Here is a 63409-nt window from a genome sequence, read left to right as displayed (position 1 = left end):
ACTCCAAGATCCGTCATGAACTGCTTCATCCAGACACCCTCCTTAGCCGCCTCCGAGGCAGCCATGTACTCCGCTTCACATGTAGAATCTGCTACGACGCTTTGCTTGGAACTGCACCAGCTTACTGCACCCCCATTAAGAATAAATACGTATCTGGTTTGCGACTTAGAGTCGTCCGGATCTGTGTCAAAGCTTGCATCGACGTAACCTTTTACGGCGAGCTCTTCGTCACCTCCATACACGAGAAACATCTCCTTAGTCCTTTTCAGGTACTTCAGGATATTCTTGACCGCTGTCCAGTGATCCACTCCTGGATTACTCTGGAACCTACCTGCCATACTTATGGCCAGGCTAACATCCGGTCTAGTGCACAGCATCGCATACATGATAGAACCTATGGCTGAAGCATAGGGGACGGAGCGCATATGCTCTCTATCTTCATCAGTTGCTGGGCACTTAGTCTTACTCAATCTCGTACCTTGTAGAACTGGCAAGAACCCTTTCTTGGACTGTTCCATTTTGAACCTCTTCAAAACTTTATCAAGGTATGTGCTTTGTGAAAGTCCTATCAGGCGTTTTGATCTATCCCTATAGATCTTAATGCCTAGAATGTAAGCAACTTCTCCTAGGTCCTTCATAGAGAAACTTTTATTCAAGTAATCCTTTATGCTCTCTAAAAACTCTACGTTGTTTCCAATCAGTAATATGTCATCCACATATAATATTAGAAACGCCACAGAGCTCCCACTCACTTTCTTGTAAATACAAGATTCTCCAACCACTTGTATAAACCCAAATGCTTTGATCACCTCATCAAAGCGTTTGTTCCAACTCCGAGATGCTTGCACCAGTCCATAAATGGATCGCTGGAGCTTGCACACCTTGTTAGCATTCTTAGGATCGACAAAACCTTCGGGTTGTATCATATACAACTCTTCCTTAAGGAAACCGTTAAGGAACGCCGTTTTGACATCCATCTGCCAGATTTCATAATTGAAAAATGCAGCTATTGCTAACATGATTCTGACGGACTTAAGCATCGCTACGGGTGAGAATGTCTCATCGTAGTCAACTCCTTGAACTTGTGAAAAACCCTTTGCCACAAGTCGAGCTTTATACACGGTCACATTTCCGGCAGCGTCCGTCTTCCTCTTAAAGATCCCTTTGTTCTGAATAGCCTTGCGGCCCTCAGGTAGTACCTCCAAAGTCCATACTTTGTTCTCATACATGGATCCTATCTCGGACTTCATGGCTTCCAGCCATTTGTTGGAATCTGGGCCCACCATTGCTTCTTCATAATTCGCAGGTTCATTGTTGTCTAACAACATGATTGATAAGACGGGATTACTGTACCACTCTGGAGCAGTACGTGGTCTCGTCGACCTGCGTGGTTCGACAGAAACTTGAACTGGAGTTTCATGATCTTCATCATTAACTTCCTCCTCAACCGGCGTCGAGGTTTCCCCTTGCCCTGCGCCACCATCCAGAGGGATGAGAGGTTCGACAACCTCGTCAAGTTCTATCTTCCTCCCACTCAATTCTCTCGAGAGAAACTCCTTCTCGAGAAAAGCTCCGTTTTTAGCAACAAACACTTTGCCCTCGGATTTGAGATAGAAGGTGTACCCAACTGTCTCTTTTGGGTAACCTATGAAGACGCACTTTTCCGCTTTGGGTTCCAGCTTTTCAGGCTGAAGCTTTTTGACATAAGCATCACATCCCCAAACTTTAAGAAACGACAACTTTGGCCTTTTGCCATACCACAGTTCGTATGGTGTCGTCTCAACGGATTTTGATGGTGCCCTATTTAAAGTGAATGCAGCTGTTTCTAATGCATAGCCCCAAAATGATAACGGCAAATTAGTAAGAGACATCATAGATCGCACCATCTCTAATAGAGTACGATTATGACGTTCGGACACACCATTACGCTGTGGTGTTCCAGGCGGTGTTAATAGTGAAACAATTCCACATTGTCTTAAGTGAGCACCAAACTCGAAACTCAGATATTCACCCCCACGATCAGACCGCAGGAACTTGATCTTCTTGTTACGATGATTTTCCACTTCACTCTGAAATTGCTTGAACTTTTCAAATGTTTCAGACTTGTGCTTCATCAAGTAGACATAACCATATCTACTTAAATCGTCAGTGAAGGTGAGAAAATAACGATATCCGCCGCGTGCCTCCACGCTCATCGGACCACACACATCGGTATGTATGATTTCCAACAAGTCACTTGCACGCTCCATTGTTCCTGAGAACGGAGTCTTAGTCATCTTGCCCATGAGGCATGGTTCGCACGTGTCAAGTGAATCAAAGTCAAGTGACTCCAAAAGTCCATCAGCATGGAGTTTCTTCATGCGCTTTACACCAATATGACCTAAGCGGTAGTGCCACAAAAATATGGCGCTATCATTGTTAACTCTAACTCTTTTGGTCTCAATATTATGTATATGCGTATCGCTATCAAGATTCAATATGAACAATCCTCTCACATTCGGTGCATGACCATAAAAGATGTTACTCATAGAAATAGAACAACCATTATTCTCTGACTTAAAAGAGTAACCGTCTCGCAATAAACAAGATCCAGATATAATGTTCATGCTCAACGCAGGCACTAAATAACAATGATTTAAGTTCATCACTAATCCTGACGGTAACTGAAGTGACACTGTGCCGACGGCGATTGCATCAACCTTGGAACCATTTCCTACGCGCATCGTCACTTCATCTTTTGCCAGCCTTCCCCTATTCCGCAGTTCCTGTTTCGAGTTGCAAATATGAGCAACAGAACCGATATCAAATACCCAGGCACTACTACGAGAGCCGGTTAAGTACACATCAATAACATGTATATCAAATATACCTGATTTTTCTTTGGCCGCCTTCTTATCTGCCAGATACTTGGGGCAATTGCGCTTCCAGTGACCCATACCCTTGCAATAGTAACACTCCGTTTCCGGCTTAGGTCCAGCTTTGGGTTTCTTCGTCGGATTGGCAACAGGCTTGCCGCTCTTCTTCGAATTGCCCTTCTTGCCTTTGCCGTTTCTCTTGAAACTAGTGGTCTTATTCACCATCAACACTTGATGCTCTTTACGGAGTTCAGACTCTGCGACTTTCAGCATCGCAAACAACTCGCCGGGAGATTTGTTTATCCCTTGCATGTTGTAGTTCAACACAAAGCCTTTATAGCTTGGCGGCAGTGATTGAAGGATTCTGTCAGTGATAGCTTCTTGCGGGAGTTCAATCCCCAGCTCAGCTAGACGGTTTGAGTACCCAGACATTTTGAGCACATGTTCACTGACAGATGAGTTTTCCTCCATCTTGCAAGCATAGAATTTATCGGAGGTCTCATACCTCTCGATCCGGGCGTTCTCCTGAAAGATAAACTCCAACTCCTGGAACATCTCAAATGCTCCATGACGCTCAAAGCGACGTTGAAGTCCCGGTTCTAAGCCATACAAGACTGCACATTGAACTATTGAGTAGTCCTCCTTACGTGCTAACCAAGCGTTCTTAACATCCTAATCAGCCGTAGCGGGTGGTTCATCTCCTAACGCAGCATTAAGGAAATAATCCTTCTTCCCAGCTTGTAAGATTAGCTTAAGATTACGAGCCCAGTCTACAAAGTTGCTTCCATCATCTTTCAACTTAGCTTTCTCTAGGAACGTATTAAAATTCAGGATGACACTCGCGTGAGCCATGATCTACAACACAAATATATTCAAAGTGGACTTAGACTATGTTCAAGATAATTAGAGTTTAACTTAATCAAATTATTCGCTAAACTACCACTCAAAAAGTACATCTCTCTAGTCATTTGAGTGGTTCATGATCCACTTACACTAGCTCAAGTCCGATCATCACGTGAGTTGAGTATAGTTTCAGTGGTAAGCATCCCTATGCTAATCATATCATCTATATGATTCATGATCGACCTTTCGGTCTCATGTGTTCCGAGGCCATGTCTGCACATGCTAGGCTCGTCAAGCTTAACCCGAGTGTTCCGCGTGCGCAACTGTTTTGCACCCGTTGTATGTGAACGTTGAGTCTATCATACCCGATCATCACGTGGTGTCTCGAAACGACGAACTGTAGCAACGGTGCACAGTCGGGGAGAACACAATTTCGTCTTGAAATTTTAGTGAGAGATCACCTCATAATGGTACCGTCGTTCTAAGCAAAATAAGGTGCATAAAAGGATTAACATCACATGCAATTCATAAGTGACATGATATGGCCATCATCACGTGCTTCTTGATCTCCATCGCCAAAGCACCGGCACGATCTTCTTGTCACCGGCGCCACACCATGATCTCCATCAACGTGTTGCCATCGGGGTTGTCGTGCTACTCATGCTATTACTACTAAAGCTACATCCTAGCAAAATAGTAAACGCATCTGCAAGCACAAACGTTAGTATAAAGACAACCCTATGGCTCCTGCCGGTTGCCGTACCATCGACGTGCAAGTCGATATTTCTATTACAACATGATCATCTCATACATCCAATATATCACATCACATCATTGGCCATATCACATCACAAGCATACCCTGCAAAAACAAGTTAGACGTCCTCTAATTTTGTTGTTGCATGTTTTACGTGGTGACCATGGGTATCTAGTAGGATCGCATCTTACTTACGAAAACACCACAACGGAGATATATGAGTTGCTATTTAACCTCATCCAAGGACCTCCTCGGTCAAATACGATTCAACTAAAGTTGGAGAAACCGACACTTGCCAGTCATCTTTGAGCAACGGAGTTACTCGTAACGATGAAACCAGTCTCTCGTAAGCGTACGAGTAATGTCGGTCCAAGCCGCTTCGATCCAACAATACCGCGGAATCAAGAAAAGACTAAGGAGGGCAGGAAAACGCACATCACCGCCCACAAAAACTTTTGTGTTCTACTCGAGAAGACATCTACGCATGAACCTAGCTCAGATGCCACTCTTGGGGAACGTCGCATGGGAAACAAAAATTTTCCTACGCGCACGAAGACCTATCATGGTGATGTCCATCTACGAGAGGGGATGAGTGATCTACGTACCCTTGTAGATCGTACAACAGAAGCGTTAGTGAACGCGGTTGATGTAGTGGAACGTCCTCACGTCCCTCGATCCGCCCCGCGAACAATCCCGCGATCAGTCCCACGATCTAGTACCGAACGGACGGCACCTCCGCGTTCAGCACACATACAGCTCGACGATGATCTCAGCCTTCTTGATCCAGCAAGAGAGACGGAGAGGTAGAAGAGTTCTCCGGCAGCGTGACGGTGCTCCGGAGGTTGGTGATGACCTTGTCTCAGCAGGGCTCCGCCCGAGCTCCGCAAAAACGCTATTTAGAGGAAAAACCGTGGAGGTATGTGGTCGGGCTGCCGTGGAAAAGTCGTCTCAAATCAGCCCTAAAACCTCCGTATATATAGGTGGGAGGGAGGGGACCTTGCCTTGGGGCTCAAGGAGCCCCAAGGGGGTCGGCCGAGTCCAAGGGGGGAGGACTGCCCCCCCAAACCGAGTTGGACTTGGTTTGGTGGGAGGGAGTCCCCCTTCCTTCCCACCTCCTCCTTTTTTTTTCTCTCTCTTGATTTTTTCTTCTTGGCGCATAGAGCCCTTTTGGGCTGTCCCACCAGCCCACTAATGGCTGGTGTGCCACCCTCAAGGCCTATGGGCTTCCCCGGGGTGGGTTGCCCCCCCCCCCCGGTGAACTCCCGGAACCCATTCGTCATTCCCGGTAACTCCGAAAAACCTTCCGGTAATCAAATGAGGTCATCCTATATATCAATCTTCGTTTCCGGACTATTCCGGGAACCCTCGTGATGTCCGTGATCTCATCCGGGACTCCGAACAACATTCGGTAACCAACCATATAACTCAAATACGCATAAAACAACGTCGAACCTTAAGTGTGCAGACCCTGCGGGTTCGAGAACTATGTAGACATGACCCGAGAGATTCCTCGGTCAATATCCAATAGCGGGACCTGGATGCCCATATTGGATCCTACATATTCTACGAAGATCTTATCGTTTGAACCTCAGTGCCAAGGATTCATATAATCCCGTATGTCATTCCCTTTGTCCTTCGGCATGTTACTTGCCCGAGGTTCGATCGTCAGTATCCGTATACCTATTTCAATCTCGTTTACCGGCAAGTCTCTTTACTCGTTCCGTAATACAAGATCCCGCAACTTACACTAAGTTACATTGCTTGCAAGGCTTGTGTGTGATGTTGTATTACCGAGTGGGCCCCGAGATACCTCTCCGTTCACACGGAGTGACAAATCCCAGTCTTGATCCATACTAACTCAACTAACACCTTCGGAGATACCTGTAGAGCATCTTTATAGTCACCCAGTTACGTTGCGACGTTTGATACACACAAAGAATTCCTCCAGTGTCAGTGAGTTATATGATCTCATGGTCATAGGAATAAATACTTGACACACAGAAAACAGTAGCAACAAAATGACACGATCAACATGCTACGTCTATTAGTTTGGGTCTAGTCCATCACGTGATTCTCCTAATGACGTGATCCAGTTATCAAGCAACAACACCTTCTTCATAATCAGAAGACACTGACTATCTTTGATCAACTGGCTAGCCAACTAGAGGCTTGCTAGGGACGGTGTTTTGTCTATGTATCCACACATGTAAATGAGTCTTCATTCAATAGAATTATAGCATGGATAATAAATGATTATCTTGATACAGGAATTATAATAATAACTATATTTATTATTGCCTCTAGGGCATAATTCCAACACTGCCGCAGTCATGGTTTTTTAGGACGAAAGCAGCGATAACACCTCAAGCCTCCCCTACATGCATTCCTCGTCCTCGTCCACCGATGGGTTTAACGAGGTGAGTTCATTGGAGCTAGGGTTAGGGTTAGGTTTAGAAATTTTGGGGATTTTCCTGTGTATCTGTTCTATGTTGTGATGCTTTCCTTTGATTTTCTTTGACCTCGTCCTCTGCACATCATGGTAAATTTGATTTTGCTTGGCAGGTCCCTATCTCACTTGAGGACCCGGATTACAAGGGCCTTGAGTTAGATGTAATCTGTGAGAAGCATGGGAAGGCAGCAGAGAGGCTTGTTGCATTTGAAGGAATATACACTGGGAGAAGGTTCTTAGCATGTGCAGAGCCGGTATCCTTTTCGCCTTATTGAATTATGCACATGATTTTGTTAATTTCAGTACTCTGTTTATTTAAAGTGACATAGTCTGTTTTGTTAACTATGATTTAGTGATGTAGTTTTATTCTGCTGAATATATAGTTGAAGCATTGGGCATTGGTTGAATGTGTTGATCACTAAATATTGCCTTTTAATTTTTCCAGGAAGGTCATAAGTGTGGGGTTGCTCAATGGGTTGATTATGAGTGGCCCCCAACAATGGAGAATGAATTGTTGAAGCTTTGTGCAATTGTTGAAGAGAGCAAGATTGCTTGGGTGAATGATAATCTTGAAAGTGCTTTTACTATTCACAATCTGAAAGAAGAAAAGAACAAGCTCGATGCAAATTATGACAAGTTAGTCCAAGATGTGCATCAACTTATGGATATCCAGGAGGATAGGGTTGTGGATTTCAGTTATCTGCGGGCTAACCACACATACCAGCAGCAATGCAGAAAGGTAGAAATGGCAACATAAATGGCCAAGAAAGATGCAGATAACATAAGCTTAATTAGAAGTATGAACTTCTGTGCAACTTGACAAGTGCTCAAACAACTTTCATCCAAAACTTGAAGTTCAAGAATATAAAAGAGAAGGAACTGCTGAGTGAGGCTAAGATGAATTTGGAGTTGAAGAATGCAGAGTTCACCAAGTTTGAGGAGAAGCACTCACAAGAGAAGCTAGAGTTGAAGTTTCAGGTTGCTGATCTGCTCAAGGGAAATGAAAAGCGTAATGAAGAGAAGTACATGCTAGAGTTTAAGATTGTTGAGCTCATGAAGGCGGAGGAGGAGCTCAAGGGGATCCAGGCCATCTTACAGAGCTGAACAAGATGAATTTGAGATTAGTGGGCATTGTAGACCTTTTGGGAAGGATGGTTGTGCAATGACCTAGTAACTTAGAATTATGATTGTGTAATGTAGTGTTGTACTAATTGTGAACTCTGGCTATTGATACGTCTCCAATGTATCTATAATTTTTGCTGGTTCCATGCTATTATCTTGTCAAACTTTGGATGTTTTGTATGCCTTTTATATATTTTTTGGGACTAACTTATTAACTTAGTGCCAAGTGCCAATTCCTGTTTTTTCCGTTTTTTTGACCCTTTTCAGAGGAGAATATTAAACGGAGTCCAAACGGAATAAAACTTCCGAAAAGATTTTTTCTGGAACAGAAGATACGCAGGGGGCGTGAGAACCAAGGCAGAGGCCACCAGGGGAAGCCACAAGCCCCCTAGGCGCGGCCAGGGGGCCCGCGCCTAGCAGGCTTGTGGGCCCCCTGTGGCTCGCCTGCCCTACTTCTTCCGCCTATAAATCCCCAAAAAATCCAAAACCATGGGAGAGATCCACGAAAATACTTTTCCGCCGCCGCAAGCTTCTGTCTCCGCAAGATCCCATCTGGGGCACGTTCTGGTGCCCTGCCGGAGGGGGGATCCGGATACGGAGGACTTCTTAATCAACACCATTGCCTCTCCGATGATGCGTGAGTAGTTCACCATAGACCTTCGGGTCCATAGCTAGTAGCTAGATGGCTTCTTCTCTCTCTTGAATCTTCAATACAAAGTTCTCCATGATCTTCATGGAGATCTATCCGATGTAATCTTCTTTTGCGTTGTGTTTGTTGAGATCCGATGAATTGTGGATTTATGATCAGATTATCTATGAATCTTATTTGGGTTTCTTCTGATCTCTTATATGCATGATTTCATATCCTTGTAATTCTCTTCGAGTTGTGGGTTTTGTTTGGCCAACTTGATCTATGATTCTTGCAATGGGAGAAGTGCTTGGTTTTGGGTTCATACCATGCGGTGACCTCACCCAGTGACATAAGGGGTAGCGAGGCATGCATCGTGTTGTTGCCAGCATGGGTAAAAAGATGGGGTTTATATCTATTGCATGAATTTATCCCTCTACATCATGTCATCTTGCTTAAGGCGTTACTCTGTTCGTCATGAACTCAATACACTAGATGCATGCTGAATAATGGTCGATGTGTGGAGTAATAGTAGTAGATGCAGAAAGTATCAGTCTACTTGTCTCGGACGTGATGCCTATATGTATGATCATTGCCTTAGATATCGTCATGACTTTGTACGGTTTTATCAATTGCTCGACAGTAATTCGTTCACCCACCATAATATTTGCTATCTTGAGAGAAGCCTCTAGTGAACACTATAGCCCCCGGGTCTACTTCACATCATATTTTCAGCCTTACACTTTTACTTTGTTGCACTATCCACCTTTAGATCTCACTTTGCAATCAATCTTGAAGGGGTCGACAACCCCTTTATAGCATTGGGTGCAAGCTCGTTTGTGTTTGCGCAGGTACTCTAGACACCTGGCTTGATTCTCCTACTAGATTGATACATTGGTTCTCAAAATTGAGGGAAATACTTACTGCTACTGTGCTGCATCACCCTTTCCTCTTCAAGGGAAAACCTAACGCAATCTGAAGAGATAGCAAGAAGAATTTCTGGCGCCGTTGCCGAGGAGGATCAAGTCAAGAATAGTCTCCCGTCAACGTGTCAATTTCTGGCACCGGGGATTATTCTAAGTGAAGCTTATCCAAGTAAGTGTCGCGAACTCATCTCTTGCATTTACTTTTTTCCTCTCGTTTTCCTCTCCCCCACTTCTGAAAAACAAAAATTTACAATTTTTTTTCCTTTTTCATTCGCCCTTTTCTCTCCCTTGCTTTCTGTTCGCTTGTGCGCTTGCCTGCCTGCTAAGACCTGTATGGCCCAACCAAAGGATTATGATGCTTACTATACAAGGTTGGAAGAGATTGAAACTAGTGTTAACGGCTTCATGTCTACACAGTTTGATTATAATAGTTACTTGCATAGAGAGCTAAGGGAGCAAAATTCTTTTTGGGCTTTTATGAATAAAGAAGTTAATCATATGGCCAAAGAATTCCTTGCGCTAAATTCTCAGTTTGCCCGTCTTGAAAAATTGGCAGGCCAGATTTTTGATAAACAGGCTACCTTAGTCAATAAAATGGCTTCTAAACCTGAAATTTGTGATGAGAATCACGAAGATCTTAAAGTGCTTCGTGTGACTCCCATTGAATCCTTGTTTTTTAGTGTCAAACCTAATGATGATGTACCCCAATGATTCGGAGTCTATCTATCTTGATTCTAAAAGCATTGAAAGTGGAGTAGAGGATATCAAAACTTTGAGTAGTAATGAAACTACTACTTTGGATTTCAAGGAATTCAATTATGATAGTTGCTCTTTGATTGAATGCATTTCCTTGATGCAATCCATGCTAAACTCTCCACACGCTTATAGCCAAAACAAAGCCTTTACCGATCATATCGTCGATGCTATGATGAAATCTCTTGAAGAGAAACTTGAGTTGGAAGTTTCTATTCCTAGAAAGCTTCATGATGAGTGGGAACCTACTATCAAAATCAATATCAAAAACTATGAATGCAATGCTTTGTGTGATTTGGATGCTAGTGTTTCCGCGATTCCAAAGTCCTTATGTGATGTTCTAGGCTTTAATGAGATTGAGGAGTTCTCTCTTAATTTGCATCTTGCGGATTCTACTGTTAAGAAACCCATGGGAAGGATCAATGATGTTCTTATTATTGCAAATAGGAACTATGTACCCGTGGATTTCATTGTGCTTCATATTGATTGCAATCCTACATGTCCTATCATTCTTGGTAGACCTTTCCTAAGGACTATTGGTGCTATCATCGATATGAAGGAAGGGAATATTAGATTTCAATTACCTTTAAAGAAGGGCATGGAGCATTTTCCAAGAAAGAAAATAAGATTGCGCCAAGAATCCATGATGAGGGCTACTTATGGTTTGAGTACCAAAGACGACGATACGTGATTCTATCACCTTATGCCTAGCTAAGGGCGTTAAACAATAGCGCTTGTTGGGAGACAACCCAATGAATTTATATTTTCTTTTTTATTTATGTTTTCTTGCGTCCACACCATCATAATTATGTTATGATTGTGTCTTTTGTGTTTCTTTTTGTGTTTGAGCCAAGTAAAACCTTTATGACTAGTTTGGTGATGGTTGTTTGATCCTGTTGGAAAAAGACAGAAACTTTTCGCTCACGAAATTATTTTTAATTTTTATCCATAAAGAGATTTTGAGTTGATTCTTTTTTCTGCTGGTTGATATGCCAATTTCCCAAACTGTCGTAATTTTTCAGAATTTTTGAGATACCAGAAGTATACGAAGTATACACATTGCTACAGACTCGTCTGTTTTTGACAGATTCTGTTTTTGTTGTGTTGGTTGCTTGTTTTGATGAAACTATGGATAGTATCGGGGGTACTAGTCATGGAAAAGTGAGAATACAGTAATCTAACACCAATATAAATAGAAATCAAGTTTGCTACAGTACCTCAATAGGTGGTAGTTTGTTTTGTTGTGCTAATGATATCACGAGTTTCTGTTTAAGTTTTGTGTTGTGACGTTTTCAAGTTTTGGGTGATGTTCTCATGGACAAAGGGATCAAGAGTGGAAAGATCTCAAGCTTGGGGATGCCCAAGGCATCCCAAGACAAATTCAAGGACACCAAAAAGCCTAAGCTTGGGGATGCCCCGGGAAGGCATCCCCTCTTTCGTCTTCAATCCATCGGTAACATTACTTGGAGCTATATTTTTATTCACCACATGATATGTGTTTTGCTTGGAGCGTCTTGTATCATAGGAGTCTTTTCTTTTTGTTGTGTCACAATCATACTTGTTGCACACCTTTTGAGAGAGACATGCACTCATCGTGAATTTGCTAGAATACTCTTTGAGCTTCGCTTATATCTTTTGAGTTAGGCAATTGAGCTCACATGTGCTTCACTTAGATCTTTTAGAGCTCGGCGGTGTCATATTTTGGAGAAATAAGAACTCTCGATCTTCACTAATATCTTTTTGAGAGTGATCTCTCTGAGTAACTTGGTAGTTGGCTTGTGCTATGAAAGTAGTCCCAAAGGTGATAGGAACCCAAAGAGGATACAATAAAACTTCCATCTTCATGTGCATTGATTAGAAAGAGAAGTTTGATTCCTCTCAATTAGTTTTGAGACATGGATTTGGTGATATTAAGAGTTATGTTAGTAGGGTGTTGTGAATCTAGAAATACTTGTGTTGAAGTTAGTGATTCCCATAACATGCACGTATGGTGAACCGCTATGTTAGGAAGTCGGAGCATAATTGATCTATTGATTGTCATCCTTTGTGTTGCGGTCGGGATCGAGCGATGGTTAACACCTACCAACCCTTCCCCTAGGAGTATGCGTTTAACACTTTGTTTGATTACTAATAAAAACTTTTGCAATAAGTATGTGAGTTCTTCATGACTAATGTGAGTCCATGGTATAGATGCACTTTCACCTTTCACCATTGCTAGCCTCTCTAGTGTCGCGCAACTTTCGCCGGTGCACAAACCCACCATATGCCTTCCACAAAACAGCCACCATACCTACCTACTATGGCATTTTCATAGCCACTCGGAGATATATTGCCATGCAACTCCCACCGTTCTGTCTCATGACTTGTGCCGTCACTTACATATTGCCATTGCATGATCGCAAGATAGCTAGCGAGATGTTTCAACGTCATACGCCAAGCTAGATCGTTGCACATCCCGGTACACTGTCGGAGGCATTTCCTATAGAGTCTTCATTGCTCTAAGTATTGAGTTGTGAGTATATAAAAGTGTGATGATCATCATTATTAGAGCATTGTCCCATGTGAGGAAATAAAAAAAGGCCGAAGTTTCCCACAAAAAAAGGAGAGATATGGAAAGAGGCCAAAGAGCCCCAAAAAAAGAGAGAGAAAAAGAGAGAAGGGACAATGCTACTATCTTTTCCACACTTGTGCTTCATAATAGCACCATATTCTTCATGATTGAGAGTCTCTCGTTTTGTGACCACCATATGCTAGTGGGAATCTTCATTATATAACTTGGCTTGTATATTCCAATGACGGGCTTCCTCAAAATTGCCCTAGGTCTTCGTGAGCAAGCAAGTTGGATGCACACCCACTAGTTCTCCTTTTGAGCTTTCACTTACTTATAGCTCGAATAAGTGCATCCATTGCAGGGTAATCCCTACTATTTCACATTGATATCTATTAATGGGCATCTCCATAGCCCTTTTATACGCCGAGTCGATGTGACCATCTCCTCCTTTTTGTCTCACAACCTCCACCACACTCTATTCCACCTATAGTGCTATATCCATGGCTCACGCTCATGTATTGCGTGAGAGTTGAAAAAGGTTTGAGAAAGTAAGAGTGCGAAAACAATTACTTGGCCAATACCGGGGTTGTGCATGATTTAAATTAGTTGTGTGGGGATGATGGAGCATAGTCAGACTATATGATTTTGTCGGGATAACTTTCTTTGGCCTTGTTATTTCGAAAGTTCATGATTACCTTGCTAGTTTGCTTGAAGTATCATTGTTTTCATGTCAATAGCAAACTATTGTTTTGAATCTTACGGATCTGAACATTCATGTCACATAAATGAAGTTACAAAGGACAAATATGCTAGGTAGCATTTCACATCAAAAATTATGTCTTTATCAATTCCCTACTCGAGGACGAGCAGGAGTTAAGCTTGGGGATGCTTGATACGTCTCCAACGTATCTATAATTTTTGCTGGTTCCATGCTATTATCTTGTCAAACTTTGGATGTTTTGTATGCCTTTTATATCTTTTTTGGGACTAACTTATTAACTCAGTGCCAAGTGCCAGTTCCTGTTTTTTCCGTGTTTTTGACCCTTTTCAGAGGAGAATATTAAACGGAGTCCAAACGGAATAAAACTTCCGAAAAGATTTTTTCCGGAACAGAAGATACGCAGGGGGCGTGGGAACCAAGGCAGAGGTCACCACGGGAGGCCACAAGCCCCCTAGGCGCGGCCAGGGGGCGCCTAGCAGGCTTGTGGGTCCCCTGTGGCTCGTCTGCCCTACTTCTTCCACCTATAAATCCATGAAAAATCCAAAACCACGGGAGAGATCCACGAAAATACTTTTCTGCCGCCGCAAGCTTCTGTCTCCGCAAGATCCCATCTGGGGCACGTTCTAGTGCCATGTCGGAGCGGGGATTCGGATACGGAGGGCTTCTTCATCAACACCATTGCCTCTCCGATGATGCGTGAGTAGTTCACCATAGACCTTCGGGTCCATAGCTAGTAGCTAGATGGCTTTTCTCTCTCCTGGATCTTCAATACAAAGTTCTCCATGATATTCATGGATCGGTCTACTTGTCTCGGACGTGATGCCTGTATGTATGATCATTGCCTTAGATATCGTCATGACTTTGCGCGGTTCTATCAATTGCTCGACAGTAATTCGTTCACCCACCGTAATATTTGCTATCTTGAGAGAAGCCTCTAGTGAACACTATGGCCCCCGGGTCTACTTCACATCATATTTTCAGCCTTACACTTGTACTTTGTTGCACTTTCCACCTTCAGATCTCACTTTGCAATCAATCTTGAAGAGATTGACAACCCCTTTATAGCGTTGGGTGCAATCTCGTTTGTGTTTGCGCAGGTACTCTGGACACTTGGCTTGATTCTCCTACTCGATTGATACATTGGTTCTCAATGCTACTATGCTGCATCACCCTTTCCTCTTCAAGGAAAAAACCAACGCAAGCTCAAGAGGTAGGAGATGTTTATGTACCTAGTAGTTATGTTATTCATCCTTTTGTGAGAAAAGGGTGAAAGGTGCATTTGAACTCCACTATGTATTGTGAACAATGGTTGTGTATGCCTATAATCTGTTGAACTCCAGTGAGTATTGTTTTCTTTGATTGTTAGACTAAAAATGATGATATATATCAATCATAATAGCTGAGTAGTGAATATATCAATCATAATAGCTAGTGAATATATCAATCAAAATTGCTGAGTAGTGAATATATCAATCATAATAGCTGTGTAGTGAATATATCAACAAAATCCATACATGGTATTAATTCTTAAACTGACAAGCAGGAGCACCAGCACACAACAACCATCCACATTGTTTTAAAAATTACATGACACATCTTCCATTTAGTAATTACCACTAGAATAGAAGTAGGACCTCCATCCATTATGTCTACCATATGAAGGTTGAGGAGCAGCAGAAGTGGAGGCAACAGATTGCCTTGGGGCCTAGAATGCCCTTGAACCTCTCCCTGCATCTCTCCCAGCACCTCGCCATCCACTTCTTCCAGCACCCCTCCCTCCACCTCTTCCAGCACCTCTTCTAGCACCACCTCTACAAGCAGCAACTCTACCAACACCTATTGTTCGAGATGTTGTTGCTATTGTAGGAGCTGGATTAGAAGCTCTAGGTGGTGGTGTAGGAGCTGGATTATAAGCTATTGGTGATGTGTAGGATCACCAGCAGTAGCACCAACAACATTTGAATTCCTTGAAGTACGCTGACATAAAATGGAAATCTGTTATCAAATAGTACAAGAAGATAATGTGCAACAAGGAAAACATGATACTACTTCAAAGGGGATTACCACATGTTTGTTCTTCCTCAAAGCCATCTCAGGCTTCAACTGTTTCATGCAATTTGTATACTTATGGCCTTGGAGTCCACAATTGCCACATGTTATAGTCCCCATTCTTGATGTGTCCTTTGGCTTTGGCACTTAAAATTTCCCCTTGATCCTCTTCTCTTTCTTTCTTCCCCTCTTCACTTTAAATTCAGGTGGTTCAATGTCTGGACCAGGGGTCCTTGTCCAATCATGCCCACCAGGAGCTGGATAGATCATTGGTTAATAAGCTGCCACATAAAAAAATTCTTAAAGAATTTGCTGACATAATCCTGTGGTTTTCGTTTCCCCTTGTTTATTGCTGACATAATCTAGTGGATAGATCATAGTTAGATCCCATTTTCTGCACCCACATGTTTGAAGTAGCAAGTTAACAACATGGGTTTGCTGCCCACTTGTAACTTGCCATAAGTCCACACCAGCTTGAATAGGTTTGCAAAATTTGGCCTTCTCCTTCTCAACCTCTAGCTTCTCACTATAATGGGGTGTTATCTCCCATCTAGATTTATTTCCATTCTCTCTATTCCTATGCCACCTCACCATCTGCTTATCCTTTATTCCATCACACATTATCCTAATTGGTTTCTTCCTAACATCTAGGACATACTTGTTGAACACCTCAAACAAATTGTTAACTACAAGGTCAGTCTTGCAGTTTGTGACAAATGCATGCCTTGCCCATGTTTTCTTGGGTACTGCAGATAGCCACTTCCAAGCTTCCTCACATTCAGCTCTAAGGTCGGTCATTCCAATGTTAAATTTGTGTTCACTATATGCATAGGCAGCATTATCCATGTACTTCTTCAGATCTTCCCCCTAAACCCAGCATTTTGAAAGTTTGCATAGATATGCCTAAGGCAGAACCTTTGGTTGCAGTGAGGAAAGACAGCATTGACTGCATTTAGTAGGCCCTCGGACACAGAATTAAACTACCTAAGCTACTATGTAGCAGATAACAAACATATAAGAACAAGGTAAGGTAATGCAAGCACATACCTTTTGCCTATCAGACATTATTGTGTATGGTCCAAACTGTCCCACTTCTCCTAGGCAGATTTTAAGTTGGTGTAGAAACCAACACCAGCTAGTAGTGTCCTCTTGCCCAACAATACCAAATGCTAGTGGGTATATATTGTTGTTCCCATCTCTACCAGTGGCAGCAAGTAGTTGAGCACCAGTAGTTAACTTAATGAAGCACCCATCAACACCTGGACCAACAAGCAAAAACAACACCTTAATGAATTTAAAGATGAAACAATATGTAATTAATGCAGAAGGTAAATAAACTGACCAATGAATGGTCTGCATCCCTTGATAAACCCCTCCCTTGCTCCATTGATGCAATAGAACATGGCATGGAATCTTGGGCCTAGATGAGGAATTTTTGCAGTGGGTGTTGGAGTTACAGTTGTGACTACTACTCTACTCCCAGGGTTTGTATCCATCACTGTCTGAGCATAGTCTCTCAACCTGGGGTATTGCTTCTTGTGTTCTCCTAAAACAACCTCAATTGCTAGGTTCTTTGCCCTATATGCCATTGTCTTGGGCACAAGCACACCATACTTCTCCATGCAGGCATCAATCAAAGTCTGAATACCAGTTGTTATATCATATCTGAACAGTGACTTATATTTGACAGCAAGCCACTTGGCACTGACCCTTGTTGTCTCAGTACTAACAAGGCAAGTGTGCTCAATTCTCATCTTCTTAATTACAAAAGTAGTTTCACCTTTTATAACTACTACCACCATAAAGAAGTTGCAATGTTCTTGTTTGCATTGTACAATTATCCTTTGATCTGAATTTCTGTGATATTTGAAGTTTCTACCTTGAGTGATGTGTAAGTTCAACAAAGCCTCTCTGAATTGATGTTGATCCCTGAAACACATCTTTAGACATAATTGCTCATGTGGTTGCTCCTTTTTCTCATTGTACCATTTTCTAGGAGGCCTCTGCTTTGCCCTGCTCTTCCTTTTCTTTGGCACCACAAATGACAATGGCTCAAAAACATCATCATCAGCCTCCTTCAACAACCCTTTCTCTTCTTCATCAGATGAAGGTTTGAATTCAAGCTCCTCCTTTTCTAGTACATTTGAATGTGACCTTCTTGTAGGCCCACTCGTGACTGGAAGCTTCTGTTTCTTCTTCTTCTTCGCTTCATGTAGAACTACAGTGTCTTCTTCCTGTGAAACAACTTTGTCATCTTCATCTTGTGAAACAACTTTGTCATCTTCATCCTGTAGAAATAATTCCTCAACCTCTGTGTCACCCTCATAATTCACCACTTCTTCCTCCTCAGATCCTTCATCATTTGTTTCTTCATCTTCTATTTCATCAGACTCTATCTGACTCTTTCCCTCTTCCATCTCTATGTCATTGGCATCACCCATATAAAAAGGGTTTGCATCACTGTCATCTTCACCTTGACAATCAAAACCACCACTGCCCTCATATCCATCTTCTTCTAGTTACAAAACAGCTTTCAGCTTTCCTTTTACATTCTTGCTCTCTTGTTTGCAAACACCAATACCATGAGGTGCACTGAAGCTGCTACTTTGACTTTCAAATGCAATTCCTTCTTCATCAAAAACATAGATGGGTGGCTCACTAAAATCATGTACAACAAACTCTTCATATACAACTGTTCTTGCCTCTGAAACTGGCTGACAGGAGGTGGACATGCCCACACTAGCAAATCTAGAACCTTTGACTCCTCGGTCTGCCTCTTTGTTAGTTGCAACTCACCATTACTCTCTACCATCTCCAACCCTTTCTTCCCTAAAGCTGGATTCTCAATGTGATACAGTAGATCATATACACTAAATCCTTGGGTTTCCATCACTGCAACTATATTCAAATAAGTTACATCTAAACTACAAAGCTTCAGCTCTAAACTATGAGCAGCATCAAAATAGATCCTAACCTCCAAAATGTCATCATACAAACTGCAAAATGAAATAACACAAAATGTTGATTAACAATTTAACCTAGCCTAATAAAAATTATTACATAGGCCTAACCCAACCTAGCCTAACAGTTTAACATAACCCCTGATCCTAGTTACAAAGAATTAGTTAACAGAATAATGATGCCTAGTTAGGTCACCTGATCCCACTCCTAGACTGCCTACCACTAATCCTAATTACTGAATAATTCAGTAGCAAATTGAACAGTAAATGGAGGCAACAAACCCTAATCCCCAAATTGAGTTAGCAGAAAAGAACTTACAACACACCACCGATTCCATGAGTACACTGATGGGCGTTGCTAGGGTTCGCCACCCAAATACGCTCCAGCCGCAACCTCTGCTTCGTCGACAATGTCGGCTCCATAAAATCGTCGTCGTCGCTACAGTCCTCCGAGGTGGAGTAGGCGCCACTGCCGTCTATTCCTCCTGCCGAGCCATCAATGCATGAGCGGGGGTGGTCACCGCCGATGCCGCCCTCCTCGCCGGTGCCCTCGCCGCCATCACCACACAGAGCAGAGCAATTGTGGCGGAGAGGAGGGCTCGAGGGGAGGGAGGAGACAACCCGACCGGCCGACCGACCCAACAAGTAACGGTTCGAGCCGGGTGGCAACTGCCGGGCGGGCCCAACCGTTCAGATACAGCGTCATAGACCATCAATACGTATAAACCCCGGATATAGTCCTTTTTGCAACGTATCGCCCCAGGCGTGGTACTGACACTAATAAATTACAAAGCTTGGTATCAATCTGCTTCCAATGCCTCAATTGTGGTACCTCCATGAAAATTAACTTTCTTTATTGCAGGTTCACTAATGTGTTCTCCTTCTTCAACAACATGATCCTCCTCATCCAGCTCAAATAAATCTTCCACATCTGTTTCACCCTCATAATGATGTAACACCTTTGGTAGCACTTCATCATCAAGTCCTGCATCACTGACGTCTGTTTCATCATCCTCTGTTTCTTCATGTTCAAATTCTTCTAATTCAACCCCCTTCCCTCATTTCCTTTTGAGCTATACTCCCCCACGAAGTAAGGATCATTTTCAATATCTCTTGGACCCTCAACATCAAATGAAGATGCATAAGTACTATCCTTTTCCACTACTTGTTTAAGCTTGACCTTGCCCTTGTGCTCTCTTCCCTCATTTCTGCTCTCTTATGTTCCAACCGCATTTTTGCTCTCTTCTGTCAGAAGCACATGTTCAATGAAAGGTGCACTCCCCTTATACCCTGACAAATTCAACAACTTGGCATCCTTGTGCTACCTCTTGAGTTGTTGCAACTTAGCATTGTTATCTATTTTCTCTAGACCATGAAATCCTATGCCTTGATCAAAATACATTGAGTCAGTGCTTCCATAGCCTTGTGTCTCCATCAGTGCTTCCACACTAGAAAAGACAACATCATCCCAGCACAGTTTCAACTGTAAATTGTCCTGATCTTGAAAATGGATGCCAACATCCCAAATTTCTGGATATAAACTACAATTTCAGAAAATATGGCACTTGTGAGTGATAAATTTACATCACAGGAGACAAATCATGCAAGTGTAAATTCCTAATCCTAACCCCCATTACTATAAATTTCAGAAACTACATTACTACAAATTTACATTACACAAATTTCAATATGGAAGTGTAAATTCCTATTGATGCACAAGAATGTCACAATTACGGAACATGGCACTGATTGCTATCCCTAATCCCCAATGATAATACAGAAATTGGAACTAACTAAAACTAACCCTAAAAATAATTTATCACACCAAGAAAACTTCTCAATGGCGCCGATCCCCAACGTCCAACGATGGCTTGTACTTGGATTCACCACCCAAATCTGCCCTAGCCTCAACTTCCCTGCCTTGGACACAGCAGGCTCGGAGAACTCGCACGCACCCTCGCCATCGGACGAATAATAGTCGCCGTCGCCGTCGCCGCCACCACAAGCTACGCCTCTTAAAGCACCGCTCCAAACGATGTGGCCGCCGTCACCCTCGACGTCGTCGTCGCCGCCACCACCAACTACGCTTCCAGGAGTCACCGTCGCCATCGCCAGGAAAGAGGAGAGGGAGTCGGGCTGGGAGAGAGTGCGAGTGCGGCTGGATCCGAATCGAGCCGGCCTATGTTGTTATGCGGCCGATCCGGACTGGATGGAGAGAGAGAGAGCCGGTTTTCCACCGGCCGAAGAGGCCCGGCCCGCTTTTTCCTGTAAGAGACTGACCGGTGGGCCATATTTGTCAGAAAGAGCATCTATACATAGAAATACAAGTTTTGCAACAAGCTGCCTGTATCTTGGTACGTATTTGCGAAAAAATTGAAAGATGACACTAACTAGTGATTACGGCCCGAATTATGCTACTCTTTCACAATTATCTCACTTTATATAGATGGCTCCTTGATTCTTCGGTCCTCGGCCCTAGATACAGCACTAGAAAAAAACTGGCGCAGAAATAAACAAGAAGGGCAGGGCGTGGCCCATATACAAGGGAAAGAAAACCGCCGGATGCGAGGGACTAGCCTCGACAAAACCCACAATTTGGTGTTGTATTTTATTGAAGACGCACTATCAGTAATTGATTGTGCCGTAGAGAGAACCAAGCATCTCGAATAGATGATGTAAATATGACCCAGACTATTTTTCTACACCATGAGAGGGTAAAAACGTGCTACAATCGATTATGTAGATGCAAATATTTTTACTCAAGATCTGTTCGTGATGTAAAATAGGTCACCACTTAATGCCCGAGAGCAAATTACATCAGTAGGGGACCATATACGGCCGGAGCAAAATTTGCATCACCAACTGATATTTTTTACATCTCCAACTACGCTCACAAACGATGTAAAATAGAGCACCCATAAGAGCTTCTTCAACACTGACGACAAAAAACATATGCGCGGTAAATTCCATGTTTAGCGCGCGGGAGAAAGCGGGCTGCCGCGCGTCAGATTTGGCGCGCAGCTTTTAGCGCACTATAAAATGCCGCGTCCGCCACACGGCTGCCCACACAGCCATGCGCATCTCCCTCGTGCTCTCGATTCTTCCTCTGCACTTTTCCTCTGTCGCTCCCTCTGCCGGCATGCTGCCGTTCATCGTCGGGCTACCGCGGCGTCCGCGAGCGCCCCTCTGGCACCTACTACGTCGAGATCCGATCCGGTGACGTCCACCTCGGCCTCGGCACGTTTGAGACCGCGCACGAAGCCACCCGTGCGTACGACGCGGCGGCGTGGCGACTAGGGCGGCCGCGCGCCCAGATGAACTTCCACGACGTTTCCACGCACGAGCAGGCGCAGAACCTCGCCCCTCCCCCTCGTCTGATCACGGAGCAAGAACGTGCAGAGCACCGTCAGCAACAGCAGCGCCTGCTCGTCGCCGAGGAGGACGAGCGGCGCATGACGGAGTGGCGCCGGCGCCACCCAGAGGACGTCAACGTCGAGGACGCGTACTGGACGGAGAAGAAGGCAAGACGTCGCGCGGAGCGGCAGGATTGGCGTGTGCGCAAGTTGCTCGCTGTATCGCAGTACGGGACCATCGAAGTCGGTTTACTGTCCATCTTCACATCCGAAGATGAACGTTGGGAGGACGCGTTACGCAGTACTTTAATCTATATTTATCTACGTGCTGAACTAGTTTTATTTATCTTTGTGTTGAACTAGTTTTATCTATATGTAATATTATCTATATTATCTATGTTTTATTATCTATATGTAAAATATATTATCTATATTATTAATCTATGTTTTCATATGCGTGTTTTGGGTGTTGGAGCGCCGCACGCGCGCTAAATTTACAGCAGCTGCTGAAGCGCCGCACACGCTCTAAATATACTGCGATCGCTGGAGCCGACGCTCGCCGGCGTCCTTAAAAAACCTAACTTTTTTTTAGAAAAGGAGGATTACCCCCGGCCTCTGCATCTGGAAGATGCATGCAGCCATTTTATTAATTATTCACAAAGACTTTACAATTAGTACATCAGTTTGTCCAAAGCCACCATCTTAGCAACAACTATCGCTACTCCTAATCACTTGATCAAGGGATGCCGATAGTCCGAACCTAATACCAATCAGACATCGCACCAAAACCTAACATCTAAAGCCGGAGGCCCCAACCGAGCCACATACTGGGTTTAGGGTACAAACCGGTCCGACGCACTCTCATGTGTCGTCGCCGCCATCTTTCACCAATCCGTCTTCAGAGAAGAAACTAACACACCGACTTGCTAGACCTCTCTGCCATCGACGTCACCATGACGCAAAAGAGCTTCCACCTCCTGCACGAGTCCATCTCCACGCATCAGACACCGAGTCTCCGCTGCGCCACGCTGCCGAGATCCACCGCCATCAATGAGTAAGATGAAGCACCGCTCCACCAAAAAAGCCGCCCACTGGTCCCTCAAGCATGTGTACACCTCCAAAAATGACGTCCCCAAGAGGAAAACGACACCTGCGCGCCGCCGTCATCCGATCTACTAATGTAGGGTTTCCCCCGAAGGTAGCGGATAGAGGTCTTGAGCTTCTCCACGGCGATGCCCCCAAGAAGGTGACGACATTGAAGAGTGCCGCCATCGCCTGACTTAGCAACAAGCCAAGAACAAGGATTTCTCCCGGATCCGCTCGACGAATATCCGTCTCACATCGTGCGCACAGGCGACCACCGATCTCCGCCACCGCAGAGCAAGCTAGCCACTCAGGCCAGATCAGATCTGACGAAAGGGCCAACTACGCCTGCAGCTGACCAACCAACCAAGTCCCTCCATGACGTCGCTGATCCGAGGAGACATCGTGGCCAGATGCAGCAGTTGCATTCGCCGCCGGGAGCGATCCACCGCCGCACAGAGTCTCAGATCTCGGGACACACATCCGCGCGCCTGGATGCCCCGCGCCACCCACGCGCGCGAGAAGGAGAGGCTCCTCCGCCACCGCCATCATCCGCCCGGGCTTAGCCCGGCGGTTTCCTCCAGCGGCGGCGAAGGGGAGGGGTGGGATGGGGAGAGACCGGCGGCTAGGGTTGGAGCCCCTCGGCCGCCCGCGCGGGGCGCAGCGGAGGGGAGGGGGAAACGCGTGAGATGGGATCTAAAAATGGGGAGAATTTCACTTCCCGACCAGAATTCTAAAAAAAAAGCTATATAAATTTTTTGGGCGTGGATCTAAGCGCTTCTGTTTCTAAGAAAACAACGGTGATGTATTTTGCATCGCCTATTTTACATGATCTGTTGGAGTTGGTGATTTTTGAAGATGCTCTAAGAAAACAACCAGACAATTTAACGATGTCTTTTACTACGATCGGTCGTATTGGAGAGCCTGTTAGGTGCAATACTTAATTCTAATCTGCAAGTCCGTTCGTGAAGAGCTAATCATAGTGTGGGGGGCGTGGTTGGTGAGAGCTAATCATACTGGTCCTCCTTGCTGCGGATGGCAAGATATTTTCGTCCTCAATAATTGACTAGTTGCAGCAGTACTCTGCCCACTTGAGCACCATTTTGATTTTTGGCCGACTTGTATTTTGCCTTCCACGTACTTTCCCCTCTCTCTCCCGCAGTCCCGCGTGGACTATTGTTGTGGTTGGTTGATTGCCGGCCGCCATGATGGTGAGATTAGCTGCGAAATCTTGCTGTTGTTGGTTGCTCCATGGGTTAATTTGTTTGTTCTTTCTATGGGGATCGCAGCGAAGGATGGTGATGAAGGTGGCGCTGGAGGACAGGAGCCAGCAGCGGAAGGCGCTCAAAGCAGTCTCCACTCTACATGGTACTGCCTCTCTGCCTCTACTACTCTTCCCTGATCCAGGTTTTTCTCTCCTCTCCAGTCTTGTTCCTGAATTCGTTTCACGTAAAGGTATCGACGCGATTGCCGCGGACTTGCGGTGCGGGACGATCACGGTCGTCGGCGTCGTCGACCCCGTCGACGTCGTGGCCAAGCTGCGAAGGTTGTTTGCCAACGCTCAGATCGTCTCCGTCGGGCCGGCCAAAGAGGAGAAGAAGGACGGCGACAAGAAGGACGGCGCCGACAAGAAGAAGCCCGTACCGGTCCCGCCGGTGTACTATCCCTTTCCCTACTATCCGCCCCCTCGTCCTCGGTACGAGTTTACAGTCGGGTTCTTGAACAGCATCACAGACAATTTCTCCGAGGCGCGCATCATTGTCCGTGGTCGGCATGGAATAGTCTACAAGGTACTATATGCTTTATCCCGGGAGTGTATAATCGCTCGCAATTTCATTACTACTATGGAGCTGATAACATGGAGTGCAGGACAACGGGGTAAGATCCAATTTCTGCAATCCATCTTTGTGATTAAAGTTGTCAACAAAGCCACCCATCCCATATGTTCTGCACCACGCATAGAGAAGTTTATAAAAGGTCGCAACAGCTCCTGAACACTTAGCAATGGTGATTTAATACATACTTATGTTTTAACAGGGAGTGCTGGACAATGGGCAGTACATTGCTGTGAAGAAGCTTCACCTCATGCCGGGGCTGGACGATGAGGAATTCAAAAACGAGTTTAATAATCTTATGAGGGTCCGACATCAAAATATCATACCGTTGGTTGGTTACTGCCATCACACAAAACAGGTGCTTGTTGAGCACAATGGAAAGCATGTTTCTGCTCGAGTAGAAGAAAGATATTTATGCTCCGAATACTTGGAGGGAGGAAGCCTTGACAAGCATCTTTCTAGTATGATTATGCTCTACTTACACTATCATTTTTGAATGCACAAAATTTAATGATCCCTAAACTTTACATCCTGGTAATACATATTTTGTTTACTTCTATAGATGAACCATGCGCACTTGCTTGGTACACATGTTACAAAATAATTAAAGGCATCTGTGATGGTTTACTTTGCCTTCACAAGGGATTCCAAGAGCCTATTTGGCATTTAGAATTAAAACCTACAAAAATTTTGCTGGATAAGGACATGATGCCCAAAATTGGAGGTTTTGGTTTCTCTAGACTCTTTGATTCAATAGAAACCTCCAGCACATCAGAAGTTAGGGGAACAAGGTACGCTGCCATGGGAAGTATAATCCAATTCTTCTATGAACCTTTTTGTGAAAATAAATTCTTTTTGTACTATGCAGTGTATATATGCCACCAGAATACATCAGTAAACGGCTAATCACATCAAGTAATGTATTCAGTCTGGGTGTCATAATCTTGCAAATTATGGCAGGAAAGGAGAGCTATACCAAATGTGTAGACATTCCACCCGAAGAGTTTACTGAGCGTGTATGAAAAAACCCTATACTATAAAATTAACAATTTTTTCAAATATTATGTTTTGCAATACATCTTGGCATGCATGCTAACGAAATGTTCCAATTCTGCAGGTATATGGATTCTGGGTAAATAGGATGCCGGGCACAGTATCGAAGCATACTTCCAATGAAGTTAAAACATGCATCGAAATAGCTCTAAAATGCGTGGAGTCCAATCGAGTGAACAGGCCTACTATAAATGAGATCATACAAAGGATGGATAAGATTGATATTGTTGAGTGCTCATCTTTAGGTGATCTATATAAGACAAGGGAGTTTGCATTCGAGTTCTTAGAACATATTACAAATGTTTTTTCTGAGAAGAACATAATTGGTCGTGGTGCATGTGGGGTTATTTACAAGGTATGGTATTGCTTCCTCTTCTGACTTTCATATGAACCCTACTGTTAAATACAAGAATGATGTGCCATAAAAACAGAGATTCTCAACAGGGAGTGTTGGACAATGGAGAAGAAATTGCTGTTAAGAAACTTCATCAAACGTTGTCTATTGATGATGGGCTATTTAAGAAAGAGGTTAATAATGTAATGAGGGCCGAACATAAAAATATTGTACGGTTAGTTGGCTACTGCCACCATATATCACCAATAATTGTTGAGCACGAAGGAAAACATGTTTCTGCTAGTGTGATAGAAAGAGTGATTTGTTTCGAATACATGCAACGAGGAAGCCTTGACGACCAACTTTCAGGTACGATTCTGCTCTAGTTGCACTAAATTATATTTGAATTTCTTACAACATAATCAACTACAGAAGGGCGGAAACACGGTCTATTTACTCACCCTTGGATCCATACATAGGATTCATGCTTCATCTAGGTGTTGAGTAGCGACTAACGAGACATGAGACATGTTATGGTTGAGGTAGATAATGCAACCTTTTTTTTGTAGCATCTAGGCGGCGGAAATCAGGCAGTGCAGTGGATTATGTCTTAGAGAAAACATACTTGCCAATACTAATTTACTAATTTCTTTATACAGCTGAATCCTGCAAACTTGATTGGGACAGATGTTACAAAATAATAAAAGGAATATGTGAGGGGTTACATTACCTTCATAATGCTGTCCCTCCCATTTACCATGGGGACTTAAAACCCGGAAATATTTTGCTGGATAAGGATATGGTGGCAAAGATCGGTGATTTTGGTTTGTCAAGAGTCTTTGATACAACGCAAACCTATATGACAACATCCGGAGTTATTAAAGGAACACCGTAAGTTAGTGATTCAGAAATATTTAATCAACTTCTTGTCTTGGACTTTTAAAAACTAATATATTTGATGTATTGCAGTGGATACATGTCACCAGAATACATCAATGAACATAAGATCAGTCTGAAGTCTGATGTATTTGCTCTCGGGGTCATAATCATAAAAATGATGACAGGAAAGGAGGACTACTCCAACTATGCACACACCCCTCGGGAAGAATTTATTGAGCATGTAAGGAAAATGATCCAGTATCACAGAAAACATTTTCTCACACATATTTTATTGTGCCTCACACCCACGTTGTTGGTGCACACTTCTTTTGGCATTATGTTTCAATTATATGTAGGTATGTAAAAAATGGCAAGTGAGGCTGCATGCAACAATGCGGTCCCATGTATTTGAAGAAGTGAGGACATGCATCGGAATAGCATTAAAATGTGTGGAGGATGACCGAACTCAAAGGCCTACGATGGCTCAGATTTTGAATGAATTAAGTAACATTGGTATTGTTAAGAGATCACCAGTAGATCGGGTATATCATTTTCTCCTGTGGATCAAACTCTTTTTCACCATGACTAGCCTTTTTGGGCATTATCTTTCAATTAACTAGGTATGCGAAAACTGGTGAATGAAGGTGCAGGAAACAATGTCTACCCAAGTATCCGAAGAAGTGAGGACATGCATCGAAATAGTGTTAAAATGTGTGGAGGATGACAGAACGCAAAGGCCTACAATAGCCCAGATTGTTAATGAACTAAGTAAGATTGGTATTGCTAAAGGTTCATCCATCAGCCAGGTACATATTCCCTTTTTCCTCATGACTGGCCTTATGTCTTTCATCATCCTACTTTAATTCATATGTTCCGTACCCAAACCGGAAATTCTAAACACGTTTCCTGCCCAGATTTCCCAGGCTACTTCTTCCAGCCCAGAGCAGACGACACAAGGAGGAGGCCATGTAAATTCCTTGCATTGAATGAGGGACATTTTATTGTCAAATATATTACAATTTTTGCTTTACTAAAGAGACCGCACATGGAAGTTCCACCCACTAAGAATTTATCCCGTGATTGTTTCCTATCCTAAAAGTCAGCTGCCGATCATATCATCGATGCTAGTAGGAGGTGTTAAATGCACACCGATTATTTTTCACATACTAAATACTAACAAACACAAGCAACTAAACCTTCATTCTGATGACTGTTGGAGAAAAAAAACACTTTGGCCTTATCATAGTCTCTTTTTCCGACCAAGACCAATTCATCTTGTCATAGACTTTTGAGTATCTGTTTTAAAATAACACCGTTCAATGTTTTTAGAATAAAGCTCGTGGGCTGTCGCATTAATTAGTAAACACATACCTAAGAAATAGATCCCTAAAAGTCAGCCTCCTTTTCTAAAAAAAAAACCTGATTTAAGAGTTCCATTCTGGATGTAGCAGGTAAACAAGCTGACTGCAACGCCACTAGAAGAAAAGTCGAGATCATGCCCTGGCCAAGCGTGCAAAGAACTGAAGCTAAAGAGGAAAGTAAAACTGAAGTTGAAGAGGAACGTAAAATGAAGATGAAGGGCGCTGTCGAAAATGAAGCTATAAACCCTGCGGGACAAGTCCAGAAGTGGTGACACCCCAGAAGCAGAGACAAATAAGGAGGGTCCCGCAAGTCAGCCAGACCTCACGCCCCCTCCAGGGGATACCCTGCCAATGGCAATAACTGGGTCATGTATCATGCCCTGGCCAAGCGTGCAGATCATTCTGGATTTGTGAGTGAGTACAGCTAGTAGTGCTGAGTATTTGTGGTGTTCGTCTCATCGGGTAGTAGTAGTAGGATTGTAACAGACTGCGTTGAGGACATTTCATTATCGTGCCATATGTATCGCCCAAACAATGGCTTTGTTCCTCTTAGTCGTGATGATTGTCATATTGTTCATGCGTCCTTAATACCGCTTATGGTATCGACGCATCGTAGCCGAACAAAGATTGCTTGCATCAACAGTTCAACACACGAATCCGTCGGCTTCAATTCATGTGCGCAAGATTGCTTGCATCAACAGTTCAACACACGAATCCGTCGGCTTCAATTAATGTGCGCAAGTCTTTGAATTTTGTAGATTCATGGTGTCGAGGTATTACAAGGAGAACATGCAAAACCACCGCTTGAAGTATATACCCAATGCCTTTCGTCTATGCACCTCCCAAAAGGCGACAGCGGAGATAATATTTTTTTTACTAGCGGTGTTGGTGATTCTCATGTTAGTTTCAGCGTATAGATGTTCTTTTTTCAAAGGTATACTATAAGAGAAAACGAATCGCCACATATGCAAAAACGTGCAATGACTATTGCAGGAAGGACCGAGAATGCAAAATAAAAACCTAAACTAGCAATCTAGTTTACAGGGGAACAATGTTTTTCTTTGGAGAACATTGTTAACTGTTGATCCCTTTGGATCTGGGGTAGAGGTTCCAGCTCTTTGCTTATTTCTTTCCTGTAATTTTTATCTATAATGAAGTGTGTGACGGCGCTGCTGGTCAGATTTTATGGACGACGATCCCCTGCCATACGGCAGGGTGCCGTTTGTTAGCTTACTCCGGTTCACCCTCGCAAGAACTCTTTCAGGCCACGAAGAAACGAGCTCGAGAGAAGGATTTGTGCAGCGTAAAACCTAGCCGCTTTTCTGTTTCTCTCACTTTATTTATACTCTGATTACACGGGATGCTAACAACCCTCCGAGCATCAGCTACAAACCCGGATCAAGCTACGGCCACTGCCATCCCAACGACTCTCTCCCGCGATCCTTCTTTCTCGCCACGACTCCCTGCTGCCGCGCCATCCCACGACGGAGTCCAGTGGTGATCTCCTACTCTCTAGGAACCTAAACTTGCGCGCCACGCTGTGAATAGGCTCACGAGATCGTGGTTTTATTTCTGACGAAGACTAGCCTAAAACAGCGACAGGGTTTATCTGACAATCACTTCCTAACCCCTGTGCTGTTTACTTAACTCCAACGACGCCGATTGCTGCTCGCAGTTCCTGAAACTTGACACGCCCGAGTGCCTTTGTCAGTATATCCGCAAGCTTTCCATTAGTGTCGATGAACTCGACCTCCACGCGCCCGTCTTCCACGCACTCCCTGATGAAATGACACCTTATGCGCGGTTGTGAAAAACGGGTTCTTGCAGAGGGAAATTGCGTACTTGTTGTCCACCTTCAGCTTGATCCTCTCGGTCTTCTTGTTCTGCAGTTCACCAAGAAGACACGCTAGCCAGATGCCCTGGCATGCCGCCGTCGTTGCGGCGATATACTCTGCCTCACATGAGGAGAGCGCAACCAGGGACCGCCAATTGATCAGGTTTGGTCCTAGGAAGAACAGAGCGCCAGTGGTGCTCTTGCGGGTGTCTATGTCACCTGTCAGGTCGCTGTCGCTGTACCCGTTTAGCTTTGTGCGTCCGTCTCCGTGTGTGTACCGGCAGCCGAAATGCAGTGTTCCGGCGACGTACCGGAGAATGTGCTTGACGGCGGCCAGATGCTTGGTAGTGGGAGCCTCCATGAAACGGCTCACGTAGCCCACCGAGTATGCGATGTCGGGGCGTGTGTGCACCAAGTACCGCAGACTGCCGACGATGCTACGGTACTCTGTTGCGTCAGTCGGCGCCGCGGTGCTCACCTTGCTGAGCTTAGACCGTGGCTGCATGGGCATTGGGCATGGTCTGCACCCTACCATGCCACTCTTGTCGAGGATCTTCATGGCGTTTGCAGCCTGGCTCAGCGTGATGTCGTCTATTTCCTGCTTTACCTCGATTCCAAGGTAGAAGCTGAGCAGCCCCAAATCGCTCATCCGAAAGAGCTTCTTCATCTCCTCCTTGAACCGTGTGATCTCCAGCTTGTCGTTGCCCGTGATGACGAGGTCGTCGACATATACGCCGACCAGCAGCCTCGCCGTCCCAGTGCCACGCCCGTAGATGACATGTTCTAAATCGCTTCTGCTGAAGCTGAGCGACAACAGACAACTGTCCAGCTTGGAGTACCACGCTCGTGGTGCCTCGCGTAGACCGTAGAGCGCCTTGTCCAGACGCAGCACCTTGCCTTCCTCTCCAGCGACGATGAAGCCAGGTGGCTGCACCACATATACTTCCTCCTGCAGGTCGCCGTTGAGGAAGGAGCTCTTAACGTCCATGTGGTGGACAAGCCATCCTTCTTGAGCTGCTAGAGCGAGGAGCAGACGGACGGATTCGAGGCGCGCCACAGGAGCAAACACCTCCTCGAAATCCACTCCGTGCCTCTGGACATAGCCCTTCACGACCAGCCTCGCCTTGTACTTCTGAACATCTCCGTTGGCGCCTCGTTTCAGCTTCTAGACCCACTTGAGTCCGATGGGCCAAAAACCTGCAGGTAGATCAGCGAGGCGCCAGGTTTTGTTGTCGATGATGAACGCCATCTCCTCGTCCATGGCGCGCCTCCAGTTCGCATCGTGTTCGGCTTCGGCGAACGAGAGCGGCTCGCCAATGACCCCGAGGTGGAGATCTTCTTCCTCGACCATCTCGTGGTCGAGATCGTCCTCGTGTACCATCACGTAGTCCTCATAGGACTTCGGTTGCACGATGCCATTGCGGGATCGCGTCGTCATGGAGTGGCGAGGTTGCGGCAGTGCCGGTGCTGCCTTTGGCGACGCCGCCTGCGGATCGGGCGAGGGAGATGGCGCAACCGCTGCAGGTGAAGGAGCTGGAGCAGCCGACGCAGGTTCAGGCATTGCTTGTTCCTGCGGCGAGGTGGAGCTCGGCTGTGCGCTGCCTGTCGCGGCAGGGCTTGCCGCGGGTCGTAATGCGTGCGTCATCGTATGCGTGTAGGAGTTGACGGTGAACGCGACCGTGTTGATCACCACTCCCTGCTCCGTCCAGTTCCAGCTCGCCTGCTCATCGAACACCACATCCCTGGTAACATGGACGCGCTGCCGCGCCGGATCATACACCCGGTATGCGGCCGAGCCTGGCTCCTACCCGAAGAACACCATGGGTGTGCTCCGACCATCCAGCTTGGCACCGATCATCCAGCTTGGCAGGGTGCGGCTTCACCGCCTTGACATGTGCGACACACCCAAAAACAAGCAGCTAACTTACGTATGGTTTGTGTCCATGCCATACCTCGTTCGGTGTCTTGCCGTCGACGCTCTTTGTTGGCGAGCGGTTCAGCAGGAACACCGCAGTGCTCACCACCTCGCCCCAGAACCTCGCAGGCACGCCCTTTGCCTTCATGATGCTTCGTGCCGTCGCGACGATGGTTTGGTTCCGTCGCTCCACCACCCCGTTTTGCTGCGGTGAGTACGGCGCAGTCAGCTGGCGCCCCACTCCCTCATCTGCGCAATAGGTGGCGAAGGTGATGGAGTTGACCTCGCCTCCGCGGTCCGTGCGGAGGAGGCGGAGCTTGCGGCCCGTCTAAACCTCCGTGTGCGCTTTGAACTGCTTGATCGCGTTTGCCGTCTCGTCCTTCGTCCGGAGCAGGGTGAGCCACATATAGCGGCTCTGATCATCGACGAGCAGCAGGAAGTAGTTCTTGCCGGCGGGCGATGCCGGTGTGATCGGCCCGCAGAGGTCTTCGTGCACAAGGTCGAGGAGCCCCTCGGCGCGATGCTTGGCGGCTCGCGGGAAGGGGGCTCGACGTTGCTTTCCCGCCAGGCAGCTATCGCACAGCTGCTCGACGTGCTCGATGGACGGCAGGCCGCACACCATGCCGCGGCTCGCTAGCCTGCGGAGTGCGTCGAAGTTCAGGTGTCCGTACCTGGCATGCCACCGCCATGCGTCCTCCTCGTGACGTGCGATGAGGCACACCGGCTGCGCAATCTCCAGTGTGACCACATACAACCGGTTCCGCGCCCGTGGTACTCGCGCCAGTAGGCGGCTCTGGCGATCCCGGAGGTGGAGGAGACTGTCGTTGACCAAGGCTGACGATGTTGCTGCGAAGGCGAGGTATGTAGTAGGCGTTGGTGAGTGCGCGATGTTCTCCGTTCTGGCACGAGAACAGGATCGTTCCTCGCCCCTTGATCTCGACCACGGAGCCATCGCCGAACTTCACCATGCCGGTGACGCCTGTGTACAGGTCGGCGAAGACAGACGCGCAACCAGTCATATGGTTGCTGGCGCCTGTGCCCAGGAACCAGGTGTCGTCGGGTTGTGCCTCCTTGGTGAGGAGGACGTGTTCCTCGACCAGCTCCACGCTGTTGGTGAGGCCGGTGGTCGCCGTGGTCGTGGCTTCAGCGCACGCCGCCTGCAGCGTATGTCCCTTGTCGTCAGGGACCGCTACAGACATCAGAAGCGCGGGCCCATCGTCGTCGTCGTGGAGTCTGCAGGCCCTAGCGAGATGCAGGGCCGGCTCATCCTCTTCCACCTTGGCCAGGTTGGCCTGCTGGCCCTTCCGTTCACGTCGTGGCTCCGGGCAGTCCCTAGAAATGTGGCCGGTGTACTTGTTGCAGTTATAGCATTTTACCTGTGACATGTCGCGCTTGCCGCCGGAGTCGCGCCGGTCGTTGTCGCGGCCCCGTCCCTGCGGTTTGCCCTTCTGCTTGCCCTTTCTGCCGTTCGAGCCAGAGCCCTGCCCTTGCTCGCGCCGCTTTCCTCGGGCCAGCCACTCCTGCTCTGTGAGTAGCAGCTGCCCGCCGATGTTGTCCGTTGCGGCGACTGAACACCGCTCGACAGATGACCGCAGGCGCCCGATTAGTTCCTCCACTGTCAGGTCATTCAAATCAAGAAGTGTCTCGATGGAGCACGCGATCTGAACGTACTGGCTGGGCACCTCCGTGAGGATTTTCTGAACCACCTTCACCTCGTCGACGGTGTCCCCGAGCGAGCGCAGGTTGTTGACGAGGGCGGTGATCCGCAGTCCAAACGCGTCGAGGTTTTCGCCCTCCTTGAAGGCGATCTGCTCGAACACCCTGCGAAGGCGTTGCGCGGTCGCCTCGCGGACGCGGCTCACCCCATGCGTATGAGCCTGACAGCTTCCCACGCCTTCTGCACGGTTTCCTTGACGGCGAGGACCGGAATCATCTTCGGTGGGACGGCCCGCAGCAACGCCGATAGCGCAGCCATATCTTCGCGGTCGCCGGGTCGCAGAGACAAATAAGGAGGGTCCCGCAAGTCAGCCAGACCTCACGCCCCCTCCAGGGGATACCCTGCCAATGGCAATAACTGGGTCATGTATCATGGCCTGGCCAAGCGTGCAGATCATTCTGGATTTGTGAGTGAGTACAGCTAGTAGTGCTGAGTATTTGTGGTGTTCGTCTCATCGGGTAGTAGTAGTAGGATTGTAACAGACTGCGTTGAGGACATTTCATTATCGTGCCATATGTATCGCCCAAACAATGGCTTTGTTCCTCTTAGTCGTGATGATTGTCATATTGTTCATGCGTCCTCAATACCGCTCATGGTATCGACGCATCGTAGCTGAACAAAGATTGCTTGCTTTTGTGCTCTTTGTGAAGGTTGTCAGCACTTTGCCAATCAAAGCCACAATGCCGAGACTGGGTCACACACCGGTCCGACGCACTCTCAGAGGCCACCATCTCCGTCTTCCATCGATCCATCTCTAGAGCAGACACTGACGCAGTGACTTTGTCAAGCCTGCCGTCGACGCAACCGCGACGCTGGACAAGGCCATCATCTTGCACATATCCATCCACACACGCCCATCGCTGAAACTCCACAGCGTCATGCCTTCGCAATCCGTCATCGGCCTTGCGGTAGATGAAACACCGATCCTCCTCTTGTCCCCTCCAGCCAGCACTTGCTCCAAAACGATGCACCCAGGAGGGAGTACGACATCGAAAGCGTCGTCATCGTCCAATCCGGTAGAGCCAGATCTATTGTTTCCCACGAAACATCCCGATCGAGTTGACGTGACCTGCAACAACGATGCCTCGAGAAGGAAACGACGTCAGAAATGACGCCATCATTCGCCAAGACAATAGTCAGGCATGGTTTTCACCGTAAGCCGCGTCATCCTGATATCGTGGTTGGCTGGAACCGTGAGGAGCTTCACCATGAAGATGTATGCCGCCGTCGATACTCTAACGGAGATCCTCCATCCCTTCACCGGACACTTCATCGCACTGCCAACCATCCACGTGAAGAACAACGACGGATCTAGGTGGGATCTAGATCCGCGGCCGCCACCATGGCTAGCACCACCTGCCATGGGGTCGTCGGTTGCGCGCCGCACGGCCAGGGAGCCACCCTGGCCGCGGTGTGAAGCTCCTATCTCGAGGTGCCCCAGCCGCCTTGAGTGGTTGCCGCCGCCTCCTCCTGCCTCAACGCCTTGGCACCGGGCGCCACCGCCACCGTGTGGCTGGAGGCGCTGGGATCTGATCCCCTGGTGCGCTGAGGGGGTCGGCAGTCTCCCACACACACACAGCTTCTGATATACAGAATCAATGGATTGTCTGTGTGTATGCTTACTTGCATGATTTGGATGCTTGGTTCGCTCCGCCCTTTGTGTCATCTAGTGAGAGGGAAAGCTAACTAGCTGTAGGGAGGGAGTAGTTGTTTGCCCAGTACCGAGCAATCAATTTCGAGCAGGACTAAACCGTTGTACCTCTCTTATGTAGTTCCGAGACGATAGGCCAACCAGAGGCCAGCAGTAAGCCTCAGCTTCCTCAACAGTCCTACACAATGTCATCCTCAGTCTTCACTACGAACCAAGCGTTAGTGTTTAGTTTGACCCATCCCTGATCAGGGCCGGGAGTGAAGGAACAAGTTACGTTGTCCATGGTCCGTGCCGACCACACCTTTTCCCCTGTTCTTCTGGTCCGAGCCAACAGAATTTCATCTTGCTACCTCGATACGAATTTGGCAGACTAAGATATGGAGGTTTTATATTGACCATGCTACACACAATCATCCCTCAGGTATCATCAGCGCCAGTCGCCAGAGTAGCAGGAGCAACCTAGCTAGAACGTTCTCACTCAACCTCAGGTACCATCAGCGCCAGAGTAGCAGTAGCAGGTACCATCAGTCAATCGGAACATATGTCACGAAAGGTCTCTTCCCTGGGCAATTCTCATGAGGCTCTCCTCTCTTCTCTAAGTGCTTTGCTTTTTGTGCACAAAATGACAGCATGAAATTCGCTTTCTTCCGAGCAACCGCATATATCATACAAATGTTGTAAGTCTCCAGTGTATGTTTCCACTTTTTATTTTTTTTGCGTGGACAAATTATTAGTGGTAACCCTCCAGGAAAAAAGTCATCAAAGGTACACTGGATGTCTTCGGCATCGAACAAGGTCCAGCTGGACTTTCACCTGGAGCTCACCAGGCCCACTGTCATTGCGGCTCGGCGCCAGCAACCGCTACCAAATCGGAAAGCAAACCACCGCAGGACCTCACACAACCATCCTTCACGCCACCGCTGCAGGGTCGCACACCGCAGCATGCCTTCCCGCAGACCCGCACATGAACCACACCGCACTGATCCAACGGATCCGCAAGGCATGAACTCGACGCAATATGTTGGCCGAAAACCCTTCTTGACAGGTCACTGGAAGTAAGCACGCTACTCAATCTAATTCTAAATCAAAAGTGAAGTTTGAATCTACCACATGTGTGGCTGCTTTGTGTATGAACAATAAATAAAACCCGCTTTTCAAAGAAATCTGGACTCGTTAGAAAAACCCAAGGCAAAACATTGACTTGTTAAAACAAGGTAACGGCCATCAAGCACTCTCTCTTTCTCTCTCTCTTTCACCCGTAGCTATCCAGGTTTCTTGTAACTACCGAATCCTACTCAATCTAGAGATCGGTTGTTTCTTCCTTGTAAGCCACGGCAAGGCTCCTCATATCAACGCTTCGCAATCTAACAAAAAGGTGTATGATGTGACCCCTGAAATTCCTTTAAAAATGAAACGTGTATCAGAAATAATGCAGGGGCCCCAAATCCACGAGTGCAAACTCATCACGAAGGCAAGCAGTGACTTGCTGAAGGAGCTCATGAGTGAATGCCGTGAGGATGATGTCGTCGGCGTATAGCAACAGGTATGCAGTGCCAGCTCCATGATGATACACAATAGTGAAGCATCGGAGCGGGTGGAGCAGAACCCAAGCGACTACAAAAAAGCGGCAATCCGCTTGTAACAGGCCCGGTATGCAGTGCCAGCTCCATGATGATACACGAATAGTGATGCATCGGAGCGAGTGGAGCAAAACAATTTGAAGAGTCCAAAAATAACCTAAATACAGGATAGTTGAGATTAAGGAAAGGTGTCATATTTTATGTTTATCTCTACAATGTAATCTCAATCAACAAGTATCACTCTTTCTCTCTCCCGTAGCTATCCAGGGTTCTTGTAACTACCGAATCCTACTCAATCTAGAGATCGGTTGTTTATTCCTTGTAAGCCACGACAAGGCTGTTTTGCCTCATATCAACGCTTCGCAATCTAACAAAAATAGCGTGACAACATGGGAGCAACGGAAATAACCAGCAAAACCATTTGAAGAGTTCAAAAATAACCTAAATATAGGATAGTTGAGATTAAGGAAATGTGTCATATTTTACGGTTATCTCTACAATGTAACCTCAATCAACAAGTATCACTCTCTCTCTCTCTCCCGGAGCTATCCAAGTATCTTGTAACTACCGAATCCTATTCAATCTAGAGATCGGTTGTTTCTTCCTTGTAAGCCACGGCAAGGCTGTTTTGCCTCATATCAACGCTTCGCAATCTAACAAAAAGGTGAAAATGTGTATGATGTGACCCCTGAAATTCCTTTAAAAATGAAACGTGTATCAGAAATAATGCAGGGGCCCCAAATCCATGAGTGCAAACTCATCACGAAGGCAAGCAGTGACTTGCTGAAGGAGCTCATGAGTGAATGCCGTGAGGATGATGTCGTCGGCGTATAGCAACAGGTATGCAGTGCCAGCTCCATGATGATACACAATAGTGAAGCATCGGAGCGGGTGGAGCAGAACCCAAGCGACTACAAAAAAAGCGGCAATCCGCTTGTAACAAGCCCGGTATGCAGTATCAGCTCCATGATGATACACGAATAGTGAAGCATCGGAGCGAGTGGAGCAAAACCATTTGAAGAGTCCAAAAATAACCTAAATACAAGATAATTGAGATTAAGGAAAAGTGTCATATTTTATGTTTATCTCTACAATGTAATCTCAATCAACAAGTATCACTCTCTCTCTCCCGTAGCTATCCAGGGTTCTTCTAACTACCGAATCCTACTCAATCTAGAGATCGGTTGTTTATTCCTTGTAAGCCACGACAAGGCTGTTTTGCCTCATATCAACGCTTCGCAACCTAACAAAAATAGTGTGACAATATGGGAGCAACGGAAATAACCAGCAAAACCATTTGAAGAGTTCAAAAATAACCTAAATATAGGATAGTTGAGATTAAGGAAAGGTGTCATATTTTACGGTTATCTCTACAATGTAACCTCAATCAACAAGTATCACTCTCTCTCTCTCCCGGAGCTATCCAGGTTTCTTGTAACTACCGAATCCTATTCAATCTAGAGATTGGTTGTTTCTTCCTTGTAAGCCACGGCAAGGCTGTTTTGCCTCATATCAACGCTTCGCAATCTAACAAAAAGGTGAAAACGTGTATGACGTGACCCCTGAAATTCGTTTAAAAATGAAACGTGTATCAGAAATAATGCAGGGGCCCCAAATCCATGAGTGCAAACTCATCACGAAGGCAAGCAGTGACTTGCTGAAGGAGCTCATGAGTGAATGCCGTGAGGATGATGTCGTCGGTGTATAGCAACAGGTATGCAGTGCCAGCTCCATGATGATACACAATAGTGAAGCATCGGAGCGGGTGGAGCAGAACCCAAGCGACTACAAAAAAAGCGGCAATCCGCTTGTAACAAGCCCGGTATGCAGTGCCAGCTCCATGATGATACACGAATAGTGAAGCATCGGAGCGAGTGGAGCAAAACCATTTGAAGAGTCCAAAAATAACCTAAATACAAGATAATTGAGATTAAGGAAAAGTGTCATATTTTATGTTTATCTCTACAATGTAATCTCAATCAACAAGTATCACCCTCTCTCTCCCGTAGCTATCCAGGGTTCTTGTAACTACCGAATCCTACTCAATCTAGAGATCGGTTGTTTATTCCTTGTAAGCCACGACAAGGCTGTTTTGCCTCATATCAACGCTTCGCAACCTAACAAAAATAGTGTGACAACATGGGAGCAACGGAAATAACCAGCAAAACCATTTGAAGAGTTCAAAAATAACCTAAATATAGGATAGTTGAGATTAAGGAAAGGTGTCATATTTTACGGTTATCTCTACAATGTAACCTCAATCAACAAGTATCACTCTCTCTCTCTCCCGGAGCTATCCAGGTTTCTTGTAACTACCGAATCCTATTCAATCTAGAGATTGGTTGTTTCTTCCTTGTAAGCCACGGCAAGGCTGTTTTGCCTCATATCAACGCTTCGCAATCTAACAAAAAGGTGAAAATGTGTATCATGTGACCCCTGAAATTCCTTTAAAAATGAAACGTGTATCAGAAATAATGCAGGGGCCCCAAATCCATGAGTGCAAACTCATCACGAAGGCAAGCAGTGACTTGTTGAAGGAGCTCATGAGTGAATGCCGTGAGGATGATGTCGTCGGTGTATAGCAACAGGTATGCAGTGCCAGCTCCATGATGATACACAATAGTGAAGCATCGGAGCGGGTGGAGCAGAACCCAAGCGACTACAAAAAAAGCGGCAATCCGCTTGTAACAAGCCCGGTATGCAGTGCCAGCTCCATGATGATACACAAATAGTGAAGCATCGGAGCGAGTGGAGCAAAACCATTTGAAGAGTCCAAAAATAACCTAAATACAAGATAATTGAGATTAAGGAAAAGTGTCATATTTTATGTTTATCTCTACAATGTAATCTCAATCAACAAGTATCACTCTCTCTCTCTCTCTCCCGTAGCTATCCTGGGTTCTTGTAACTACCGAATCCTACTCAATCTAGAGATCGGTTGTTTATTCCTTGTAAGCCACGACAAGGCTGTTTTGCCTCATATCAACGCTTGGCAACCTAACAAAAATAGTGTGACAACATGGGAGCAACAGAAATAACCACCAAAACCATTTGAAGAGTTCAAAAATAACCTAAATATAGGATAGTTGAGATTAAGGAAAGGTGTCATATTTTACGGTTATCTCTACAATGTAACCTCAGTCAACAAGTATCACTCTCTCTCTCTCCCGGAGCTATCTAGGTTTCTTGTAACTACCGAATCCTATTTAATCTAGAGATCGGTTGTTTCTTCCTTGTAAGCCACGGCAAGGCTGTTATGCCTCATATCAACGCTTCGCAATCTAACAAAAAGGTGAAAACGTGTATGACGTGACCCCTGAAATTCGTTTAAAAATGAAACGTGTATCAGAAATAATGCAGGGGCCCCAAATCCATAAGTGCAAACTCATCGCGAAGGCAAGCAGTGACTTGCTGAAGGAGCTCATGAGTGAATGCCGTGAGGATGATGTCGTCGGCGTATAGCAACAGGTCTGCAGTGCCAGCTCCATGATGATACACAATAGTGAAGCATCGGAGCGGGTGGAGCAGAACCCAAGCGACTACAAAAAAGCGGCAATCCGCTTGTAACAGGCCCGGTATGCAGTGCCAGCTCCATGATGGTACACAAATAGTGATGCATCGGAGCGAGTGGAGCAAAACCATTTGAAGAGTCCAAAAATAACCTAAATACAAGATAATTGAGATTAAGGAAAAGTGTCATATTTTATGTTTATCTCTACAATGTAATCTCAATCAACAAGTATCACTCTCTCTCTCTCCCGTAGCTATCCAGGGTTCTTGTAACTACCGAATCCTACTCAATCTAGAGATCGGTTGTTTATTCCTTGTAAGCCACGACAAGGCTGTTTTGCCTCATATCAACGCTTCGCAACCTAACAAAAATAGGGTGACAACATGGGAGCAACGGAATTAACCAGCAAAACCATTTGAAGAGTTCAAAAATAATCTAAATATAGGATAGTTGAGATTAAGGAAAGGTTTCATATTTTACGGTTATCTCTACAATGTAACCTCAATCAACAAGTATCACTCTTTCTCTCTCCCGGAGTTATCCAGGTTTCTTGTAACTACCGAATCCTATTCAATCTAGAGATCGGTTGTTTCTTCCTTGTAAGCCACGGCAAGGCTGTTTTGCCTCATATCAACGCTTCGCAATCTAACAAAAAGGTGAAAACGTGTATGACGTGACCCCTGAAATTCCTTTAAAAATGAAACATGTATCAGAAATAATGCAGGGGCCCCAAATCCATGAGTGCAAACTCATCACGAAGGCAAGCAGTGACATGCTGAAGGAGCTCATGAGTGAATGCCGTGAGGATGATGTCGTCGGTGTATAGCAACAGGTATGCAGTGCCAGCTCCATGATGATAGACAATAGTGAAGCATCGGAGCGGGTGGAGCAGAACCCAAGCGACTACAAAAAAAGCGGCAATCCGCTTGTAACAAGCCCGGTATGAAGTGCCAGCTCCATGATGATACATGAATAGTGAAGCATAGGAGCGAGTGGAGCAAAATCATTTGAAGAGTCCAAAAATAACCTAAATACAAGATAATTGAGATTATGGAAAAGTGTCATATTTTATGTTTATCTCTACAATGTAATCTCAATCAACAAGTATCACTCTCTCTCTCTCCCGTAGCTATCCTGGGTTCCTGTAACTACCGAATCCTACTCAATCTAGAGATCGGTTGTTTATTCCTTGTAAGCCACGACAAGGCTGTTTTGCCTCATATCAACGCTTCGCAACCTAACAAAAATAGTGTGACAACATGGGAGCAACGGAATTAACCAGCAAAACCATTTGAAGAGTTCAAAAATAACCTAAATATAGGATAGTTGAGATTAAGGAAAGGTTTCATATTTTACGGTTATCTCTACAATGTAACCTCAATCAACAAGTATCACTCTTTCTCTCTCCCGGAGTTATCCAGGTTTCTTGTAACTACTGAATCCTATTCAATCTAGAGATCGGTTGTTTCTTCCTTGTAATCCACGGCAAGGCTGTTTTGCCTCATATCAACGCTTCGCAATCTAACAAAAAGGTGAAAACGTGTATGACGTGACCCCTGAAATTCCTTTAAAAATGAAACATGTATCAGAAATAATGCAGGGGCCCCAAATCCATGAGTGCAAACTCATCACGAAGGCAAGCAGTGACTTGCTGAAGGAGCTCATGAGTGAATGCCGTGAGGATGATGTCGTCGGCGTATAGCAACAGGTATGCAGTGCCAGCTCCATGATGATACACAATAGTGAAGCATCGGAGCGGGTGGAGCAGAACCCAAGCGACTACAAAAAAAGCGGCAATCCGCTTGTAACAAGCCCGGTATGAAGTGCCAGCTCCATGATGATACATGAATAGTGAAGCATCGGAGCGAGTGGAGCAAAACCATTTGAAGAGTCCAAAAATAACCTAAATACAAGATAATTGAGATTAAGGAAAAGTGTCATATTTTATGTTTATCTCTACAATGTAATCTCAATCAACAAGTATCACTCTCTCTCTCTCCCGTAGCTATCCTGGGTTCTTGTAACTACCGAATCCTACTCAATCTAGAGATCGGTTGTTTATTCCTTGTAAGCCACGACAAGGCTGTTTTGCCTCATATCAACGCTTCGCAACCTAACAAAAATAGTGTGACAACATGGGAGCAACGGAAATAACCACCAAAACCATTTGAAGAGTTCAAAAATAACCTAAATATAGGATAGTTGAGATTAAGGAAAGGTGTCATATTTTACGGTTATCTCTACAATGTAACCTCAATCAACAAGTATCACTCTCTCTCTCTCCCGGAGCTATCTAGGTTTCTTGTAACTACCGAATCCTATTCAATCTAGAGATTGGTTGTTTCTTCCTTGTAAGCCACGGCAAGGCTGTTTTGCCTCATATCAACGCTTCGCAATCTAACAAAAAGGTGAAAACGTGTATGACGTGACCCCTGAAATTCGTTTAAAAATGAAACGTGTATCAGAAATAATGCAGGGGCCCCAAATCCATGAGTGCAAACTCATCACGAAGGCAAGCAGTGACTTGCTGAAGGAGCTCATGAGTGAATGCCGTGAGGATGATGTCGTCGGCGTATAGCAACATGTATGCAGTGCCAGCTCCATGATGATACACAATAGTGAAGCATCGGAGCGGGTGGAGCAGAACTCAAGCGACTACAAAAAAGCGGCAATCCGCTTGTAACAGGCCCGGTATGCAGTTCCAGCTCCATGATGATACACGAATAGTGATGCATCGGAGCGAGTGGAGCAAAACCATTTGAAGAGTCCAAAAATAACCTAAATACAAGATAATTGAGATTAAGGAAAGGTGTCATATTTTACGTTTATCTCTACAATGTAATCTCAATCAACAAGTATCACTCTCTCTCTCTCCCGTAGCTATCCAGGGTTCTTGTAACTACCGAATCCTACTCAATCTAGAGATCGGTTGTTTATTCCTTGTAAGCCACGACAAGGCTGTTTTGCCTCATATCAACGCTTCGCAACCTAACAAAAATAGTGTGACAACATGGGAGCAACGGAATTAACCAGCAAAACCATTTGAAGAGTTCAAAAATAACCTAAATATAGGATAGTTGAGATTAAGGAAAGGTTTCATATTTTACGGTTATCTCTACAATGTAACCTCAATCAACAAGTATCACTCTTCCTCTCTCCCGGAGCTATCCAGGTTTCTTGTAACTACCGAATCCTATTCAATCTAGAGATCGGTTGTTTCTTCCTTGTAAGCCACGGCAAGGCTGTTTTGCCTCATATCAACGCTTCGCAATCTAACAAAAAGGTGAAAACGTGTATGACGTGACCCCTGAAATTCCTTTAAAAATGAAACATGTATCAGAAATAATGCAGGGGCCCCAAATCCATGAGTGCAAACTCATCACGAAGGCAAGCAGTGACTTGCTGAAGGAGCTCATGAGTGAATGCCGTGAGGATGATGTCGTCGGCGTATAGCAACAGGTATGCAGTGCCAGCTCCATGATGATACACAATAGTGAAGCATCGGAGCGGGTGGAGCAGAACCCAAGCGACTACAAAAAAGCGGCAATCCGCTTGTAACAGGCCCGGTATGCAGTGCCAGCTCCATGATGATACACGAATAGTGAAGCATTGGAGCGAGTGGAGCAAAACCATTTGAAGAGTCCAAAAATAACCTAAATACAGGATAGTTGAGATTAAGGAAAGGTGTCATATTTTATGTTTATCTCTACAATGTAATCTCAATCAACAAGTATCACTCTTTCTCTCTCCCGTAGCTATCCAGGGTTCTTGTAACTACCGAATCCTACTCAATCTAGAGATCGGTTGTTTATTCCTTGTAAGCCACGACAAGGCTGTTTTTCCTCATATCAATGCTTCGCAATCTAACAAAAATAGTGTGACAACATGGGAGCAACGGAAATAACCAGCAAAACCATTTGAAGAGTTCAAAAATAACCTAAATATAGGATAGTTGAGATTAAGGAAAGGTGTCATATTTTACGGTTATCTCTACAATGTAACCTCAATCAACAAGTATCACTCTCACTCTCTCTCTCCCGGAGCTATCCAGGTTTCTTGTAACTACCGAATCCTATTCAATCTAGAGATCGGTTGTTTCTTCCTTGTAAGCCACGGCAAGGCTGTTTTGCCTCATATCGATGCTTGGCAATCTAACAAAAAGGTGAAAACGTGTATCTGAGTCTCGTCTGGCCAAAACGTAGGAATGATGTGACCCCTGAAATTCCTTTAAAAATGAAAATAGAAAATATTTACCGAGCCTTGTCTGGCCGAAACGTGGCAATGATGTGACCACTGAAATTTCTTTAAAAAAATGAAAGTATAAGATATCTACCAAGTCTCGTTTGGCCGAAATGTGTCAACGATGTGACCCCTCAAATTCTTTTAAGAAAAATGAAAAATGAAAATATTTACCCAGTCTCGTCTGGGTGAAACGTGGTAATGATGTGATCCCTAAAATTCCTTTAGAAAAATGAAAAATGAAAATATTTATCGAGCCTCGTGTGGCCGAAACATGGCAACGATGTGACCGCTGAAATTCCTTTAAAAATGAAAATAAAAAATATTTACTGAGTCTCGTGTGGCCGAACCGTGCCAACAATGTAATTCCTGAAATTCCTTTAAAAAAATGAAAATAGAAAATATTTACCGAGTCTCCTTGATCGAAACTCCGCAAAGAAAGACCGCTCTCACGGCTCCGTCGCCTGCTGTACGACTGCGCTTACTTGTAAGACTATGTCGAGTTTTTTCTGACCGGAACTCGGCGAAGACGAGATTCCGCCGAATTTATTTAGTTCGCCAAGTCGTATATCATTGAAACCAACAAAAATCACAGTTTTTGCTGAGTTGCTTATCACTGTTGAGTCTAATTTTCAAACAAACTCAGCAGGCAAAAATTCATTGAGTTCCCCATAAAATGAACTCGACAAAGTTTTGAAACTCGGCACAAAAACGTATTCTAGTATTGCTTGATGCTACATTTAAAGCTAATAAAATCCATTCTTTTCTAAAAAATGTTTGTTTTAGCCACAAATTACATATATTTTAGCCATGCATATGCAATTCATAAGGTTGTCATGTGGGACCGGATTGGAAGCCTCATTGGAAGAAGAAAGGGAAACGTTCGTGGACGGCGCATCGGCCAAACCGTTCGGCGCGTGCAGCTGATTAGGCATGCAGTTTTTTTTTTCTAAATTTACTGCAACTAGCGTTCAAATTTGCTACAAGCATTTTCTATTTGCTATATTTGTTCATTAAAAAAGTTGCATATATGTTTGGTTGTAACCCTAGTTCATGGGATTTTTCGCTACAACCGTTGTTTTTGATTCTTGCTACAATCATGTTAATTTTTGCTACAACCGATATCATTTTTTACTGCAACCGTTCACTAAAAAAGTTGCATACATGTTCATTAGAGTTGCAACCTGAGTCCACCAGACTGTTTTTGCTACAACCAACTTTTGTTTTGCTACCACGCATCATCAGCGTTGCTTTTCTGCTATGATTATGTTGATATTTTTTTGCTACAACTATATTTTTATTACAATCATGGACGAAAATTGTTGCATCTTGATCGAAATTTGTTGCATCAAGAAATATTGTTGCATGAATAGATTTAACAGTGCGGCTCACGGATCGGACGACCGCGCCTGACGCGGAGCGTTCGGACCGGCGCGCTGGCTGTTGACAAGATCAGCCAGCCATGGATTCTGAGTGGGAGGGCGTGATGTTTCCATCACATCAAGACCAAGCGTGTCAGTGAAGTATGACAGAGCTTCAAAGACGTAGACAGAGGGCTGTTGGTTGAGCCTAATTTTACACGTACGCAACACGCATTGAACTCTCCGCTGGAACTCTGGCAATCCACATCGATGTGTTATGCTGACTCTCCAAAGCAAATCACCTCGGTTTTACCATCTATGACAGCCGACTGGAACTTCCCAAGCCGACGAATGGAACAAAAAATCCAGCAATACGGTCGGTGGTAACGAGGTACAGAAAAAAAAATATACTTCCTCCAACCCAAAATTTTTATCTTAGATTTGTCTAGATATGAATGTGTCTAGTCAAGTTCTAGTATTTAGATACGTTTATTTCTAGATAAACATAAGACAAAAAATTTAGGACGGAGGGAGTATGTTTTTGCTTGGCACATTGGTATATCCATCGATGTGTGTTGTGCTGACTCTACAAAGCAATCACATCGATTTTATCATTTATCACAGCCGACTGGAACTTCCCAGGACGACGAATGGAACAACAAATCTAGCAATACGTACGGGCGTAAGTATATCCTTTTTTTTTTGGAAATACGTGCAGTGGTATATCATTACATTGATAAAAAGAAGTAAAGTATAGTAACAGACATCCATAAGCGTCTTAGGCGCTTAGGAGATCATTATGTGTAAAAAATGAGATGGTCAGCGCACATGATACAAGAATCAGGTTATAGGAATGATCGAACTAAGCCCTCGAACATCAAGATTAGCACATGTGCGAGCTTCCTCCTTTATGCTGTGAGTTAGGAGGTATACGGACGGGGTCGTGCCGTCAAAGATGTACTCAAATGGAGTAAGTGTTACGATGCCTTCAAATGGTCCTGGCTGATAGCGCGATGAGGACGCAAGTATATACTTACAAGCGGCGGCGATGGTAAAGAGGTATACAGCAAAAAAAAAAAAAAAAAATTGCTTTACAGTATATGTAGCACATTGTTATAATCAGCACCTTGCCGTTGACTGATGATCCCAATTTAAAGACATTTGAAAATCATATCGAAACGTCTTTCTATTTTGCACCATGCCACGTAGCCATGCTCCTCTGTATCTGCACCAGCCGCCGCCATGCTCCTTTTTTTTCTTCACGCAAGACCATAATTTTATGGGGATGCTAAAACTTAGTCGACTGAGTTTTACTCAAGTCTCAGTCAACGTTCTGACCATTAGATCATTTGTTGCATTACGATATGTGTAGTGTTGTTTGTTTGTGTAAATCAGCCTGTACCGAACTAGCCGAGCTTGAGCTGATCTTTTTGACTTGTTTTTTCACTCTCGCGTGAAGAAAGTTACGCGTCGTGGGCTAGGTAGGCAGAGGTCCTTTTCATTGTGTGTTCGGCCTTAGCCCTTGTTTTTCTTATCTGTTTTAAAATTATTTTTCATTTTCTTGTATAATTTTTAGCAGATTTTTTGTTTGTGCCCCTTTTGTGTCGATAACATGTTCGTTGTATTTTTAAATTCAATTTTTGGTTTCTACACTTGTTTTCTTTTTATTGCTGTTTTTGGTTACTTCTTTTCTAACAGTATGATTATTGTTGTTTTTTGTTATTAATTTTTTATTTAAGCAATACATTTATTTTTTAAATTTAAAAAGATTACATCTGTGTGGTGTTTTATCAGCATGTCTACTACTATGAACACAACTGCAAGTGCCGTGTTCAACTGTAATTTTATGTCTTCAACGCGACAACAACTATGTTGTATTTTTATCGACGAGGGCACAATTGCATGTGTGTCACTAGGCACACAATTGCAAGTGTGGTCTCGACTACAACTTTGTGTTGTTTTGTCAAGAGGGCTCGTTGCATGCATGCCAGTATCCATGCAATTGCAATTATTGCCCTTGATTGCAATTGCAAGTCTTCAACGCGACTACAACTTTGTAGTGTTTTGTCGGAGGAGGTTAGTTGCATGGCTTGTATTAGGCATGCAATTGCAAGTGTCGTCTCCGACTGCAACTTTATGTTGTTTTGTCAAGTGGGATCGTTGCATGCATGTCAGTATGCATGCAACTTCAATTATTGCCCCTAATTTCAATTGCATGTTTTCAACGCGACTGCAACTCCGTAGTGTGGTCAGTTGCATGGCTTCCACGAGGCATGCAACTGCAATTTTCACCCCGACTGCAACTCTTTGATGTCTTCTCGTGGAGGGTAGTTGCATGTTTTCCACTAGACAAGCAATCGCATGGCACCCCGGCTACAAATGTATGTCTTTCATGCGTCTACGTACAACTTTGCGGTGTCTTTTTGCATGGGAGGGTAGTTGCATGTATGCCAGTAGGCACGACTACATGTCACCCCGGCTGCAAGTGTATGTATTCCATGCGGATACAACTCAGTTGTATTTTTATGATAGGAGGGTTAGTAGTTGCATGTCTATCACTAGGCACGCAATTGCAATTTGTCACGCCCGGTTGCAACAATGTGGTATTTTTGTTGGGTAAAAGGGGCAATTGCATGTCCTCCATGAGGAACGCTACTACAAGGGTCGCCCACAACCGCAACTCAAAACTGCATGTCTTTACCGTAACTGTAACTTAGTGTTCTTTTGTCTGTAGGCGGGGGGGGGGGGGGGGGGGGGCATTTGCATGTCCGCCATTAGGCACGCAACTGCAATTATCGTCCACAACATGCAACCGCATGTCTTCAACATGACTCTAACTTAGTAGTGTTTTGTCGAGGAGGGGTAGTTGCATGTCTACTAGAATCCATGCAATTGTAAGTGTCACCCTCAACTGCAATTGCATGTCTATAATGTAATCGCAACTTAGTAGTGTTTCTCGGGGAAAGGGGACAATTGCATGTTTGCCATTAGGCACACAACTACAAGTTTGACCTCGACTGCAACTTACCGGTGTTTTGTCAGTGAAAGGATAGCTGCATGTCCCGCACTAGGCATGCAAGGACAAGTGTCATCCTGGACTATAACGATATGTATTTAATGTGACTATGAGTTAGTGGTGTTTTTGTTGAGGAGAGCTGGGCAATTGCATGTCTATCACTAGGCAGGAAACTGCAAGTGTCGCCTCAACTAGAATTGAATGACTTCAACACAAGTGTAACTTGCTATTATTTTGTTGGGAGGAGTGGGGTAGTTGCATGTCTGCTGGTAGACACGCAACTGCAAGTGTCTTCCCGGCTGCAACTAACTCTCTTCAAGGAAAATACAACTTCGATGGTGTTTTGTCTCGGGAGTGGGACAGTTGTATGTTTGTCACTGGATACACAACTGCAAGTACCCCAATCCCCCGCACGCGGACTACAACTGTCGGAGGGGGGGTCTCCACGGTCACTTCCATGTGTCGTTCCTCATGTGCAAATAATTTAACTTATTGTTTTATTTTTACCCCACGCAAACATTTTTTTAAATACGCAACGATTTTTTCAAATGCAAGTTCAACTTTTTAAAATACAAGACTAATATTTTAATACACATTGTATTTACATTTTTCGCACTCAAAATCCCTACTTGTTTTTTTAATCGCTTCATTTGAAATAAAAATGGGGCCGGGGGGAAACCCCTTTCGTTCAAAAAAATGTGTTTTTCTAAAATATATTTTTAATATTTTTTAAAAATACAACACAAACTTATTTTTGAGTGCATGATGCATATTTTTAAAATACAAAGATGTTTTTGTTCAATGCAGGATAAATGTAAGCATTTTTTTACATTTATTATGGAACAACCAAAAAGTTAACAAGAAGAAAAGACAAGAAAATGTGACGTGAAAAGAGACGCATGCCACAAAACCATTCAGCATGATCGTGCCACAAACTTCGCTCCGTCGGTTCGGCCCATATGTGGCTGACGCAGCCGGAAAATAAAATAACAAAGAAATCCCAAAACAACAAAACGGCAACGAGGTCACTAAACGAGCTGGTTTACGGGCTGCTGAATCCTAGCCAGACCCTAATTTTATTTATTTATTAGGTTCCATACATAGCTAGTCGCTCCTTGGAATGCTGCGTTTTTTTTATGGACATCCGGTAGAAGAGAGGAGAAATATGTGGAGGGCTTTTTCCTGTCTTCGAAGACGTCGCGCGGGTGTGGAGTACGGCCGATACGGGGGCTGTAGCAGAGTGCATCTCTTTCTTCAAAGTAGGACGTTGCCGGAGATTTTGTTGTTGGTTTGCCTGTCAACAAGCATTTGGGAGGTTCGGAGCTGAAGGTGACACCAGCGGCTGAAGGGAAATGCATGTGGACCCCGTTCAAGGGAAGTGCTACAACTATAGAACTTAGTAGTAGCGCTTCTAAGCGTCCAGCGCTACTGCTAGAGCTACAGTGGGTGGTTTTGTTGGGCCCGTTTAATAGTAACGTTGGAAATGAATGCAGCACTGTTGCTAAGGACATTAGCAGTAGCGCTTATTATTTTCAGCGGTACTGCTAAGTAGCAGCAGCACGTGCTATTTTCCAGCGCTACTAGTATGCCTATAAGGTTTTTTCTACTAGTGTTGGTAACCTTTGGTGTTGGAGGGGTAGCCGAGAAAGATGGGGGTGGGGAGTTTATGAGGTGTGGTGGACGCGGTGCTAGGATAATAAAGACACCCAAAAAGGTGAAGGTCGTCGTAAGATGGAGACGCACCAAAGAGGAGATGATGAGGGTATAATTCCACCGAGTGCAAAAAGGACGAATGTTAATGAGTAGGGTGGCGATGGCGAGGGCATCACGCCGGAACCTGGGACGTACGTTAGAGTGAATGAGTAACGTACAGACGTAGTCATTAAGAGTGTGGAGGATGCGCTCGGCGCGTCCGTTCTGCTGGGAGGTGTAGAGGCAGGTTAGGCAGAAAACCATGCCGTGTGACGCTAGGAGAGCGCGAACAGCGGCATTACCAAACTCTTTACCGTTATCGGTTTGGAGTGCAAGAATAGGGCGACCAAACTGCATGGAGACATAGGAATAAAAGGATGTGAGTGTGGCGAGAGCATCGGTCTTGCGACACCACTAGTGGGGACAGGGCCTTTAGTCCCGGCCCGTAAGGGGCTTTAGTCCCGGTTCACCAACCGGGACTAAAGGCCTAACCTTTAGTCCCGGCCCTGTTCCAAGCCGGGACCAAAGGTGCTCCACGTGGCCGCCTCGGAGGGAGTACCTTTAGTCCCGGTTCTACTTCAGCCCGAGCACGCTTAACTTTCTGGTTCTATCGCCCCTAGTTGCCAAGTGTGCACTTGTTGTTTTCCTGACAATAGTAAGCTATCAATCCTAAACAACTTGGGTCTTGATGTCATGTTACATGATTTAATTTTTTGAATTACAAACACAGCCCGAGCACGCTTAACTTTCTGGTTCTATCGCCCCTAGTTGCCAAGTGTGCACTTGTTGTTTTCCTGACAATAGTAAGCTATCAATCCTAAACAACTTGGGTCTTGATGTCATGTCACATGATTTAATTTTTTGAATTACAAACAATTATTAGAATAAACTTAATAAGTAACAATAATAGTGAATTTCAATGAAAACAACCTAATATTTTTAAATAAATTATTTTTCTTTTTTGGAAAAAACTTCTTTTTGAAATAACTTCTTTTCCATTTGGAATTTTGAGCATGTGAGAAAACTTCACCGGGCAAGCCCGGGTGAAATCGAGTACCAATGTTTTCTAGTTTTTTTTGATATATTAATCTTTTTGGACGTCGTATGCAAAAGTTATGACCGTTTATTTTTTTTTCTTTTTTTGCAAAAACAGTCAAAATTCATATCTCAAAATTTCTATACCGACTAGACACTAAAACCTAACAACATCTCCAAGGATTTTATTTTTTGAAAATTTTATCATTTTTGTTTATTTTTGAAGATTTTATCATTTTTGTTTATTTTCAACAAAACTCAAAGTATCAAGGTTTCAGACGAAAACCCATCTGCTACAAAGACATTTTTTTAAAATTAATTGAACTGTAGATTTTTTTTGTGCACTAAATATGCACCATACTACATCATGTTCAAATCTACAGAAAGAACTAACTAAAAATAATAAAAAACAACAATTAAATGACTAAAACAACTATATAAGCAAAACAATATTTCTTTAATTAAAATCCTAATTTAAATTATTCTAAAAATGACCAAATAATTCTTACTGTGACAACAATCTAACACATGAGAAAAAAGAATTAAATTAAAAACTATTTGTAAACTCAAGTTATTCAAAAACTGGGTTTGAAGCAAATTTAAACAAATTCAAAGTTAAAATCACAGAACTCATATTATAATATAGGTTCTTTATCTTTTTTAAAATTTCAAAATAAAATTCGAAATGATTATGAAATAAAAAACTCATATCATAATTTTATTTTGAATTATTGTGAATCCACTCCATTCGAATATTGAATAATCAAATTCTTCAATTCAAATTCAAAGTTTTGAGAACTTTTCAAAAGAAAGTGGATTAATCGGACGAGGACAAAGAGAGAGTCCCATTCTACATGTCAATACTGACAACAATGAAATTTCTAGTAAAAGGAAAATCCGTCGACTTTTTAAGTTGTGAGGGTTCAAGTCCCTCTATCCCCAAATCCTCTTTTTCTTTTCTTTTTATCAATGGGTTTAAGATTCATTAGCTTTCTCATTCTACTCTTTCACAAAGGAAAGGAATGCGAAGAGAACTCAATGGATCTTATCCTATTCATTGAATAGATTTCTTTTTTATTAGAGTATCGGCAAGAAATCTTGGTTATTCACTCTATTTTTAAGTATTATTTAAGTAAACCATGCACAATGCATAGGGCTACCCCCCTTTCAAATTTTGAATTTGAAATACTTTAATTGATTTTTTAGTCCTTTTAATTGACATAGATACAAATACTCTACTAGGATGATGCACAAGAAAAGGTTAGGATAGCTCAGTTGGTAGAGCAGAGGACTGAAAATCCTCGTGTCACCAGTTCAAATCTGGTTCCTGGCAGAGAAAAAAAAAAGATCCACCGAATAGGTATTGATCCAAATACCTCGAGATGGATTGTGATACATATTTATTAATACATTGAAATTTGAAAACTAATGGCACAAACAGAAACTAGACAAAATTTTGAATCTAATGCAAAAAGAATCAATCAAAAACATCAAATATCCTAAAAGATATAAGCAATATAAAACAGAAACTACAAACAAGAATTTAAAAACAGAAAAAAAAAAATTGAACACCTTTAGTCCCGGTTCGTGTCACGAACCGGGACTAAAGGTCTACCCTTTAGTCCCGGTTCAAGACACCAACCGGGACTAAATCCTCCAAACCCTTTAGTCCCGGTTCGAGACACGAACCGGGACTAAAGGTCCAAGACACGAACCGGGACTAAATCCTCCAAACCCTTTAGTCCCGGTTCGAGACACGAACCGGGACTAAAGGTCCGATTTGAACCGGGACTAATGCCCGACCGGCGCCTTTGCCGCTCGAACCGGGACTAATACTAACATTAGTCCCGGTTCGGAAAGGAACCGGGACTAATGTGTTTTTCGAGCTGGGACGAAAGCCCTTATTTCTACTAGTGCACAACGGGAAAGTCCACACGTAATGAGAGAAAGCATCTAAGATCACCAAATAGTATAGGTAGCTGGTATTACTTGCAACAGGAGATGTCCAAACATAACTACGAAGGAGCTGAAATGGAAAGGTAGATATAGTTGTTGACTCGCTAAAGGGAAGACGAACGTGCTTGCCAAGGCGGCAAGGCTCGCAAAAGTGATCGTCAAACTTATTACATGAAAAAGAAAAACCCCTAAGAATTTGACGCAGGACGGCGGGGTTGGGGTGGCCCAATCGAGCATGCCAAAGGTCGACGCTGGTGGCGAGAGCGACGGGAGTGGAGGTGGAGGCACCGGCATGCACGGGGTAGAAATCCTCCGAGCTTTCACATTGGTGGAGTACTATCCGGGTGCGGACGTCCTTCACAGAGAAACTAATGGCGTCAAATGCAACGGTAAGAGGATTCTCATGAGATAGGCAACGGACGGAAATGAGATTAGACACTAATTCAAGAGAAACAAGAACATTTGAAATGTTGATGGGTGTGGAGTTGGAGGGAAAATTAGTGTGACCGAAATGAGTGATATGTAAGGAGAAACCATAGCCTATGGTTATATGAGTGGGAGTGTTGACAGGACTGGAGGAGATGAGGTTACCGGGATGAGCTTTCATGTGTGCGCGGTAGCACCCGAGTCCATGTACCAGTCAACTGCACCACCATAGTTACACGGCGACGGGGCCGAGTGCAAGGCGGCGAGGAGGATGGGATCCCATGGCGTGCGGTACCTGCGGTGGCGGGAAGGCCCCATATGGCTCCATTGGGGGTGGGTGGCCCATACCCACCCGCGAAGGACAGCACGAACAGGGCTGCATAGCCAGTGCCAACCGATTGGGTGGCAGCGCCGAAGAATGCCTGGTGACCGGCAGGAGGGGGTCGAGGAGACCCGACGCAGGTGTCCTTGGAACGGGCATGTGATAGGCATGCACCACGCCCGTCCAAGGGTTTGGACCCGCAGTCCATGGCGAAGACAGCTGCGGGAAGCGCGGCGCCCCTCCGTTCCCTTGCTGCTGTGGGTGCTGTTGACGGCGGCCGCCACCACCGCGCTGGTTACGCGGGCCCTCGCCCTGCTGTTGCTGCGTTTGGGAAGGCATGGGAGCGGCGGGAGGTGCGGGAGGGAGGGGGAAGAATCCCAATGGCGGCGGAGGCCGCGAATGTGTCGGCACCGGCGCCGAGGGGGCGGGGCCACCGTGGGTGCTGCCTGTGGTGAGAGCGGTGTGTTGCACCCGCTGCTTGACCTTCTTCATCCGGCGCTCCTCAAGTTTCACGTACGCATTAACGACCTGAAAGGTGGGTTTCGTAAAAAAAGTGAGGTTAGAGGCAGCTGCCGAAATCCTCATTAAGGCCGGCGGTGAGGGTGCTCAACATGAGCTCGTCGGAGAATTTCACGCTGATGTCGTGAAGTTCATTGGCGAGCATCTTGAGGCGCATGCAGTAGTCGTCGATGGAGGAATCATCCTGGTGGCACCCAAAGAACTCTTGCTGCAAGAAGACAAGGCGCTGAAGTTTGTTGTCGGTGAAGAGCGCGTTGATCTTGGTCCACACGGTGCAAGCATCATCGCCATCGGCGACAACCGTGTGGAAGATATCCTTCGAGACGGTTTTGTTGGGAACGTCGCATGGGAAACAAAAAATTTCCTACGCGCACGAAGTCCTATCATGGTGATGTCCATCTACGAGAGGGGATTTCCTATATACGTACCCTTGTAGATCGCACAGCAGAATCGTTAGTGAACGCAGTTGATGTAGTGGAACATCCTCACGTCCCACGATCCGCCCCACGAACCGTCCCATGAACCGTCCTGCGATCCGTCCCATGATCTAGTGCCGAACGGACGACACCTCTGCGTACAACACACGTACAGCTCGACGATGATCTCGGCCTTCTTGATCCAGCAAGAGAGACGGAGAGGTAGATGAGTTCTCCGACAGCGTGACGACGCTCCGGATGTTGGTGGTGAACTAATCTCAGCAGGGCTCCGCCCGAGCTCCGCAAAAACGCGATCTAGAGGTAAAACCGTGGAGGTATGTGGTCGGGTTGCCTTAAAGTTATCTCAAATCAGCCCTAATTGCTCCATATATATAGGAGGAGGGAGGGGAGGCTTTCCTTGAGGCTCAAGGAGCCCCAAGGGCTGCGCCACCAAGGGAGGAGGAGTCCTCCTCCAATCCTACTCCAACTAGGATTGGAAAGTGGAGTCCTTCTCTCCTTTCCCACCTTTTTTTTTATTTTCTCTTTGATTTTCTATCCTTGGCGCATAGGGCCTTCTTGGGCTGTCCCACAAGCCCACCAAGGGCTGGTGCGCCACCCCCAAGGCCTATGGGCTTTCCCGGGGTGGGTTGCCCCCCCGGTGAACACACGGAACCCATTCGTCATTCCCGATACATTCCCGATAACTCCGAAAACCTTCCGGTAATCAAATGAGGTCATCCTATATATCAATCTTTGTTTCCATACCATTCCGGAAACCCTCGTGACGTCCGTGATCTCATCCGGGATTCCGAACAACATTCGGTAACCAACCATATAACTCAAATATGCATAAAACAACGTCGAAACTTAAGTGTGCAGACCCTGCGGGTTCGAGAAGTATGTAGACATGACCCGAGTGACTCCTTGGTTAATATCCAATAGCGGGACCTCGATGCCCATATTGGATCCTACATATTCTACGAAGATCTTATCGTTTGAACCTCAGTGCCAAGGATTCATATAATCCCGTATGTCATTCCCTTTGTCCTTCGGTATGTTACTTGCCCGAGATTCGATCGTCAGTATCCGCATACCTATTTCAATCTTGTTTAACGGCAAGTCTCTTTACTCGATCCCGCAACTTACACTAAGTCACATTGCTTGCAAGGCTTGTGTGTGATGTTGTAATACCGAGTGGGCCCCGAGATACCTCTCCGTCACACGGAGTGACAAATCCCAGTCTCGATCCATACTAACTCAACGAGCACCTTTGGAGATACCTGTAGAGCATCTTTATAGTCACCCAGTTACGTTGCGACGTTTGATACACACAAAGCATTCCTTCGGTGTCAGTGAGTTATATGCTCTCATGGTCATAGGAACAAATACTTGACACGCAGAAAACAGTAGCAACAAAATGACACGATCAACATGCTACGTCTATTAGTTTGGGTCTAGTCCATCACATGATTCGCCTAAGGATGTGATCCCGTTATCAAGTGACAACACTTGCCTATGGTCAGGAAACGTTGACCATCTTTGATCAACGAGCTAGTCAACTAGAGGCTTACTAGGGACAGTGTTTTGTCTATGTATCCACACATGCACTGTGTTTCCAATCAATACAATTATAGCATTGATAATAAACGATTATCATGAACAAAGAAATATAATAATAACTAATTTATTATTGCCACTAGGGCATATTTCCAACAGTCTCCCAGTTCCACTAGAGTCAATAAGCTAGTTCACATCACCATGTGATTCCAACGAATCCAACACCCATATAGTTATGGGGTCTGATCATGTCTTGCTCGTGAGAGAGGTTTTAGTCAACGGTTCTGAAACTTTCAGATCCGTGTGTTCTTTACAAATCTTTATGTCATCTTATAGATGCTGCTACTTTGTGCTATTCGAAAATACTCCAAATATCTACTCTACTATACGAATCCGTTTCACTACTCATAGTTATTCGGATTAGTGTCAAAGCTTCCATCGACGTAACCCTTTACGACGAAATCGTTAACCACCTCCATAATCGAGAAAAATTCCTTAGTCCATCAGTTACTAAGGAGAAATTTTGACCGCTGCTAGTGATTCAATCATGGATCACTCTCTGTACCTCTCAACAGACTTTGAGTCAAGGCACACATCAGGTGCGGTACCCAGCATGGCATACTTCAGATTCTACGGCCAAGGCATAGAAGACGACCTTCGTCTATTCTCTTTATTCTGCCGGGGTCGTGTTTTGAGTCTTACTCAAATTCACACCGCACAACGCAACCAAGAACTCCTTCTTTGCTGATCTATTTTGAACTCCTTCAAAAACTTGTCAAGGCATGCATCTTGTTGAAACTTCTATTAAGCGCTTTCGATCTATCTCCGTAGATCTTTGATGCTCAACGTTCAAGTAGCACAATCCAGGTATTCCTTTAAAAACTCCTTTCAAACAACCTTGTATGCTTTACAGAAATTCTACATTACTTCTGATCCACAATATGTCAACCACATATACTTATCAGAAATTCTATAGTGCTCCCAATCACTTCTTTGGAAATACAAGTTTCTCATAAACCATGTGCAAACCCAAAATCTTTGATCATCTCATCAAAGTGTATATTCCAACTCCGAGATGCTTGCACCAGTCCATTGAAGGATTGCTAGAGCTTGCATACTTGTTAGTATCTTTAGGTTCGACAAAACCTTCTGGTTGTATCACATACAATATTTGCTCAAGGAAACCGTCGAGGAAACAATATTTTGACATCCTATGTGCAATATTTCAAAAATAATGCAACAACTACTAACATAATTCTAACAGACTTTTAGCATCGCTACGAGTGAGAAAGTCTCACCATAGTCAACTATTTGATCATGTCGGAAACATCTTTGCGACAAGTCGAGCTTTTCTTAATAGTGACTTATCACCATCGTCGTCTGTCTTCCTTTTAAAGATCCATCTTTACTCAATAGTCCTACGACCATCAAGTAGTTCTTCCAAAGTCTACACTTTGTTTTCATACATGGATCCTCTCTCGGATTTCATGGCTTCCAGCCATTTGTCAGAATCCGGGCCCACCATTGCTTTCTCCATAACTCGTAGGTTCACTGTTGCTCAACAACATGACCTCCAAGACAGGGTTACCGTACCACTCTGCAGTAGTACGCGACCTTGTCAACCTATGAGGCTTGTAGTAACTTGATCCGATGCTTGATGATCACCATCATCAGCTTTCACTTCAATTGGTGTAGGCGCCACAGGAACAACTTCCTGCGCCCTGCTACACACCGGTTGAAGTGATGGTTCAATAACCTCATCAAGTTCTACCACCCTCCCACTCAATTCTTTCGAGAGAAACCTTTCCTCGAGAAAGGATCCGTTTCTAGAAACAAACACTTTGCTTTCGGATCTGAGATAGGAGATGTACCCAACTGTTTTGGATATCCTATGAAGATGCATTTATCCGCTTTGGGTTCGAGCTTATCAGACTGAAATTTTTCACATAAGTGTCGATGCCCCAAACTTTCAAGAAACGACAGTTTAGATTTCTCTAAACCTCAGTCTATACTGTGTCATCTCAACGGAAATACGTGGTGCCCTATTTAAAGTGAATGCGGTTGTCTCTAATGCATAACCCATAGACGATAGTGGTAATTCGATAAGAGACATCATAGCATGCACCATACGAATAATGCGTGGCTATGACGTTCAGACACATCATCACACTATGATGTTCCAGGTGGCATCAACTGCGAAACAATTTCCACATTGTCTTAACTGCGTACCAAGACTCGTAACTCAGATATTCATTTCTATGATCATATCATAGACAGTTTATCCTCTTGTTACGACGAACTTCACTCCGAAACAGAATTGAACTTTTCAATATTTCAGACTTGTGATTCATTAAGTAAATACTCTTGTATCTACTTAAATCGTCATTGAAGTAAGAACATAATGATATCCACTGCGTGCCTCAGCACCCATTGGACTGCATACATCAAAATGTATCACTTCCAACAAGTTACTATCTTGTTTCATCTCAATGAAAACAAGGCCTTGCTCATGTGGTATGATTTGCATATCACTAGTGATTCAAAATAAAGTGAGTATAAAGATCCATCAGCATGGAGCCTCTTCATGCAATTTATACTAACATGACTCAAGCGGCAGTGTCACAAGTAAGTGGTACTATCATCATTACCTCGTATCTTTTGGCACCAATATCATGAACATGTGTAACACTACGATCGAGATTCAATAAACCATTGAAGGTGATTATTCAAGCAAATAGAGTAACCATTATTCTCTTTAAATGAATAATCGTATTGCAATAAACATGATCCAGTCATGTTCATGCTTAACGCAAGCACTAAATAACAATTATTTAGGTTTAACACCAATCCCGATGGTAGAGGGAGTGTGCGACGTTTGATCATATCAACCTTGGAAACACTTCCAACACGTATCGTCACCTCGCCTTTAGCTAGTCTCCGTTTATGCCGTAGCTTTCATTTCGTGTTACTAATCACTTAGCAACCGAACCGATATCCAATACCCTCGTGCTACTAGGAGTACTAGTAAAGTACACATCAACATCATGTATATCAAATATACTTCTTTCGACTTTTGCCAGCCTTCTTATCTACCAAGTATCTAGAGTTGCTCCGCCTCAGTGACCGTTCCCCTCATAACAAAAGCACTTAGTCCCGGGCTTGGGTTTAATCTGGGGTCTCTTCATTAGTGCAGCAACTGCTTTGCCGTTTCACGAAGTATCCCTTCTAGCCCTTGTCTTTATCGAAACTTAGTAGTTTTACTAACCATCAACTATTGATGCTCCTTCTTGATTTCTACTTTCGCAGTGTCAAACATCGCGAATCGCTCAAGGATCATTGTATCTATCCTTGATATGTTATAGTTCGTCACGAAGCTCTCACAGCTTGGTGGCAGTGACTTTGGAGAACCATCACTATCTTATCTGGAAGATCAACTCCCACTTGATTCAAGCGATTGTCGTACTTAGATAATCTAAGCACACACTCAATGATTGAGCTTTTCTCCTCTACTTCGTGGACAAAGAATCTTGTCGGAGGTATCATACCTCTTAACAAGGGCACAAGCATGAAATCACAATTTCATCTCTTTAGAACATCTCTTATGTTCCGTGACGTTTCAAAACATCTTCGGCGCCTTGCTTCTAAGCCATTAAGTATTTTGTACTGAACTATCGTGTAGTCATCATAAACGTGTACGTCGGATGTTCACAACATCTACAGACGACGCTCGAGGTGCAGCACACCGAGTGGTGCATTAAGGACATAAGCCTTCTGCGCAGCAATGAGGACAATCCTCAGTTTTACAGACTCAGTCTGCAAAGTTTGCTACTATCAACTTTCAACTAAATTTTCTCTAGGAACATATAAAAAACAGTAGAGCTATAGCGCAAGCTACAACGTAATTCGCAAAGACCATTAGACTATGTTCATGACAATTAATTCAATTAATCATATTACTTAAGAACTCCCACTCAAAAATTACATCTCTCTAGTCATTTGAGTGGTACATGATCCAAATCCACTATCTCAAGTCCGATCATCACGTGAGTCGAGAAAAGTTTGAGTGGTAAGCATCTCTATGCTAATCATATCAACTATACGATTCATGCTTGACCTTTCGGTCTCATGTGTTCCGAGGCAATGTCTGCACATGCTAGGCTCGTCAAGCTTAACCCGAGTGTTCCGCGTGTGCAATTGTTTTGCACCCGTTGTATGTGAACGTTGAGTCTATCACACCCGATCATCACGTGGTGTCTCGAAACGAAGAACTGTCGCAACGGTGCACAGTCGGGGAGAACACAATTTCGTCTTGAAATTTTGGTGAGAGATCACCTCATAATGCTACCGTCGTTCTAAGCAAGATAAGGTGCATAAAGGATTAACATTACATGCAATTCATAAGTGACATGATATGGCCATCATCATGTGCTTCTTGATCTCCATCACCAAAGCACCGGCACGATCTTCTTGTCACCGGCGTCACACCATGATCTCCATCAACGTGTCGCCATCGGGGTTGTCGTGCTACTCATACTATTACTACTAAAGCTACGTCCTAGCAATATAGTAAACACATCTGCAAGCACAAATGTTAGTTTAAAGACAACCCTATGGCTCCTGCCGGTTGCAGTACCATCAACGTGCAAGTCGATATTAACTATTACAACATGATCATCTCATACATCCAATATATCACATCACATCGTTGGCCATATCACATCACAAGCATACCCTGCAAAAACCAGTTAGACGTCTTTGTTGCATGTTTTACGTGGTGACCATGGGTATCTAGTAGGATCGCATCTTACTTACGCAAACACCACAACGGAGATGTATGAATTGCTATTTAACCTCATCCAAGGACCTCCTCGGTCAAATCCGATTCAACTAAAGTTGGAGAAACCGACACCCGCCAGTCATCTTTGAGCAACGGAGTTACTCGTAGCGATGAAACGAGTCTCTTGTAAGCGTACGAGTAATGTCGGTCCGAGCCGCTTCGATCCAACAATGCCGCGGAAATATGAAAAGACTAAGGAGGGAAGCAAAACTCACATCACCGCCCACAAAAACTTTTGTGTTCTACTCGAGAAGATATCTACGCATGAACCTAGCTCTGATACCACTGTTGGGAACGTCACATGGGAAACAAAAAATTTCCTACGCGCACGAAGTCCTATCATGGTGATGTCCATGTACGAGAGGGGATTTCCGATCTACGTACCCTTGTAGATCGCACAGCAGAAGCGTTAGTGAACGCGGTTGATGTAGTGGAACTTCCTCACGTCCCTCGATCCGCCCCGCGAACCGTCCCGCGATCCGTCCCACGATCTAGTGCCGAACGGACGGCACCTCCGCGTTCAGCACACGTACAGCTCGACGATGATGTCGGCCTTCTTGATCAAGCAAGAGAGACGGAGAGGTAGATGAGTTCTCCGGCAGCGTGACGACGCTCCGGAGGTTGGTGGTGATCTAATCTGAGCAGGGCTCCGCCCGAGCTCCGCAGAAACGCGATCTAGAGGTAAAACCGTGAAGGTATGTGGTCGGGCTGCCTTAAAGTTGTCTCAAATCAGCCCTAATTGCTCCATATATATAAGAGGAGGGAGGGGAGGCTTGCCTTGAGGCTCAAGGAACCCCAAGGGCTGCGCCACCAAGGGAGGAGGAGTCCTCCTCCAATCCTAGTCCAACTAGGATTGGAAAGTGGAGTCCTTCTCTCCTTTCCCACCTCTTTTTTTTTCTTTTCTCTTTGATTTTCTATCCTTGGCGCATAGGGCCTTCTTGGGCTGTCCCACCAGCCCACCAAGGGCTGGTGCGCCATCCCCAAGGCCTGTGGGCTTCCCCGAGGTGGGTGATCTCATCCGGGATTCCGAACAACATTCGGTAACCAACCATATAACTCAAATACGCATAAAACAACGTCGAACCTTAAGTGTGCAGACCCTGCGGGTTCGAGAACTATGTAGACATGACCCGTGTGACTCCTCGGTCAATATCCAATAGCGGGACCTGGATGCCCATATTGGATCCCACATATTCTACGAAGATCTTATCGTTTGAACCTCAGTGCCAAGGATTCATATAATCCCGTATGTCATTCCCTTTGTCCTTCGGTATGTTACTTGCCCGAGATTTGATCGTCAGTATTCGCATACCT

The 63409-nt window shown here is 44.7% G+C and overlaps 1 protein-coding gene across 1 annotated transcript; it reads left to right on the top strand.

Moving 5' to 3' along the window:
• Nucleotides 1-23804: 23804 nt before the first annotated feature.
• Nucleotides 23805-29046, top strand: LOC123410889 (tyrosine-protein kinase JAK2-like). The gene is made up of 14 exons (XM_045103816.1): nucleotides 23805-24260; nucleotides 24339-24417; nucleotides 24505-24839; nucleotides 25087-25345; nucleotides 25447-25675; nucleotides 25753-25900; nucleotides 26002-26292; nucleotides 26382-26640; nucleotides 26931-27162; nucleotides 27241-27391; nucleotides 27507-27692; nucleotides 27795-27956; nucleotides 28065-28118; nucleotides 28599-29046. Exons 1-14 carry the CDS (start codon nucleotides 24255-24257, stop codon nucleotides 28719-28721), a joined length of 2514 nt encoding a protein of 837 aa, XP_044959751.1. The 5' UTR covers nucleotides 23805-24254; the 3' UTR covers nucleotides 28722-29046.
• The last annotated feature ends 34363 nt before the right edge of the window (nucleotides 29047-63409 follow it).

Source organism: Hordeum vulgare, chromosome 7H (assembly GCF_904849725.1).
Source record: "Hordeum vulgare subsp. vulgare chromosome 7H, MorexV3_pseudomolecules_assembly, whole genome shotgun sequence".
In the NCBI taxonomy this organism is placed as follows: Eukaryota; Viridiplantae; Streptophyta; class Magnoliopsida; order Poales; family Poaceae; genus Hordeum; species Hordeum vulgare.
Note: the sequence above shows the minus strand (reverse complement) of the source record. Positions and strands in the feature narration are given on the sequence as shown.

What these genes read in the sequence shown, in the direction of transcription:
- LOC123410889 (XM_045103816.1), top strand. An exon ending in TCAGAAGTTAGGGGAACAAG is followed by an intron (nt 25,676 to 25,752) that starts GTACGCTGCCAT and finishes TGTACTATGCAG; the next exon opens with TGTATATATGCCACCAGAAT. An exon ending in CATGTGGGGTTATTTACAAG is followed by an intron (nt 26,293 to 26,381) that starts GTATGGTATTGC and finishes GATTCTCAACAG; the next exon opens with GGAGTGTTGGACAATGGAGA.